This window comes from Marmota marmota, unplaced genomic scaffold, assembly GCF_001458135.2.
Source record: "Marmota marmota marmota unplaced genomic scaffold, marMar, whole genome shotgun sequence".
Lineage (NCBI taxonomy): Eukaryota > Metazoa > Chordata > Mammalia > Rodentia > Sciuridae > Marmota > Marmota marmota.
The window spans coordinates 2667624-2724940 of record NW_026000080.1 but is presented as its reverse complement, the minus strand read 5'-3'; the positions used below and the strand labels follow the sequence as shown (position 1 = coordinate 2724940).

At 36.4% G+C, this 57317-nt stretch overlaps 1 protein-coding gene across 1 annotated transcript; it reads left to right on the top strand.

The window, feature by feature from the left end:
• Nucleotides 1-11789: 11789 nt before the first annotated feature.
• Clca2 (chloride channel accessory 2) lies at nt 11790-47462 on the top strand. Its single transcript, XM_015504735.2, has 14 exons — nt 11790-12391; nt 13384-13521; nt 17800-17950; nt 21028-21136; nt 22244-22403; nt 24024-24251; nt 27382-27612; nt 28666-28843; nt 29652-29758; nt 34783-35007; nt 36351-36621; nt 39508-39678; nt 43112-43345; nt 44456-47462. Exons 1-14 carry the CDS (start codon nt 12206-12208, stop codon nt 44890-44892), a joined length of 2826 nt encoding a protein of 941 aa, XP_015360221.1. The 5' UTR covers nt 11790-12205; the 3' UTR covers nt 44893-47462.
• The last annotated feature ends 9855 nt before the right edge of the window (nt 47463-57317 follow it).

Sequence of the window (57317 nt, the reverse complement as noted above, 5' to 3'; positions counted from 1 at the left end):
TTAAACAAATATATTTAACTTTATAAGAAAATACAATATCTATCTTCAAAGTTCTTGTACTGGTATTGTACACAAAATATTTTTACACCATGTGTGTCTTCATACATGTACTTAGGGTAATGATGTCTATCTCATTCCACCATCATTCCTACCCCCTTACTCCCTCATTCCCCCTCCCTCCCCTTTGCCCTATCAAAAGTTCCTCCATTCCTCCCATGCTCCCCCCATCATCATCATGAGTCCGCATCCTCATCTCAAAGGAATCATTTGGCCTTTCGTTTTAGGGGATTGGCCAACTTCACTTAGCATTATATTCTCCAATTCCATCCATTTACTTGCAAATGCCATGATTTTATTCTCTTTTAATGCTGAGTAATGTTCCGTTGTGTGTATATACCAAAGATTCCCTATCCATTCATCTACTGAAGGGCATTATCAGTTTTTAAGAGTCTCTGCTGAAAATAACCAGTAACCAACTAGAGATGCCCTAAGGAATACATGCTTTCATTGCCACACAGGAAGAAGTTTGGAGTTAGGCATGCCTGAGGTGGCTCAGCAGTCACCTGGGACATAGGCTCTTCCTACCTTTGAGTTCTCCCATCCTTCACTGTTTGCTTACTCTGTTATGAGAGTCTGCAAGGCCCCACGCAAAAGCTCATGTGTTGAAAGCATGGTTTCCAGGGCAGCAAAGGCAGGGCTTATAGGAAATGATTGGATCATGAGGGCTATAACCTCATCAATTATTAATCCATTAATAATTTGAATGGACAACTGGGAGCTAAGTGTAGGCAGGGTAGAGTGTGGCTGAAGGAGGTAGATCACTGGAGGGGTGGACTTGGGGATTATATCTATCCCTGGCCTCTTCCTCCTTTTCTGTCTGCTTCCCAGCTGTTTTGAACTGAGCAACTTTTCTCCTTCTTCCGCCATGATGTTTCTGCAATGGACTTGTCCAACCAAAAACTGATACTTTTTGAACTGTGACTCAAAATAAATCTTTCCTCATCTAAGTTGTTCTTGTCAGGTATTTTTTATCACAGTGACAAACAGGTGACTAATACCCTCCTTACCTTTTCCCTGACAGCCACAAAACCTCTTGGCTTCTTGCACCATTATAGGAAAGAAGGGTGGGAGTTTTCTGGACTTTTCTTTTCAGGTACAAAATACTTTTCTATAAAGGATCCCAACACCACCACCTCCTCATACCCAATGCTAGTGTACTACTTCTTAGGTCCTGTTGTCTGAAGTCAGGTCATACATGCATGGCCCAACATCAGATATTTTCACCTTTGTTGTGGAAGACAGGTTCTTCCAGCAAATAAGAAAGAAGGGAATGTCTGCTGGGTAGGCAACACCCAGTGCCTATTTAGGTGTCATACACACTGAAGAAAGGCCATAAATTAAAATGGATCAGTATTTATTAAACTCTTCATCTGACCTAAATATAGTTTAGGTCACTATGTGTACTGCTTAATTAGTATACCAAATTTACAAGTATAGACACTGAGGCACAGAGATTTTGATCACTTATCTAAGGCCATTCATCAGGTAAGAGGCAGAGTTGGGATTTCAAACCAGGTAATCCATTTTCAAATCCGATCACTTAACCATTGAACCATTGCTTCTATACAGTTACTGCAATACAGGATTAGTAGGTGAATGCCAATAGAAGCTTGTGTAATTGGAAACAGACATAGTAAAAATTTTAATATATTCTTAGGCTCTGGAATTTTAATACTTTGACTTCAATCCCCTCTCTGGTAAAAACAATGTGTGACTCATTGCTATAATCTGTAATACTAACTCATCCAAGAGGAGCTAAGGCATGAATGTTATAGAATGACATTTAGGATAAATTATGACACTAAAATTTTTATTTTATTCTTAGCTGAAAAAGACAAAATGGTCCTTGTAATTTTACTTAAAAATGTGTTAGTTGCCCATGACTGTTGCTTTTGAAACACTCAATATTTTTATAATATGAATTTTGGATTTTGGCTAAAATGTTTCACCTACTATGCCTTTTTTGGTTTTTAAATATTGTAATTTTAATAACCACCAATAGCATTAAAGAATTCATTTATTTTGATTTTTTCCTAGTTATATAACTTAAGAATCCCTACTCAAAAAACATCCTGTTATTTTCTAATAGGGAAAAAATTAAAACAGCTATGTCATAAAAGAAATGTGGTAATAGTTTTCTTTCTTTTTTTTCATAAGTTGTTCTCTGTCCCTTTTGGGAAATAGAAAAAGAGAAGAAAGTATTCATATGGTATACACAAAAAGAATTCCTGAATAATAAGAGAAAGAAGATCAGAAACATTCTCTCTAAGCAGGACCTTAACTGGAATTCGCAAGCAACCTGAAGCCCAAATTCCTGAAATAATCACAGTGGAAGGTTACTCAAGAAAACTAGGACCAAAGTGGGGTGTTTGAACTCTGTAGGATATGGGAAGAACTCTGGGACCTTGCCTATGCCCAGCTAACTAAAGGGAAAACAGCAAATTTAGAGACTCAAACTTACATATCACAAAACGAATAGTAGAGGAATGATTCAATTGTGAATTCAGAGGAAGAGAGAGGATCTGGAGGGCTTTGAAGAACCCAGAGGGACTAAGCCAGTTTTAGAAGACTGGCTTCTAAAACTCTTGTTCAAGAGTTCTTCTTGGAGAGAATACTTAACAAATGTCTGTGGTAGGGTAGCCCCTCTACTCCCCCTCCTGTCTGGTTTTTGATTAGTGTCCAGGATTCAGATGATAGTAGCACTGACCCTCTCTGGGACCAGGTAGAGATTTTGTGTTGTTTAGTTATTTGGTTTTGCTCTTCAAAGTAAGGAAAAGGGAGAAAGGGCAATAAATAGAGATCCCTCAAGACAGAGGCCAAGGCAAATTGGAGTCCAAAGGAGTTCATATTGATAGAGAATTATTTTTTAAATATTGATCTTTTCAGTAACTGTTAAATGTTATTTTTTCTGTGACATAGATACCTCTTTAGTCTCTACTATGAACTCCTCAATAAAGTCTGAATTGCTCATGAAAACATGCATATGTTTCTTTGGAAAACACAAAACACTACACTTCTGGCAATGTAATGAAGCAGAGAAGCAACAGGTATGGATGTAGGAAGCAACAGTTTTGAGAAGTCAAATTTCCAGGTAGTTGCAGAAATCTAGGAGGTGGCTTGGTCTTGCAAAAAGCCATAGAATCAACATCTATAACAGCTAATTATAACTGTGTCTCTGAGAAGCAGGAAGCCCCAGCTGACAATATTAATAGATAAATTAATAATAATAACCATAGCTACCATTTATGGAGCCTTTGTGAGTGAAGCATGGAGAAGCACATCCTTATTTTGTGAGTTTAAATGTGGACTGCATTTTATGTCATTTGCCTATAAGTGACTATAGATCTCCAATTATTTTCATGTTATCATGTCTCATTGTATCTCTTCTGTTGTCAGCACTACATTAGGCACTTCGGGGCAAGCAAGGAAAATGACTTCATTCCTTCCCCATAATCTGCCTAAAAGCCGAAGGGGTTTTTATTTCACCCATGTAACAAAAATATTCCACGGAGAGGGGAAAGAAATTCCTAGAAAGCTGGAAAAAGACAAGGAGACCAGGATCAAAACTGTGATCTGAACTCTATCCATCTCCACCATGTCACTCACATTCCAGCAGTAACCCCCTACCCTTGGCTTCCTCCTACCCATTTCATCCCAGCATCCAGAGTGGTCCTTACAAAGTAACATCTGAAAGTCAGATTGTCTCACTCCTCAAAACCACCATTGTTTCCCCATGAGCTGCAAGTCCCATGTGATATCTGTGTTAGAGTCACCTGCAGGCCACAGCATCCTCCAGGACCAGGGACCTTCCCACCTCCTCCCTCACTTTGCTCTTCCAGTGCTCACTGCACTCCAGCACCAGCCAGCCTCAGGATTCCCTGCCAACCCTCTCTCTGCCTGCCTAGTTTTCTCTCAAAGTTGCAAGATTCCTTTCCTCACTCCTTATTGTATCTATGAGGCCTTCCTGGACCACCTGCTACAAAATAGCAAAGCCCAGGCTCCACCCGTTCATTGATCCCTCAACTTGATTTATTCTCCACAACACTTTCCATAGATATTATATTTGTTGGTTGTCTCCCTTCTCTAGAATGTAATTTCCATCAGGACAGGGCCATAGCACTAGTTGGTTTTGCTCACTCATACAGTGCTTAGAACAGTATCTGGCATCTGAGAGGAGCACAGTTTTGTTTTTAACAGCTTTCTTGTGATATTATTGACAACTTACTATTTTTAAGTAAGTGAATAAATGAATGAATGAATGAATGAAAAGAGAGAGAAGTAAAAGTAAAGGGAGTCCCCTGACTAAGGCACATCACTACATCACTGAGAATTACTTAAGTGAGGCTACATGTTGGAGATTGTGGAGGAAGTATAAGAGGTAAATAAAAGACAAATGTGCCCATTACAACAATCTTATCTTGGCTCACATTGAGGGAATGAGGCAAGAAGATAGACCTCCCATAAGCAAACAAGATAAGGTCCTTGGAGAAGAGAAAGAGGGAATGAGACCATGCCATCCTAGAAGGAGACATGGGGCCTGGCAAATACACTGTCACTGCCCCTGACAGCTTCAACCACAACAGCTCTTCCTTAGCTACCCTAATCCTATCCCTACGATGGCCAACCACCAGATATACCCTTACCTGAAGCACTTCCTCTCCCAAACAGACATGACAAACCACAAGTTTGGACCTGTCCTCTTAATTATGCAAGTAAGGGGGTTAAATTTATGTACTTCCAATTGGCTTATTAAGCTGGGAGCTTGAAGAGCTTGATTGGTCCATGCTGGCATCCTACACCTCATCAATCACCTATGCTGGGACATCAGATATGCCTTTAAAAGCCCCTAGACAAATGCAGAACCTACTAGAAGAAAATGTAGGCCCAACACTCCAACATGTTACCTTAGGAGCTGACTTCCTCAATGAGACTCCTAAAGCGCAAGAAGTAAAATAAAAATCCAATAAATGGGATGACATCAAACTAAAAAATTTCTTCACAGTGAAGAAAACAATCAAGAGCATAAAGAGAGAGCCTACAGAATGGGAGAAAATCTTTGCCACCCTCAGATAAGGTGTTAATTTCCAGGGTATACAAAGAACTCAAAAAGCTTAACACCAAAAACAAAACAAAAATAAAATCCAAACAAATAACCCAATCAATAAATGGGCAAAGGAACTAAACAGATACTTCTCAAAAGAATAAATACAAATGGTCAACAAGTATATGAAAAAATGTTCAACATCTCTAGCAATCAGAGAAATGGAAATTAAAATTGCACTGAGATTTTACCTCACTCCAACCAGAATGGCAGTTATCAAGAATAAATGTTATCAACAATAAATGTTGGTGAGGATGTGGGGAAAACTGTATACTTATACATTGTTGGTGGGACTGCAAATTAGTGCAAACACTCTGGAAAGCAGTATGAGAGTCCTCAAAAAACCAGGAATGGAATCACCATTTGACCCAGTTATCCCACTCCTCAGTATATATCCAAAGGATTTAAAAAATCAGCATACTACAATGACACAGCCACATCAATATTTTTGGCAGCTCAATTCACATTAGCTAAGCTATAGAATCAACCTAGATGCCCATCAACAGATGAATGGATAAAGAATTGTGGTATATAAACACAATGGAATATACTCAGCCATAAAGAAGAATGACTTTATGGCATTCACTGGCAAATGGAGGAATGTGGAGACTACCATGCTAAATGAAATAAGCCAATCCCCCAAAAATCAAAGATAAAATGTTCTCTCTGATATGTGGATACTAACCAGAACAAGGGGTGAGGAGGGGAAATGTAGATGTTTACTGGATTAAACAAAGAGAAATGAAGGGAAAAGAGTAGGAATAGGAATAGGAAAGCCAATGGAATGAATCTGATGTCATTTTCCTGTGTACATATATGAATACACCACAGTAAATCTCAACATTGTGTACATCCATAAGACTTGGATCCTAGGGGCTGAGATTGTGGCTCAGTGGTGGAGCGCTGTCCCGGGTTCGATCCTCAGCACCACATAAAAATAAAGGCATTGTGTTGTGTCCATCTACACCTAAAAAATAAATATTTTTAAAAACAGACTAGGATCCTAATTAGAATAAGATACATCCAATGCTTGTATAAATATATCAAAATACATTCTACTGCATGTATAACTAAAAAGAACAAATAAAAATGAAAACAACAACAACAACAAGACAACAGCTACCCATTGGCACACCTCTCTTGGGACCCATCCCTCTTTGGGAGCTCTGTTTTCTTTCTATTACTCTAATAAATTCTGTTACTTTGCTCTCACTCTTATGTGTATGGATTTCATTCTTCAAATTTTCGAGACAAAGAACCCACCCATCTATGTTCAGTATTACAACATTATGTTTAATTAGAAAGTAAGTGGATTCAAGATGAGGCAGGACTTTAGTGATAGAGGACTGTTTTAATATTAAAGAATTTTAAGAATCTAAAAACCGACATATCTGTGTTTAGTTTTTTTTTTAACATGGTACTTTGTATTTCTTTACAAAGAATAAATAATAGTGTCACCATAAATATGGATAATTAATGCAATGTTTTTATCTTGAGAAAACATTTTCTTCAGAAGTACTTTCCCATAGAAGATAAAAATCTGTTTAAAGACTGCATAAACTTCCTTCTTTGAGTGTAGGGTTGTAATTAGGACAATTGGCTCTGCAGATTCCCTGGAGACTCTTCTGATACAAAGACTACTCCAAGTGTTGCCCAAGGACCTTAGCCACATGTGCGTTTCCAATATATAGTGTATTGGCTGCACAAGTTGAGTGTATGTTATTGATGTTTATCATAATAAGTCATTGATTCTTATGGGTGATCCTCTTCTGATTAAAGATATTATTGATTGAACTGAAATTAACAATTCCTCTTAATTCATCTTTAGGCTATAGTCATAAAATAAAATGAGGTTTCATCAACCATAAATTAACATACATTTATATTGGAAATTTATGGAAACAGTAAATATGCAGAGTATTGATCTTGCCTTGATCGACAGAGTCAGAATCTGCATTTGAACTGGTGATGATTCTTAAATATAATAACATTTGAAAATCATCACTCCAAATTGTGTTTGCTGTACTTTATAAGGGAGTTTCATGTGCATGGGTTCCATTTGCTGAGGATTTTGTCTGGAGATTCATAGCCTCAGATTCCTGCACCCCAAGAACAGAAGAGGGAGCCCTAATCTCCCAGCTGCCAGATCTTTCAACTGGTTGATTTCCTGTTCATGGGATTGGCTGGGTGAAATGAAGTATTAAGAACAGTAGAGGACAGAAAACAAAAAGTACCTGCTACTCCCTCTTGGTGGGGTTGGGGGCAGCAGAAGAGGTAGTAAAGCCCTGGGGTCTTGGAGAGGTACAGAGACCAGAGTCAGAGCAGAAAGAAAACAGAAATGAGACTGGGAAATACAGTCAAGATCTGGTGCTGTTTCTGTGTACTTGCTCTTGGAGTCTCCTTATTTTTCATCTTTTTAAAATTTCCCCTACATTTATGTTTTCTCTTTTTATCTTCTCTGAAAAATAATGATGGTTGTAGTGATAATATTCTACATTCATATGATGTTCTATTCTATGGATGTAAGTATTTATAGGAGGCAAGTTAATTTTCTGCCTGCTTTGCAAATGAGGAATATTTCATGCACTTTCTCCCCCTTTTTTATTGGGTTGACATATAATATCAGTTCTCATGTGCCATTCATTTTGGCAGATTTAGGTGTGTGGGTGCACAAATTAATCTACCAAGTTTCTGCAATAATAAATTAGGTGAGGAATGCAGGGGAAAATAATACCATTAAGTACATTAAGCTCCTTATTTTAGAGATGACGAAACCAAGCCTCAAGAGTTTAAGTGATGGGATCAGGGTCCTGCAGAAAATGAGTACAAGAAATATGTTCTGCTCTGAACACTACACGGTATTCTCTAGTGCTATGCACAGAATGAATTTTAAAGAATCCATGAGTTAGACCTTAGCCTCATATCCAAGATGGACCTCATTTAAATGGTCCTCAAAAAAGATAACTACCTTTGCTTTTCTTTAAAATAATTTCCTGTGACTTCTGAGATAAAATACACAGATGTGCTTTGAAAACTGAAAAGCACAATCATTATTTCTAATAATGTTTGGAGCTTCCAAGATTCTATCCCTGGGAAGGTTTTCACAGGGTCCAAGTTCAGTGTTTTGTTCAGTTTGGGAATCCTTTCTCCTCAGGCCTCCAAGCAGTTATCTCTGGGAGCCATTAGGTTTACTGGCTCAATTCTGCATTTATGTGTCATTGCATCTCACTTTTGTTCTCAATCTCCATGCATTGACACAGCGGTGACTCAAGAGACCAAATGGTCCCAAGCCTTCTGTGGTTATCTATTTCACTCCTTTGCTTTAAAATTGAGTATTAATTTGAAGAAAATGGGATATGAGACGGATGAAATCTGGGCAGACCCATCTGGGTCCTCAGCAGACTCTTATAAAATTCTGTTTAGATTTTAAGATTCTTACAACATGTCTCACTTCTATTTTGATTTATTTCATAAACATTGCATAAACTAAGGTGGACCATACAGATATTCTCTTCTTCTAAATGAGATTGTTGAACCAAAATCCTAAGAGGAAGCAAAACTTTCTTTGACTCCTTAAGATGCCAAATTTCCTTATGTCTCTGACACCCATCTGATGCTTTATTCATTTTGCCTGTGGCTCTGTATCAGCAGACTCTATGAGGCCTTCCAAGACCAGGCTGAACTGTGTGTTCACACAATGCACAAAGATGTGCTTTCAATTCTTCAGTTACTGAAATTGAATAACTGTTTTTTTCTTGAAAGTAGATTAAAGCAGAACAGATTCCTAGAGTTTATATAACATTGAAATAAATCCTTGAAAATTGTATTCACATTTTTTTTCACTTAGGTATATTTTATTTCTCTTTTATCATAAAATCTATAAACATAGACTAGCAAATATATTATGCATGAAAGAATAAATTGTATGAGAAGAGAACACATGCTCAGGAATGACTTTTAATCATTTAGTCAAGTCAGTTTTCTCCAGCTTTTTAGTTTTGTCTCCTATAGGGTCAGCCTAGCAACAGGAGAAAGCAATAAGAAGAGATCTTTGACTGTCTTGGTTTTTGACCTGGTTGCTGACAGCAGAGTAGATTCCAAAGGGTGGGTCAGAACTGAGGTGATGGGAAAGACTTTCAGAAGTGAATGTAATTGTCAAGACGTGATCAGAAAATGAACAGTGACGGGGAATTTTGCAAGGAACAGATGGCAAAAGTGGAGTTCAGTAAAGTGGCCAGACTAGATGGAGACTGGGTCCAGAACCAAGGAGTCAAAATGCAGGTAGACATGAGTGGAGGCCATGCCTACACTCACAGCCCAGGTTAAGAAAAGTCCAGGTTTGCCTGTTCAGGCTTTAACCCAGGCAAATTCAGACAAGATGCTCACTTTTGGTGGTCTTTATAAAGCCATATGCATTTTCCAGCCAATATCCCCCACACCCACACTCTGAAGGAACCATTTTAACTGTTGACAAAAAACAAGTTAAACAAGAGAAAGTGCTGAATGACTGTCTTCAATTGTCCCCTCCTCCAGTGAAATATTTAGGTAAGTGTGCATGGTGACAAGAAGCTCTTCTCTGATGGTGAGTGAAAAACTATTATTAACAGTGTGTTTATGCATATAAGTTTTGAACATACTGCTTTGCAACCGGAATACTTTTGTGTTAAAAGACAAGAGATTGGCATAAGAACATAATCTGCCAAGGAAAGTTGAAATGAAGTGCTTGCTCTGCTCTGCATGAGTCACAGTTACAGGCAGACATTTAGAGTTTCCACACCATCCAGTGGGGAAAAAAAAACCCTTGCTGGGAATCAGCTTTGGAAGACAAGGCAGCTGAGCTGATCTTTGAGCTGCTGGGTGAGCAAGTTTGACAGCCACATGGTGACCAGAGACATTCCATTCTCAACACACCCAGAGGGAACAGCAAGACCCAAGACAGTCAGAACAGCTTGAGCATTTTCACACTAATCCAGAAATCCTTTGTAATCTGGCTTTTATTTATTTCTGCTGACTCCATTCATTCATTCAAGAAATATTGAGAGTTGACCCAAGTAGATGCTGGGGAAGGAGTGCACAAAACAGACACGTCCCTTCTTTCATACTGCCTACAGCAGGGAGCTGACAACTGATTACACAATATAAATGTGACATGGCCACCATGATGTACTTCAAAGGAGAGATGCCAGATGCTCTGAAAATATGATATTAGGGAGATTTGACCTAATTAGGGGGCTCAAATTATCGTTATTAATTTGATATATTATTATTTTGTTATTGATTTGACCTTATTATTATTAAAATAAGAATGACAGCTAATATTCACATGTCACTTACTATATGCTAGACACCATTATAAGCACTTGAATATATTAACTAATACTGATCTCAATAAACCTATGAAGGAGATATTTTTATTTCTCCATTTTTACAGAAACTGTTAAATCCCATCCTCATCTATAAAATGGAGATTGTATCTTCATAAAATGAGGATTAGAGACAACAAGCAAAGTGCCTGCACTATAAATTATGGTCAAATTCTGTCTGTATTATGCTTACCAGGTCAAAAGACAGGAGACTAAACCTGTCATTCAGAAGACTCCAGTTTTTAGAAAAAGAAGAATGGCATTTATCTGAAGATGGGCAGGAGAGCAGGAAAGTGGCAGTGTGAAATCCACATTGACAACAGGGACAGATCCTCCCCATCAGCTACAGTTCCCTCGCCATCAACCTTCAGAGTGGGGATCACAGGAGGGAAGAGTGTGTAGGGACCAAAGGTCTCAAGATTTGCTCACTGTGGACCCCTCGCCTTAGTTTTAGATAGTTTTTCTATAGTTGCTGTTGTGTATAGTGTTTTCATACACAAAGAGAATAGAGAAAGAGAGTTTAAAGGATAACTGGGTAACTGCAAGAGAACATGATATCGTGAAAATAAGGGGATTGGGAGTCAGTTTTAGCACTTGGATAAAAGTCCCAACCTTGAACATGTTTTTAGATTTTCTGAACCTTAGTTTTGTCACCTATAAACTAGATGTAATAAAAACTTATCACTCAGGAAGCGTTAGTAACTTCCCCCATTGGCTCATTGTTAAATCTTTCTGAGACTCAGTGTCTTTATTTGAAAAATGGGAATAAAAATTGAACCTACATCAGGGAATTGACATTTAAATGGATTAACGTGTAAACTCCAAAGCATTATATAATTATCAGGTATTATTAATCAGTCATAAAATATTTGTGAAACCTGTATACTAACTCCTATAATGGATGTTAGAGAAATAGTTTGAGGCAGGAGAGAGTCTCTGGGAGAGAAATCCATTCTTCTCCTTGGTCCAGAGAGAAAAGGCAGCAAAGCCAGGGGAAAGGCCTTGTGGCACTCACAGCATCCAAGTTCCTGCCACTTGGCTCTCCTGGATGATATCTGACACCCTAACCCAGCCATCAGCTAAGAGCTTGCCCAGACTGCCTGACCCAGGGCTCTAAGGACAGGACTGCAGGGTGGATTTCTAAATCCTCAATAAGTAGGCAAGGAAATCGTCACAAGAAACAAACAAACTAAAAATGACCTGAATGCACTGTGGAAATATTGTGCTGATTAATAGTGGAGTCTGTCAAGGACAAGGGAAAGAAAATCACTAGAGGTTTCTGTTTCTGCTTTGAGTTGATCGATCAATCTGAATACACTGATTTCTAGCCCATCAGTGCAGGCCACCTGCTTTAAAGCTTCTTTTATCTTATTCCCTCTTCCTTCTGAGAAGATATAAAACGATTAAGGGTTGGAAAGTTTCTTGCCCAACTTCAATTCAGGAGGAAGCTCAGCCACAGAACAGGCAAGCGTGGCATTGCCTCAGAGAAAAAGAGCTTGTAGAGACAGGTCCCTGAGAGATCCAGCCCAAATTTTTCAAACAAGGAACCTCCTTCATGATACATCATACATCCTAAGACTTTCAAGTACAGGAAGAAAGGATCTGCTTCACCATTGACCACCTGATACAATGCACCCAGCAGGGCCCTTGTGAGTAAAGCAGTGAGATCTTTCTCTACGATATGACCCACAGGGACAATGCAGGTTTTGTCGGCAGCCTGAAGTTTGTGACTTTTCTGGTTGCCCTAAGTCCAGTACTTCTACTCCTGGGAGCCAGAGTGCAGCTTCAAGACAACGGGTATGATGGAATACTTATTGCAATTAATCCTCAGGTACCTGAGAATCAGAACCTCATCACAAACATTAAGGTGAGTGGCAATTATCAAATTGATATCATGACCACAATAGATCAGAACTGTAGCCTTCTTTAAAGAACTAACAACCCTACCAGGTTTGTATTTGAGCCATAGAGAGGGCAAGATTATTTCTTCTCCTTCTCCTCCTCCTCCCCTTCCCCCTCCCCGCCTCCTCCTTCTTCTTCTTCACAGACAGAATGCCTTTATTTTATTTTTATGTGGTACTGAGGATCCCACCTAGTGCCTCACACATGCTAGGCAAGTGCTCTGCCACTGAGCTACAGCCCCAATCTGAGAGGGCAACATTTCTTAAAGATAGCACACACACACACACACACACACACACACAAATAATGATTAGGGCCAAGGCAGTATGTTCACCTACTTCTGTATAGTCTCAGCTCACAGTGGGTTTTTTGGTTACTGCAAAGTTTGTTTGCTTTTTCTACTTGACTGGTTTTGGGATAGCAACTTTAAAAACTAACAACCCATTATGGCAAAAGAGACAGGATACTTGACTGATGAATCAGCATGATCGTTCTTATTAAAATCATCTTGTTGGATACTATCCTGATGATGAGAATTCTCAAATAGAAAGGGTGAGAGTGCGTACGGTGGTACGGTGCAAGAGCAAAAAAAAATCTCTCTTTTCACCTGAGTGGTGTAAAGCAATTGCCTATTTTCACTTGAATATGGCAAGGGAGGATCATTACTTAAAAGCCCCTTTTGGAATTGCTCGAGTGAAAATAGTTATCATCATAGGTGTGGTCTCAAACATGCCCACAGGTGTGGCATGAGAAGTTTTGTTCAGTAAAAGCTTAAAACCCTTTCAAAAAATTAGTAGAATCACGAGGGCAAGTCCAGACCTGCACTCTGATCTCTTCCAGATAACCATTGAAATTTTAATTTTTTTTTCTTTTGCTCCTGTGCTTTCATGAACTCCTTCAGAAAGCCAAAATATGTTATGAGTGATAAAAATAAGTTTGTCTTTTGTTTTATTATAGGAAATGATAACTGAAGCTTCTTTTTACCTATTCAATGCCACAAAGAGAAGAGTATTTTTCAGAAATATACAGATTTTAATACCTGCCACATGGAATGCTAATAATTATAGCAAAGTAAAACAAGAATCATATGAAAAGGTAAGCATTCAGGATTTCACTAAATGAGCTTAAATAAACTTGAGTGAAACAAAAAGCAACAAAATAAACTGTGTTATTGATGTTAATGTACTGGGCAGAGTTTTATTGACAAAATATATGAACTGTACCCCATAAATATTATGATTATTTTGTGTCGATTAAAAATAAAAAATCCTTGTTAAAAATATGAAAATAAAATAAATGAGTATAAATCATGGAGTGGAAAAATAAGTAAAATGCCATTGCCCAAGTACGTTTTTAGATCTTACTAAATAACTTATAGGATCCTTGCTGAAAAAAAAAAAAAAAAAAAAAAAAACTCACTGTGTAAATTATCCTCCTTATAACCTTAATGGAAACAAAATAGATAGACAGTAACTACTTGTTAATTGAACATTAATTAGCATCAATGTCACAAGCCTGATTACAGAAATGATAAATGAAGCCAAAACTGTTAATAACAGATGCATGCAAATTAGAGTATAGCATGGTAAAAAGCACAGCACATAAGCATTTGAGCATAATCATATGAATTCATAGCATTGTTATTTCATGCCTAAATTAATGTCTGATAAACTTTAAAGTCACAAACAAGTTCGATAGCAACTAAAAATTGTACAGATAATGGTGACATAATTATGTACAGGTAACCAGTCTATAAAATATTCAGAAATCAGTGATGGTACAAATATAAGAATTTATTTTTTTTAATTATTCCTTTAACTTTGTTTTGTTCAACCTTTCTTTTCCATTTTTTAGTGATTTTTTTTCATGTTGAATCAATTGTTCTCCAATCACTAATTAAAAAAAAAAATTAGTTATAGATGGACACAATGTCTTTATTTATTTATTTTTATGTGGTGCTGAGGAACAAACCCAGTGCCTCACACGTGCAAGGCAGGCACTCTACCACTGAGCTACACCACCAACCACTGTCCAATCACTTTTAACCAGAAGTTATACAAAGTGTGACCCCTTACAGTTGATTCAATGTCCACTCATAGCAATTTTCTAAAGTCTAATAGTCTCCAACATTAATGTTCAGGGTTACTTTGGTGACTTGAGAAGAAAAGGTGAGTTTAGCATGCTTTTTTTCATATTCCTTCACCTCCATTATCCTTGGAGTGGAAGGATGATTATAAGCTCTTACACATTTAATGTTTTGAAAACAGGAGGTGGCTGGAGTTATCTTGCATAGTCAATTANTATATATATATATTTAATTGTAGATGGACACAATAGCTTTATTTTATTTATTTATTTTTATGTGGGGCTGAGGGTCAAACCAGTGCCTTACATGTGAGGGGCAAGTGCTCTACCACTGAGCCACAACCTCAGCCCTTGCTGAAATTTTTGGTTGAGGACCAACAGTCAGTTTTATCCTGAGGATGAGCAGTAAAGGGAGAAATTCCAAGGATGACTATCTTTATTCACCATCTTGTCAGAGGCAGTAACACACAGGTACAGACAAGAACACAAGCCACCCACGCATATAAAAATATGACTGCCTTCTCATGCCATGGTGTAAATTAGCAGAATTTCACTTTAGCCCAAGGCCAAGATGCTGGTTTAGGGAAGTGAGGAAATATGAAGGCAGGACAGAAGGTTATAAGGCAAAGAATGGCTACTGTTTTGGTTTTGATGTGAGGTGTCATCCAAAAGCTCATGTATGAGACAAAATGCAAGAAGGTTCAGAGGAGAATGACTGGGTTGTAAGAGTCTTAACCCAATCAGTGAATTTGTATTTGCCAAGTGGAGACTGCTCTTCATGTGAGCCACTTCCCTCTGCCACACTCTTCTCCCATGATGTTCTGCCTCACCTAGAGCCCCAAGGAATAGAGCGGGCCTTCTGTGGACTAAGGCCTCTGAAACCGTGAGCCCTCAGATAAACTTGTCCTCCTCTACGGTTGTTCTGATTAGGTCTTTGAGTCACAGAAGTGAAAAAGCTTACTAAAACAGCTATCTTTTCTTTTCCAACTAAAAATGAATTACCCTTGAAGATCTCTCATGAACTAGAGATCAGGGTGCTTTCCCACAGGGATGCCCAGCTCATACTGGTATGTACAGTATAAATAAATGTTAAATCAGTTTGGTGAGTGACTATGAACAAGAGCCCATCACAGCTGCCAGGAGGGCCCAGAGTAGAGACACTGAGAAGAGCTTAACTCAGGGCATCAGTAATGGAGTAGGCTCGAGATTTGTTATAGTCCAATCAGAATGGCAGAGACATGTGGCACAGCTTGCCCCTTTCCTTATTTTTGTTATTTGGTATGAAATTTCTTAAAGTAATTTTAATTCTTAGCTCACATTTGAAGTTACTCTCAGAAACTGAATGGCATAGCAATGTAAATAGGTACCCTAGTGTCCTGAAGAAGTTAAAGAGGTTCTTAAAAGCATTTGATTTCTGACCAGATGAAAGCATTTGATAATATTTCGTGTAGGGACAGGGTAAGTAAGGGAACTGGGACAGACTGGGGAGAAAGTACCAAGAATTTACATGTAGTATTTAATTATCATGCAGCCTGAAATTGGTTGCTGTTATTACAGATTAGGAAACTGAGGCTCATGGAAGGTCAACAGTCTGTCTCAAATCAAACACCTAATAAATTAGAGCCACAATTTAAATGGGTGTTTGACTTCAAAACCTATGCTGTTTGCACTAAGCTATGTAGTCTCTATGTGATTGATGGAGATTGCATTAAGCAATTTGGTCTTCAGTAGGACTGAGAAGTACTGGAGACACCCAGCATCAAAACCAGGTTGCCAAAGGTAGAACCCCTGATCGCCATCATGGGGAGAGAAACAAATAAGTAAAGCATATGTAACAATATTACTAAACAGAAAGACCAGCAGACAGATTAGAAATTGAATGCTATTCATGTATCTTTTGGGTGCCATTTCCTTTAACTTCATCATGTCAATTAAGCAAGCACACAGTGAATGATAATATGAACAGGACCTTGCTAGGCACTGCAAAGGACACAAAGACAAGCAAGGTAGCTCTTGTCCTTGTGAATCTACAGTATGATGTAGGTAGGAATCAGGGGACAAGGGAAAAGGTTAGGAAAAGTAGATAAGATCTGAATTACAATAGTCTATAAGGCCTAATGTAACCCAAAACAGCCTCTGAGTATCACCCATTCCATGCAAAGGAGTCTTTCTTTTTTGCTTTTGGTCAAAATTCCAAGCCTAGGAGTGATGTGTTGTCCAAATGAGGACTATGTAATGGCACAACCTCTTTAGCAATTTTGGTAGGTGTTGTTTTTCAAAGCCGTTGGCTTTTTAAAATATAAATGTTAATTATTGTAAAATTAATTCATTACATCAGAAAAAAATGAACAAGGTGGAAAAATGGAAAATATCTTCTTCCTCTCCTCGGTGGCAAGTGCATACATACATGCACATAAACACACACCCACGCATAGCATATGTAGTGATAATTATATATTTAAGGTCATATTAGAAGTATTGTTGCAAAATAAACTTCTTTCTTCCCCTTTTTAAACTTGACAACATACTTAATTTCTAAGGGCAAATTTGGGACAATATATTATCTTTGTTTCTAAAACAAGAGAAACAATGTGATATATAAATTGATGCTGTCTTGATGGTTATATGAATAGGTATTTACTTTCAGACTTTGAATGTTGTGTTTTAGCAATCATAATTGAAATGGTCAGGACTTAAGAAGAAATGTAATTTCACTAGAATGACTGATTTCTTAATCAAATTGGTTATGGGAATGAAAGGACAAGGTGAAAAAGATCTTACTGCCTTCCCTAATGAAATAATCCACAAAAAGTTGTTTGTAAAAAGCTGTATCTCTTTACAGCACAGTTCTGAATGATATGTAAATGCTCTTAAAATCTCCTTAAATATTTTATTACATTTTATAGTGCTATAACATCAGACTTTTAACAGTGTTGACTTTCAAGTATATTTTAATCCTCTAGATTAAATATCCCTACCATTCTCTAAATGAGAAGATCAAAAGGAGGTAATGAAGCTCCACGGAAATTTGCTAAGCTTTAAAAGTAGATGTTTTTGAAAGTGCCAAATGATTTAGTTGATATTTAATTGTGAATGCATTCTAAGTTCCATCTATAAAGCATTTATTTTCTTCCTTTTTTATTTAATCTGCTCTTAAATAAGGGTATAATTATATACAGAAAAATGCACAAATATAAGGTGCACAGTGAAGATTGCTTTAACATACATTTATGCCAACAATATCACAGTCAAAATCTAGAGTACCGCAACATATTTCTTTTACTTTAGGCAGATGTCATAGTGACTGATTGGAATGGGGTACAAGGAGATGACCCATACACTCTGCAATACAGAGGATGTGGAAAAGAAGGAAGATACATTCATTTCACACCGAACTTCCTACTGAATGATGACTTAATAGCTGGCTATGGATCACGAGGTAGGTGTGGCTAATCAGAAAATAACTACTGTACATTAGTATTCCCAAGATCTTATGTCGGGTGCTCAAAAGGACTCAGAAAACCTGAAACTTATCAAGGACTTAGAGTTTGGGTGGGGCGAAAAGTCACATGCACATGCAAAGATGAAGAACTAAGAAAGTCAGGAAGAGTTAAGCACTAGGTTAATGAAGTGCTCTCAGAATTTAGTAAAGTTTTGAGACAAAGGTGGTCCAAACAGGTCTCACAAAAGAAAAAGGCTTTAAAGTGTCATCTTTTGATTAATGAAAGAGAAGGAGAGAATAGCAGGAAGAGTGTGAATAAAGCTGTAGTTGTGAGGAACCTAGGCATGTTTGAGAGATGTATAGAAGGAGACCCCACGGATGGCACAGAGATTGGTATGGGAGAAAATACCGAAATGTACATGGAGCCAGGTGATGTGACAGCCCCAAATATTCACATGAGCAACTCACCACTGAAGGTTCATAAGCACAGGAGCGACACAGTGTTTTCAGAAGATTAGTTGGGTTGTGTGGATAACCTGACAAACTCAAATCAATGGGGGAGGACCTGGTTATCAAGAAAATAACTAGCAGATGTCCAGGTAAAAGGCCATAAGGCTTGAGGAAGAGTGAATGTGGTGAGAGGGGAAGGACAGGAGAGACAGTAACTAGAACACGAGGACTTCCTATGTGCCAGGTGCCCTGCTGTTTGCTTTTTAAATATTTTCTTATTTAATTCTAACAACTCCAAGTGATAAAAAATATTCCAGAATTTCAAAAGAGAAATAGAGGTCGGAACTGATACAGAGTGAAAAGCAAAAGGTATGTCCAGGAGGCAGTAAGGAACAAGGACAGCGCCAATTTCTTAGAAATAGAGGGACCGGTTGAAAGGAGAAACCCTTAAGTGTGGATTTAGGCAAGATGATGGTGAGGAGTCCCAGCCAGTCCTGCTGGGAAGTTCGGCCTGTGGTCAAATGTGGACTGGAACTTGGGAGAGAAGTCAAGGTTGCAGGCCACAGACTGGAGGACAGTGGGTGAGATCTGAGAAATTAGTGAGAACAGGTCAGTCAGTCAAGGGCTAAACTTCCAACCTTAACTTTTTGTTTGTAACTTACAATAGTGCCTTTTAATGTTTTTTGTTTTTACCCTATTCAAATTTAAATAGATTTTGTTATTCTCTGTATAGTTAGCAGGGAGTTAAATGACATATTCTAAAAAATATACTTTGTAAAACTTTATCAAAACTGTAACGGGTTTTACCCAGACCAGCCATGAGCAAACAGAACCAGGTGTCTTAAGTGTGGCCTGCCAAGCTTGGATCCTGTCCCGCCTTACGGAGCAAGTCAGGTAGAGGGAAGGGCCCACCATAGAGACCAAGGCTCTGCACATCTAGATACAGAGATGCAACATAGTACCTCTCAGAGGAGCTTGCCTTCTAGAGACAGACAGACAAAGCACTGAAAACACAGTGTGTCACTGGCTTTCTATGAGTTATGCACAGTGTACAAAAGAAGAGATGAGATTAGAGAATCCAGCTTCAGCTCCCAGATAAAGATACTAACCACAGTGACAAAGAAATGAACAGTCCTACATAGGTTTTTCTTAAAAAGGGAGACCTGACAGCTGAAGAAATCGTGAAAAGCAGAAATAAAGGCTGTAAAAACAGATGAAGAATCAGCTCCAGCTGATGGAAGAATCAGATATTGAAAACCAGTCAAGCATCCCTCAGATGAAAAAATATTCATGTTTAATAAAAATAAGTAAAAAGAAGACAAATGAAGACAGAGTAGATAAGCAGGACTCAATTAAAAAACAACTCACAAAAGCAAATCAAAAACAACAAACTCCTTTTTTTTGACAATGAAGAGGAAAATGAGTTAAGTGTAAGCTTGTTTGAAAGCATATGCAGTATTTTTAAAAGAATATTTTCCTGTGTCTTTCAAAATGATATTTTTCCTGTTATACTACAAATTCATTATAGAAAATTTAGAAAATAGAGAAAAAAATAATAAAATAAAATCTATGACTATCCATCAATACTCCTCTGCCTGGAAATGCCAACTTTGTAGATATTAACATTTGACTACTTGCCATATGTGTGCATATAAATTATATTTTTAAACAAGTAAAAAAATTTATAAAGATTCTTTTCTTCCTCGGGCAACCACAAGATGCAGATTACCTCTGCACTGCTATGTATCTTTAGCACTCCCAAATTCCATGAGTAGGAACATTCCTTCCCTAATTCTCAGCTGGGGCCATTCTCCTCCTTCCCTCTGTCTCCAGATCCAAAATTGTGCAACATGCCACAACCTAAGCCAACTCAGCAAGTACTTTCTGAGTTCCCAGAACTTACAGTGATTCCAAAAATAGAAATGTGTGTTTTGGGAGTGGAGTTCACCTGGACAATTTCTGGGGGAAAGAAGTAAGTTCTGATCTGAAGGAAATGTGAGTCAGAAAGGTAAAGTTATAAAGGATTTGATGCTGAGGATGGAGCTGCCATGAACTGAGTTGGAAATAAACACAAAAATGGAAAAATATGAATAAAATAAAAGAGAAAGGGACATTAAAGCTGCAAAGAAGATTGTGTGCTCTTGTTTTTTGTTCCCTACTTCCTCCCTGACCCTTAGGTTTCAGTCATTGCTGTAGATAAGAGAATTACCTGCAAGGAAAAAAGCAGGCACACTTGAATAGCACAGACTAGAGATAGGAAGTTCATTTGCTCGCCAGAATATACTTCTCCCCTTTCTCCAAACCCCAGATTTATAGGTCTCCATAAAGCTAAATAGAAACCTGTTAGATAGCTTCATCGAGAAAATGAGAGGATGTGGGATTCCTCATTAGCTTCTTGAAGATCTACAATAAGAAAATCACTGGTTTGCATTTACAGGACAAATATATTTCCATACTGCCTTTTTTTATGATGGTTGGAGGTGGGGTAGGAAGAGATGGGAAGGGAGGGTGGGAGAGGACTTAGACAGAGGTGTAGAATTGAGGGATATAACATATTCACTCATTAGTACGGCCCATGGCTCAGATTTTTGGGAGCTCAAAGGTAAAAGTTTTGTCTCCCACAGGCAGAGTGTTTGTCCATGAATGGGCCCATCTCCGTTGGGGTGTGTTTGATGAATATAATAATGATAAACCTTTCTATATAAATGGACAAAATCAAATTAAAGTTACAAGGTTAGTACTTTTTCTCATGTTTAAAATTTATTGACTCTAAAATTAATGAAATTTTCACTATGAAGAAATAATAAATGTTATTATTTTATTTTTATTTTATTCTGATTTTAACATTATGTGATATAAAAATAAAAAAATAAGAATAAAATTAAGTTTGTTCTGGCAATTAAAAATTAACAAGGAAGAGATCCTTCCATTTTTTTGTTTTCAAGTCTTGTTGCACTTTAATAAAAACAGGTAAATGTTTATGTGGTTCATATGTCAAAACAACATAAAAAGTTAAACTTTTAGCAGTCTCATTCCCAACACTATCTTCATTATGTTTCCTCACATCCACTCTAAGTAACCATGTTGATTAGTCTCTTATTTCTTTTCAGTATTTCTTCAGGAAAATTCAAATAAATATGAGTATATATTTTTTCCTCACCCCATTTTAAATAATTTCATTGTGTGGATATACCATAATTTATTCAACCAGTTCCCTCCTATTGGACACATAAATTATCTCTATTTTTGGTTATTCCCAATAACAATGCAGGTATTATCCATATGCCATTTCTCATGCATGCAGGCTAATCTATATGTCTGTTGAATTCCTCTCAGAAATACTGGGTCTGAGGGTACTCTCAACTGTGATGCTCACTAAATTGTCTCCTCAAAGTGGCAATGTTTTTCACTCCCATCAACAAGACTTGAGGTTGTTTATTGAGGAAGAAATCCTTTTAAGTATCATCATTACATCCTCATTCTCTTCTTTCTCTGATGTCCAGTGGACCCAAACCAAAAGTAGCACTGCCACAGCTATTGCTATTCATGCCCTTCTTTGGGTCTCCTAAAATTCCTCTAGATTTCCTAGTAACTTTTGCTTTGACTCTAATTGGTTAAAACCTTTGATAATACAGAACACTTTCATCAAGACTCATGCTTTAAAATAAAGTGAAGTGCATTTCTAAATTGATGAGCTTTCTTAGTAGAGCAGTTTTAAAATGTTTATGTGTATCTAGCAAGCTCTAATCCTTGAAACAAATTATTATATAAGCTAGTCAAGAAGTAACATAAGTACCTCTACAAAAGAACCAATTCCCCGTTTTTTTTTTTCATTTTCAGATGTTCATCTGACATCACAGGCATTTTTGTGTGTGAAAAAGGCCCTTGCCCCCAAGAAAACTGCATTATTAGTAAGCTTTTCAAAGAAGGATGTGTGTTTATCTACAACAGCACCCAAAATGCAACTGCATCAATAATGTTCATGCAAAGTTTATCTTCTGTAAGTATGTCCTTGAAATGACAAACTCCTGTAAGGTTCCATCTCTTCCCAAGATAGTTGTATATATTTTAAGTACTTAAAAACTGAGGCCTTCCAAGATGATCACCAAATAAAGATTTCTTTATAAATGTGATAATTTGCTTCCCAGGAAAGTAAGTTAACAAGGGGACCCTGGAGACCACAAAATAAATGCTTATATGGTGGTGTTCCTGTATGCTTTGTTTGTTTGTTTCTTTTTTTGGTCCTAAGGATATTGAACCCAGGAGTGCTTTACCACTAAGCCACATCCATAGTCTTTTATTTTATGCCTTGAGATAAGGTCTTGCTAAGTTGCTTAGCAGTGGAATCAACCTTCGTGACCTGATGTACTATCCAACTTCACAAAGACCTGAAAGTCAGTCTGGGGGTCATCTCTCCATGGGGTTGGGAACACTGTGGACACATAGCTTTGTGGAATTTTCTCTATATTTCTGTGGCGGACCAATGCCTCTTGTATTGAAACATTTCTTGCTTTCCTTTCAGTTAACTTTTTTCCCTCAGCTTGGTTCTAGTCAAGGTAAGGAGTCATTTGTAACTAAGATGATTTTTCATATTTCTTGTCCTATCCATTATGTTTTAAATTTATAACTTTAGTGTTGAAGCCAACGTAATTTTAGGTATTTGCTCCCTATTCTTTGTGACTTTGTATCCTCTTTGTAATCCTTTGAAGGGCTTACTCAAAAATATCCGGTGAAAAATGTTCCACAATCTCCTAACCATAGTCATGAAATATAGGGAAAAGACCTAAATGAACAAAACAGATTCTGCTCCTGTCACCCATCCTACTCAGCTTTCTCTTGTATAAATTAGAGATAGAACTACTAGGGTCTATAAAGTTCCTTATAGCTCTAAGCTCCCATGGCTCTGTTAGCAGGAAGTATTTGTCTACTCATAGTAATATAACCACTGGGAATAGATGGTAAAATATTACTTTGCAATGCAAACCATACATTTAAGTGGGATTTTGACATTGGTTTATTACTAATAAATGAATTAAAACTATATTTCTTGGTAGAGTCCTTGACTAGCATGCACAAGGCCCAATCTCTAGCACCACCAAAAAAAAAATTTTTTTCTAAAAGGGAGGTGTGTGTCAGGAAGTAGATTTAAGGTTTTCCCCTTATCCTATTTTTACAGGATCAATATTTGCACAAGATCAATAAATGCTGATTCACAAATAAAGGTGCAGTTGTCATTTAATATGATTCCAATGGATAGGCTGGGCAAGATAATATCTCCTAGGGTGTTTCCTTAACATAATATCATGCTAAAATAGGGAGGGATATTGTTTTATTTTTCTAAGATTGAGCTATACATACTGTCTGCTCTCTGTTATCTAAGTGCAAATAAGCTTTAAGATATTGCTGTCAGTACCACAAGGGTGCTAGTGTATCAAACAAAGGGTACCACAGTTGATTTGTAAGCTTGATGTCATTTTTTAAAGGAAGAAGTCTCTGACTGAGGTACTTCAGATTCCCTCTCCTTCAGCTTACCCTTTCTTTCATCTGGAGTTGCTGGAAAATGAGAAGTGTGTTGGGTCTGGGAGGAGGTTTACTCTCTGATGGACTCTTCTTTTTCCAGGTAGTTGAATTCTGTAATGCAAGTACTCACAACCAAGAAGCTCCAAACCTACAGAACCAAATTTGCAGCCTCAGAAGTGCGTGGGATGTGATGGCAGACTCTGCTGACTTCAAAGGCAGCCTTCCCTGGAAGGGTTCTGAGCTTCCACCTCCTCCCACTTTCACTGTTACACAGGCCGGTGACAAGGTGGTCTGTTTAGTGCTGGATGTGTCCAGCAAGATGGCAGAGGTAACATTTTGAACTAAAATGGGGTAAAGCATCATTTTTTTTTCTATTAGTCTTTAATCCTTTATATTTTCAGGAGTAAGGATCAGCATGAGGGAGTCTTAAGATTTGGAACAGTCAAAGGCATTTTCTTGGGGATGAGAGGAATGAATTCAGAATGTGGGCCCCAAAAAGGAAGGATAAGACAAATAAGATGCACAGATAATTCCTAATCTGCATTTTTGCTACTAATTGTGACTTTTCCCACCAAGACCCTTTTCTAAAACTCTGACATGCAACAAATAGCATCTGTCTGGTCACATTCTACTCACTGGTGAACATCCCTGGTGGAAGCAGTTGACCAAACTTGCAGCAGGCACAAATACCTACTGTGTGTGTGTGTGTGTGTGTGTGTGTTTTCCATGCCAGTGTGTACAGAACTTCTAGTTCAGTCATCTGACAATCTAGTAGCTCCTTGAAACCCACTCTGGAAAACTCTATCTCTCAGAGTGGTTCAAGGCATAGTTTCTGGAATTAGGCAGGTGTGTTTTAAGTCTTGGCTCTTTCACTTACTGTTTGTGTAATGAAGAATAAGATGACCTCTCTGAAGCAAAATTTTCTCATCTGTAAAACAGATAATAACACCTGCTTTCAAGAGAGTCAACTATTAAGTTTTTAGGAAACTTAAAATTCAGTTGTTACAAACAGCTATTATTAAAAATTGAACTATGGGGATAGGGGTTTAGCTCAGTGGTAGAGCACATGCTTAGCATGTGCTAACCTGAGTTCAATCCCCAGCACCACACACACACACACACACACACACACACAGAGAGAGAGAGAGAGAGAGAGAGAGAGAGATTTAAACTATGTAAACTTATGATTAAATAAAATACATCAAAATAACTAAATGCTCAAAACTCATAATTTTCTAATTTTCTTCTACTACTTGTTATTTTTATTAATGGTCAGGATTGGCAAACTATTTCATGGGCCAAGTCTGACCCACCATGTACATAGCTCACAAGTGAAGAGTAATTTTAGACTTAAATAGTTAAGAAAAAAATCAAGAGAATAATGTTTTCTGGCACCTAAAAGTTACATGAAATTCAAATTTCAGTGTCCATAAGTTGAGTTTGGAACATAGCAATTCATTTGTTATATATTTCCTATGCCTCTTTATTGCTGCAATAGCAGATTGAAGTACTTGTAACAGAGAATTAATGGCCCACAAAGCCTAAATTATTTACTATCTGGCCCTTTACCAAAAAAAAAAAAAAAAGAGTCTCTTGATCCCTTATCTTCCCATATGGGTTTGCTGCTTTGCTCCTAAACATCTTTTCTTCCCTCTGCATTCAGTGATATCGCTTTGATAACCTGATATCAGCCAGGGTAGGAATATGTATTCCATAGAAATTGGTAACTGCTACAAGTCAGAGCTCATTTTTTTTAAAGCCAGAAAGCCAGTTACTAAATATTTACCAGCATGTCACTATCCATTTTAATAAGTTTTTGAGGGGGAACAAGTGAGACAATAAATATAAAATTTTTGGCTCATAATCAATAACTGTTAGTGTCATTTTTATTATAGTACTTGTCAAGGAGAGAATTTCTCCTGTCTTTATTCCTAGGATCAACAGTCAGAGAATGTTTGCCTCTGAAGTATTAGGAAATCCACTTCAGCAATCAGCATCTGGATAATGTGGACATGCTGTCTGCCTGCAGTTGAACAGGGCATGATTTCCCTAAATATGGTCTCTGTGTAATTTATATTGGCTCCCTGACCCTGTTGAGCAAGAATGAATGAAGAGGAAGGGAAAGATAATTGTATTTGAGAGAAGACCTAAAATAAGTAGAAGAGAAATGAGCCCAAAATAACAAGCTCATTGAACATTCATTCATCAAGTACTCACACAGTGCTGGCCTGGGCAGTGGGCACAGAGATGTCAAGAACAGGGTATCTGCTTTAAAACATAATACAAAGAGATACATGACACACACATGTGAATAAACATGTGTGATAGGTCTCCACTGAGGTGTGAGTCACTGTGGAGTGGCGACCAGGCCTCATCTGGTGCTGTGGAAGGGGGTGCTAGAGAAGGGCTTCACTGACAAGGTGCACCTGGAGTTGAATCTTGCATGATGAGGGGGAGCTGGCTAGGCTGGATGAGATGAAGGAAGAAAAGGGAGGGCATTCCTGGAAAGGAAAGTGTGTGTGCAGGGGCCAAGAGGTAACTTTAGAAGGAAGGGCATTGATGGGTCTGGTTATAACTAACATTGAACTGACATGACCTGTTCAAAGACATGGGGGTTGGTAAGAAGAATGGTAAGAGACAGTTCCAGGTTTCTGGCTTATTAGTTGAGAACAGAGGTCAAGATTAAGAATGAATTAAAAGTATGTAGAGTTAGAGACATATATTGGGGCATTAAGATATGTGTGGGACTAAAATATGTGAAATGGGGTCTGGGTATTAGAGGAACTGTTTGGATTGAAGGAAAAGATCACCATCATCCCTGATGAGGTCGTCAATGAAGTTCAGCTTGCTGCTCCTTTCTCTTTCCTCATAGCCTTCAAAACAAGTGACTGCTGTGAATTAATCAGTAGCATCACCTGTACAAACCTGGCCACTGATATCACTTTATACTGTCATAAGTATCTCAGTTGTCTAATGTACTAATCAGGAAAGATACTATTAACCTCACAATATGGATGAAGTGTCCAGCCTAAGAGGGCCACCATAAAAGGGGGTAGCAACATAGAGGTAGACATTGGGTCCCTTGATTGTTACTCCTCTCCACCACAGGGTCTCTTTGCAATGTTGCCTCTTACCTGCACTGAATTTTAAAAGAAGTGGTTACAAATCTAGACTCAATTTGTTCTGAGATGTAGAGAAATAGTGAAGATATGCGTTCTTATTATAAAGAGCTAGCTTGTTCCAAACCATCCCTCCTTCCCCGAAAACATGCATTTTGAACCTGCAATTAATAGAACAATATTCTAGTAGTATGTCACTCTTTAAAACTCAAAAAACTATAATGCAACATCTCTAAAGAATTAGTCGAGACATTTGCTAATTGAATTACTTAGTTCATACTTTTGTCTACAAATCAGACATTGTCATCTGTTTTTTTTTTTTTCCTTTTTGGGATGTAGGCTGACAGACTCCTCCGACTGCAACAAGCAGCTGAATTTTACTTGATGCAGATTGTTGAAATTCACTCTTTTGTGGGCATTGTCAATTTCGATGGTAAAGGAGAGATTCGAGCCCAGCTACATCAAATTAACAGTGATGATGACCGAAAGCTGCTGGTTTCGTATCTGCCTACCACTGTGTCAGCTGAAGCAGAAACCAGTATCTGCTCAGGGCTTAAAAAAGGATTTGAGGTACAGTAGAGTATCCTAAGCTCCATCACCATTATTATTATTTCCTTCATTTTGTTTCTGAGGTTCTTTCTAATTAGGGGTAATCTATTACCATGTGGTTATTACAGCCTCAGCTATTGGAGAGCAATGATGAATTATCCTTAAAATCCCAGGACAATGTCTTGTTCATCTTGAAAAGTACTCAGCATGTAATGGTTGCTTGGTAAATGCTTATTGAAGGAATGAACAAATAAATGAATACCATGGCCAAGAATGAGAGACAATATCTGAGCACTTTTAAAACTGTTCCTATTTATTCTGAGTCTGTCCCAGCTGTAGCCAGAGTTACCCTTGGTTTTTCTAGTCAAAATGAGTATGTTTCTGACATTCAGGAATGTCAGAGTCTTTCTAAAAGAGCATCTGAGCTGCAGCCAAGTGTCAAGCCTCTAGTAGCAAGCAAAACCTCAGGCTGCCTATAGCCAAGTTATGTCTCCACTTAGACTGTACACTGATGTCTCATGATTAAAAAATACTTAGAGGCTGAGGGTTGAGCACATGCTTTGAATGCAGGAAGCTCTGGATTTAATCCCCAGTGCCCAAACCACCACCACCAATTGATGCCTTGGTTTCATCTCCAAGAGACTGATTTCATTGTTCTGGGGGTGATCTGATCATTCAAAGTTTTTAAAACTCTTTATGTAATTCTCATACGTAGCCATGGTTGAGAAACACTGCTCTAAGCACTTGCTGGGTCTCAGAGGCAAGGTTCTCATTCAGTGACAAAGCCCATATCCTCTATGGTGGACACTGTTCTTAGCTATGGACACATCATGGTGCTGGAACAGGAAAAGTGCCTGCCCACAAGCAACTTGGCAGTGGCACATGGGGTGACGAGTGCTGTGACTGGGTGAGGTGAGGACTCAGTGGGGATGGCACAGAGTGTGAAGATTCATGGAAGACCTCCAAAAGGCATGTGTCCCACTGTTAAGGAATTTAGACTGAGAGTGAATTCTCCTGCTAAATAAGACAGTTTGAACTATATTTCCTTTGAAATGACTGATATTCTATGTTCAGGTGGTTGAAAAGCTGAATGGCAAAACCTATGGCTCTGTGATGATATTAGTGACCAGTGGAGGTGACGAGCACATTGGCAACTGCTTGCTCACAGTGCTCAGCAGTGGGTCAACCGTCCACTCCATTGTCCTGGGCTCCTCTGCGGTGGGAAACCTGGAGGAATTATCCCATGTTACTGGTAATAAATTTCTAAAAACTTATCTGTTATAGTGTGTCTTTTAAACTCGAATTTTCAAAACACAATCATGAAACTCACATTATTTGGCTTAATTGAAAAAAACAGAAAATGTTTTCTTAAAAGTACACTACAAACCATTGATAAAATTTTGTTGATTTTGTTTTTATATTTTCTTTAGAATGTCCAAATTAAATGTGTCCAATAAAAATATATTTGCATAATTTCTTTGTTAAACCAGCCTAAGGATGTATAATCATGGAGCTAAAAAACATGTTTAAGACTAACTACACTAATATCCATAATAGGGATGGGTACAGTATTGTGAGTTACATATCCTTTTAATTCTGATGAAGCACTGATAAACTTATCTCATATTCCTTATATTTGATAAAAAATGAGTATGCTGATTTTACTATTGAAAATTAGGACTTACTGAATTATTTCTGAAAGTGATGTTTTCAGAACATAAATATAAATATATAGCAATATAGATAGCAATTAACCTAAGTTATCTAGTAGTTGCCATGATCCCAAACTATTCAATAAGCACTTATTTAGTTCTGACATAATGGGAAGAATCCTAGGCCTGGACAATACAGATATGAACAGAGCAGATAAAACTAACCCCTACGGCTACTTACTGTGCAGCTAGCTATACAAGATATCACACAGTATATCAAGCTCAGATCCAACCCCCCTGAAACTAATACTCCAATACAAAGAAAGTTTGTTGGGAAAGGTCTATCTTTTTGTTTGTTTGTTTGTTTTATTTTATCCTATATAGTTAATTTCCCAATTTCTATTTCAGGAGGTTTAAAGTTTTACGTTCCAGATAAATCAAACTCTAATAGCATGATTGATGCTTTCAGTAGAATTTCCTCTGGAACTGGAGACCTTTTTCAACAGAGCATTCAGGTCAGCATTTCTTCAATGTTGTGTTCATTGATGCGCGGAGGAGGGAAAGCTAGGGAAACAGATGAATTGTACCAACTGTTCCATTTACTTCATTGGAGTATGTAATCATCTGTGTGTAGAAGGCTTTTACTGAGCTTCTTGGTGTTGCAAGAGCCAGGTGATGCCTGTACTTCTCTAGGAGCCATTTTCTATAATTACTACTTCTGTTTTTCAAGGTCTGTGAGAAAGCTTACTTCTTTGTGACTCAAAATGCAAGTGGGGGTGGGAGAGTGGGTTGGTGCAAGGCCCAAAAGAAATATAGGAAACTGTATTTAGTTTCAGTTCCATGATAACTTTCCACCGACCAGATGGTATTTTACTTTTGCTTCTTTACTAATTAAGCCGTTTTTAAAAGGATCGATATTTTCTAATTATTTTAAATATCCTGGACATAACTGAATAATGTTTTGAACAGAATTTCATCTTCAGTTTCCTTACAGATGGTGAGTGAATCTGCCAAGTTAATAACTTGATGTAAACAATGAACTGAGTACATTGTTAGGAAATATTTAACATGAAGGTGATATGTACACAGAAAAGGCAATAACCACCTTATTAGAAGTAAAAAAAAAATGCCCAAGACATATTGTAATCAAATTCTCTAAGGTTAAAGATAAAGAGATGATTCATAAAGTAGCAAGTGAAGAGAAACAAATAACACATAAGTGTCCCAATTTGTCTGACAATAGACTTAGCAGAAACCTTATAGGCCAAAGAGTGGCATGAGATGTCACAATATTGAAGATAAAAACTTTAAACCCAAAGTCCTCTACCCAGCTTTAGAAATGAAGTTACAAAATAAAGACATTCCCAAGCAATAGCTGAAAGAGTATGTGTCCACCAGACCTGTGATAGGAAATGCTAAATAGAGTTCTTCAAACTGGAAGATAGAGATGTTCATGAGTAAGAGGAAAACATCAGAAGGTTGACTATACAGATGTATTTAGAATCCTCTAATATTGTAAACATGGAACACAAACCATTCCTATCTGTAGTATGAGGACTAAAATATAAAATAACTTATAATAGGCATATTAATAAAATAAGAGATAGGCAATAGAGAAATATGTAAAATTGAATATCAAAAATCCAAATTGTGGGAAGGAATGGAGTGAAAGTGCAGAGTTTCATTAGTCTGATTTTTTCTCTCTTTTTTGTTTATTTTCTTATCTTTATAACTGTGTTATTTTGCTCTCATTTCAAAATAGCTTATTATTAAAAAATGTATTTCGTAAGCTTCATGGTAATTATAAAGCAAAAATCTATAACAGACAAACCAAAAGTAATAAGCAAGGAATCAGAACACACTAGTAAACCACTTAACCTCAAAGGAAGACTATAAGGGAGGAAAAAAAAAGAAAAATATTAAAACTAGAAAACAAGTTACAAAATGTGGTAACTTTTATTAATTTATTAATTATTAATTATTTAATCCTTTTAATGTAATTATTAATAGGTAAATAATGTAATTTACCTATTAATAATTACATTAAAAGGATTAAATTCTCCAATTAAAAGGCATAGAGTGATTAAATAGATTTTTAAAAAAAGACCCAGGTATATGTTGCTCACAGAAAACTTATTTCACCTCTAAGGAAACACATAGACAGAATGAACAGACAGAATAAGATATCCCATGCAAACTGAATCCAAAAGAAAGCGAGAGTATCTATACTCATATCACATCAAAGAGATCTTTAAATCAAAAGCAGTAAAAAATAGATAAGGAATATCATTATATAATGATAAAAGGGTCAACTCAGCAAGAGTAAGTAACAATCCTTACTGTGTTCACACCTAATATCAGAGCACCCAAATAAAAGCAAATATTAAAAGACCCAAAATGAGAGACAGATCCCAATACAAGACTAGTAGCAAATTTAATACCATATGATCAATCCAGACAGAAGATCAACAAGGAAATAGCAGAGTTAAACTTCACCCTAGATCAAACAGGCCTAATAGACATCCGAAGGGCTTTCCACAGAACAACTGCAGAAGGCACATTCTTCGCAACAGCACATGCCACATTCAGGATATGATGGGTCACAGAACAAGTCTCAACAAATTTTTAAAAATTTTAATCACATTGAGTATATTTTCTAATTATAGTGCAATAAAATAGAAGTCAATATAAAGAAAAGCTTTGGAAATTATTCATATACAAGGAAATTAAACAACTTACTCTGGGACAACCAACGGATCAAGTAAAAAAAAAATCAAGAAATTTAAAAATTTCTTGAAACAAATGAAAATGGAAATATAACATACCAAAACCTATGTGATACAGCAAAAGCAATGCTAAGAAGGAAGCTTAAAGCAATAAATTTATATCAAGAAGCAGAAAGTTCTCAAATCAACAACCAATTAATGCATCTCAAGAAACTAGGAAAACAAGAACAAATCAAACCTCAAATTAGTAGAAGGAAAGAAATAATGTAATAAAGACCAGGGACAGGAAGGAGAGAAGGCCAGAAAGAGAAAAGAAATAAATAATAAAGATCAGAGCAGAAATAAATGCAATGGAGACTAAAAAAATACAAAAGATTAATGAAATAAAGAGCTGTTCTTCAAAAAGGAAAGCAAAAGAGATATACCCTTAGCTAGACAAATAAAAATTGAGGGAGGACTTAAATAAATACAATCAGAAATGAAAAGGGATACATGGCAGCTGACACCAAACAAATACACAGATTCATCAGAGATTATTATGAACAACTGTCAACAAATCCGATAAACTAAGAGAAATGGACACTTTTCTAGACACATACCAAGATTAAATCACGATAGTAAATGACATAAACCAGGCACAGAAAGATAAGTAGCACATAATCTCACTCATAGGTGGAATATAAAAAAGCTGATCTCATAGAAGATGAGGGTGGAATGGTGGTTATCAGAGGCCATAGGGAGTAGGGGAGAGGGAGAAATGGGAAGAGGTTGATTGTTGGGTAGTAAATTTTAGTTAGGAGTAAGAGATTCTGGTGTGCTAGTGCATAGCAGGGTAACTATAGATAGACATTGACAGTGTACGGTATATTTCAAAGGGCTAGAAGAAAGGATTTTGAGTGTTTTCACCCTAAAGAAATGATTATTTCAGAGATAAAATGTTTTACCTGAGTTAAAAATTACAGTGTATACTTATATCAACATATCATATGGTGCTCCATAAGTAAGTGCAATTTTTATGTTTTTATCAGTTAAAATAAACTTAAATTAAAAAAGATAAAGTAAAAATGTGAATTATAAATGACATATATGTTATAGATAGATTAGACCATAATCAATTCTCTTGCCAATTCCCCATAATCTTTATACCCTGTTATTTCCTCTTTAACATGGTATAAAACCAACTGTCAAAAAAACCCATGAAAACCAAATTTAATATAAAATAGTCTTCATATGGTCTCAAATTAGTCTTAGCATTCCCAACATTGGCTGCTGCTCCCTATTGTTTGCATATCATTAGTTCTCCTAGGGCAGAAGCCACCTCTAAAGTCCCTTCAGCAGCCCAGGGCCCAGTGGAGAGTACAGCATAGCCATTGGCAGCCCACAAACACTTGTTAAATTGATCCACGATACCTTTGCTGCCATTCACTAATATTATTTTTCCAGGTTTGAGCAATTTTACAGTATTCTAATGTTTTTAATAAATGTAATTTAAAAATTATTTACAGACTTGTATCTATTGCGAATACCCAGTAATTAGATGCAGAGGCTCTGGTGGTGCCAACCCACATGAGTTTTATCCTATTCCACGTTTTTGCTGTTATGACATTGGGCAAATTACTTCTAATCTGTAAAATGTGAACAGCATTGTCTCAGAAGGTTTCCATAAAGAACAGATGATACAATATACATGAAGTATTTAGCACAGTGCCAGGCACATATATGTACTGTGCATGTTATACACATGTGAACATGCACAGAAGCACACACTCATGTGCAGACAGTTTATTATGAGTGACAACATTTATAACAACATTTAGCCAATTGATTTTCAATTGAATCACATTATTAAATGCAGCCTGTAAACCCAAATTTATTTCTTATTAAAATCTATAAAAGTATATGGATATGTTATCTAAAAATTAAAACAATTTAAGTACATTCACAAACATAAATTTTTAAAAGTTTGTTATTATAATTGCTGATTTGAGGCCAATGTTCATTCTGATGAGAGATGATATGAGAACAGCTAAATCATTCTTGATAAAGAATAATGATGGTTGGTTCCATGGTTTGGCTATTGTGAATTGTGCTGCTATAAACATTGATATGGCTGTGTCCCTGTAGTATGCTGTTTTTAAGTCCTTTGGATATAGAACAAGGAGAGGGATAGCTAGATGCCCTTCAATAGATGAATGGATAAAAAATGTAGCATATATATAATGGAATATTATTCAGCAATAAAAGAGAATAAAATCATGGCATTTGCAGGTAAATGGATGGGGTTAGAGAAGATAATACTAAGTGAAGTTAGCAATCCCAAAAATCCAAATTCCAAATGTTTTCCTTGATAAAAGGAGGCTGATTCATAGTGGGATAGGGAGTGAGAGCATGGGAGGAATAGACGAACTCTAGATAGGGCAGAGGGGTTGGAGGGGAAGGAAGGGGGCATGGGGTTATTAAAGTGATGATCATTATTATCCAAAGTACATGTATGAAGACACAAACTGGTGTGAATATACTTTGTATACAACCAGAGATATGAAAAATTGTGCTCTATATGTGTAATAAGAATTGTAATGCATTCTGCTGTCATATATATATAAAAGAATAATGAAAGGATACTTGCATTAACGACAACAAAATATTTTAGCACCACTTATATAATATTTTGCTTTGGAAAAGCATTTTTATATGAAAATTTTATATGTCAAAATTAAATGTTTTTATTCTTGCAAATTTGTTTTTGTTTGTCGAAAAAGGAGAAATGATCATTTATACACTAGAAACTTTCACATATATATTCTTTTTAACAGCTTGAAAGCATGGGTGAAAATGTTAGCCCTTACCATCAATTGAAAAACACTGTGACTGTGGATAACAGTGTGGGCAATAACACTATCTTCCTAGTCATGTGGCAGACCAGTGGTCCCCCTGAGATTGTATTACTTGATCCTACTGGAAGAAAATACTACATGAATAATTTTATCATCAATGTAGCTTTTCGGACAGCTAGCCTTTTGATCCCAGGAACTGCCAAGGTAGGTGTTAAGGAATTATTTATAACAACACACATTTATAACAACATTTAGCCAATTGACTTTCAATTGAATCACATTATTAAATTTAGTGTGTAAATTAGATTTTATTTTGATATATCAAAACTTTAAATTTTATGAAAAATTTTTGTAGATGTTAAAAACTTAAGAGGAGCAACTAAAATATATTTCGAACTTCACATAAAAACTTATAACTCAAACAGTGGAAATTAGTATTTCTACTAGTAGTACAAATAATTTTTTTCTAGTTTACATCCTTCTCTATGTAATCCATATGGACATACTTTTCTATATGCTTAGGAAAAATTCTCTGCTTAAAACTTATAACATGAACAGTGCAATACACATGCTTTTGAGTACCTGCTTGGTCTTGTAGGTGATTTACAATAAGAGGCCATGAAAGGAGTAAGTACCAAGGCACTATCAGAGCATACAGAAGGGTGGGAAGGAGAAATGCTTTCTGGAAGTGAGGACTTTAAAATGGAAATATGGGGAATAAAGGGGCCAGAAGGTAGATACAGCACATAGAAAGGCTCAGAGAAAAAGAACATTGCTGTTCGTAGTACTGCAAGTAGTTCAATATAGATGAACTCCAATAGAACATTGCCTGGGAATGCAGGTAAAGGAGGAAGTAGGGAATGAAGAGCCATGTCAGCAAGAGCTTTGCAGAATAAAGGTAGGAGGGGCTTAAATCCTGGTGGTAAATGGGAACCACTGAAAGTTTCAAGCAGGGCAGTGGTTTGATTAGATCGGCTCTTGTACTGCCTGAACTCAGTGCCTTATCACACACTATCCCTGCCTCCATCGCTGTTGGCAATCTCTTAACTGGCCTTGACTCTAACTGGCATCCCTCCAATTCTTCACCTCCTTCAGAATGATCCTTCTGAAACGCAAATCTGATCAACCTTTCTTGACCTTCCTCTCAATTACTTTATGCTCTGATCCTATTGAACTTTTCTGCAGCTCATTGAATCCTTTTCACATCTGTGCACAAGGGCAAACACTATTCCTTTTCCTTGCTCCTTTTGCCCAACCCCTTTGTCTGGATTAGGTTCCCTGTATCAAAACACCATAGAAATATTTTTGATGTGGAGATTCCTGACATTCATCTGTTACTAATGTTATGATTCCAAAACAAGAATAGATAGGTGATCTTAATGCTCAAATGAGACTTCACTAGAAAATGGCAAAGCACATGAGTTCCAACAAAGAAGACTGTGCAGGTGATGGCATCTAAACTCCCCACCCTTAAGATCTTAGATTATGCTTTAAAATTGTTAATTTTCCCCCTCACATTTTATAAAACAAAAACCCTTTGTTTGCAGCCTGGGCACTGGATATACACCCTGAACAATACACACCATTCTCCTCAGGCCCTGAAAGTGACAGTGGCCTCCCATGCCTCCAGCTCCACTGTGCCCCCAGCCACTGTGGAAGCCTTTGTGGAAAGAGATAGCACCTATTTTCCTCATCCCGTGATAATTTATGCAAATGTAAAAAGAGGGTTTTACCCCATTCTTAATGCCACAGTTACAGCGATGGTTGAGCCAGAGATTGGAGATCCTGTCATGCTGAAACTTTCTGACGACGGAGCAGGTAATGAGGAATGTCATGGTGCTCTACATGTTCACGAGAGTTGCCACGTATGGTGAAGTTGCATTGATATAAGCCTACTTAAATTTTTTTAATTCAATTATTTTTATTTTCCATCTCAAATTCTCATAGAATCACTGATACACTAAATAGCTGCAGGCTAATTTGAGAAAATAGTCTCTATGAGGCTCTTCAGAGTGACTGTATCTTGATTGTAAAAAGATGGGAGGAAGCCACTGAACTCCTTGGTCTTGGCTTCCACATGGCCAGTGACGTCGAACACTCTTGCTTCATAAGGTCACTCATGAACAAAATTGTGTATCCTTATGATGTGCCCGTATTTCTCTCAGAGTAAACAGTTTTACCGGTTCACTGAAATAATTAGACGGGACAGGTAAAACATAGCAAATGAAAACTCAAGAAGGGATATGCAGTGACAGTTAAGCCATATTTTCCCTTTGGACCCAGTTGTGAAAAAAAATCGGAAATTGAACTGTGACTTATGAGATGGCCCTAGACTATTCTTTGGCCAGGTAGCTGAGTTGACAAGAGGACACAGCACATCTTTGGCAATGCCTTTGATGTGTGTGACTTGGTCCCAAAGAAGACCAGGCCAGCAGGTTAGTGGAATCAAAATAGAGATTTCCCCACCACTGGGAATACCAAGTAAAATAAGAAATGCTAATTCAAAGCTCTTGTTCTGCATAAATGGAATTCAGAGCCCCATGTTATACAGTATGGATAGCAGAGCATCTGACCAGGCAGACAGCAGCACTTGGACTCTTTCTGACTAAAATTTTTAAAACTCTTTTGTTGTTCCTCATTTCTTGTTTCCCATTCTGTTCTTTTCCTAAACTAAATTCTCAGAATGATAATAGACCCTGAAGTCTATATTGGTAGTCCCAAATATTTAATGTGCTAATAAAACCACATACCTCTGCTCTGTTATTTTAAGTTGATATTTTTCAAGATTCTTGGTTTTGGCAGCCCTTTTGTAGTGCAGCTAGCTTACCACAGCAATCATGTATAATATTTATGAACAAAGTTCATTCAGAGGACTGTACTTCAATTTCATCTCAGGGGGATACCAAGAAGTTTTCTTGTTTGCCTGTTGGAATGGAGACAAATGAACGTCTCATGTTCTGATTGCTTATGCGGGGCCCAAGCTTTCATTTTGTAGTGTACAGTCCAAATATGCACTGTACAGAATGTTTCTCCCTTGCTCCAGCCTGTGAACTGGCCTGGAGAATAGATCCTGTTCTCTTAGGGAAAGTCACCTGATTCAATTCAATAGGCTTTTATATTTATTCCCTGAATCATTTCATTTGTTTGAAAAATGCTACTTAGACATTAAGTGTAAATTTAGTCTGTATCCCCCCGACACTCAACACACATGTGCATAGTTGTCTAATACTTTCTGTAATGGAAGCAGTATTTATCTGCAAAGTAAAATTAACGAATAACAATAAATTGTATTTACAAAATGCTTTATAATTTAACAGTGTACTTTCTCATGCATACTCTCAGGTAACTATCACAGCAACCCTGTATGATAAGTTATCCCATTTTACAGAAATAAAAGTGAGATATTAAGCTTCAAAGCTACTAAGTGGCAGATCCACGTCTTAAAGCCAACTTTCTTAACTCTCAAGCCAATGGTCTTTCCCCATTTCTTTCTGCCTCAGCGATTAACAGAGCTGGCAGTGCTGACTGTGTGATGGAGAGATTTTTCTTTGAATTTCTCAACAATGTTAAACCATCTTATTAGTCATTAAATCACTAAATACTATACTCTTATTTATTTCTAATAGAAAAAAATTGCTAATAAATACTATACTCTTATTTATTTCCAATAGAAAAAAAATTTGCTAAGTCTACCTTGATAATAAGATGTTTAGCACTCATTTTATTTAAATATACTCTGCTTTTCTCATGTTAAGGAGCCTGCTTCTGCAGTAGGGAAGAGGAAGATTCTACTTTATCAATGGTATAGTGCTGGGACTCAGGGCTGGGAGTGTGGTGTGAGAACTGAATTGACAACTGGGATAGGAGAAGCTGCTTGTCCAAAGAGGCCACCTGCACTTGAATGGTGAATGTGACTTGTACTTGGCCTAAGCTGGTGGTCTACCTGCTATTCTGGGGTCTAGGTCTTCCTGCCATTCATAGACTTGGCTCTGAATTGAACTGCTCTCTAAGGATCAGTGCAAAAGGAAGGGAGTCTAGCACTGGCAAAGCTATCAGCACGTCCCCTGAATCATGGCACTATGGACAGAACCAAAGCTGCCAAACTCCAGGTTATCAGTACTCTTAGAATCTAGAACAATTCCATGTACTCTCTAATGAGGAAATTAAGCAATTCCATACAATTTTATCAACGACCAAAGTTCTTCTGTTTTTGTTTTTGTTTTCTTCCCCCCCAACAGAGATTCTTAATCAAACAGCTTCAGGTCATTCACAAACTCTTGAAAATTGTATGAAAATGTGTATATGTGAATACATATTTATTTCTTAGAGGAAGAATATATATTATTTCAAAAGAGTTTATGACCATAAATAAGCTTAAAAATACACTTGGTTTCTAGGGAAAACTAGTATCATTTTCAATGATAGGAACGAAAGCTTTAAAGATGATTTTTAAGTGTTTTATTAAAACTGCAGTAGGTACAACTCACTCACCTTTAGAAAATAATTTTTCAGAGGCTAAAGAATAACAGGAAGAAATTATTGGACCCTTAGTCTTTAGTTACCTCATAAAATAAAAAATAGCAATAATCATGATAACAGATACTAAAATGAAAAGAATAAGAGGAGAAATGTTATTTTAGTAGCATTAAATATTAGCAATCAACTATGATGACAAGTATTGACATTGAATCTTTGTCTATACAGGTGCTGATGTTATAAAAAATGATGGAATATACTCGAGGTATTTTTTCTCCTTTGCTGTAAATGGTAGATATAGCTTGAAAGTGCATGTCAATCATTCTCCCAGCGTAAGTGCTGTAGCCCACTCTGTCCCAGGAAGTCATGCTATGTACGTACCAGGTTACATAGCAAATGGTAAGAATGATTAGTACTGTTAATTTGAATAATTTCATTTCATGTACATATCTTTGATGAGTGGGTGTGTACTGGGTGGAGCAAAGAGGAAGGATGAGAAAGGAGAGAGTTGTGAAAGAGATGGAATTTCAAAATTCTTTATACTTATATCAATATAGTGTGTTGACTGTCTCCTCAATACTCAGTGAGTCATGGTAGCGGATATTCTGATAATAGGTCATTCCCATAGACCACTCCTACCTTTATTTTAGTAATCACTGACCTCTTTCTTGTAACAATTTCACCAGAATTACTAAGAGATAAAGAGACTTGGGAGTTCTAAGTTCTGGCTCCTATATTTCCCCTGGAGAGGATTAGAAAAGAGAAATAAGAAAAGTTTCTAGCAGCTAAAAGAAGGAAGCAAACAGACCAAATAATCTACACAGGAAATGAGTTTCTGAATAAGTACAAGCTCAGATGTTACAGACAACAGAGTGATTCCTAAAGGGGTTCTGATTTTCTGCTGGATAAAAGTGTCAAATAAATAGAAGATGCATATTAAAAAAAATAAACACCATTATTTTTAGTCCCTGATGGGTAGCAATAGTTAAAATATAACAAATACAAATATATGATGCTGTAGTCTCTCTAAAAACAATTTCAAAATCAATTTTATAAGTATTACTTATGTACTTCAACAGTTATAATTAATCACCTGGACCATTCCACTATACGATTCTATAACTTTTTTTTTTTTAAGAGACAGAGAGAGAAAGAGAATTTTTTAATATTTATTTTTAGTTTTCGGTGGACACAACATCTTTATTTTATTTTTATGTGGTGCTGAGGATCGAACCCAGCTCCCCACACATGCCAGGCGAGTGCGCTACCACTTGAGCCACATCCCCAGCCCAATTCTATAACTTTTTTGCTCTGTATGTGCTTCTCATTAGAAACTAATCAAGATGCTACAATGGATTTGCATCTCTCTTTTTTTTTTTTTTTTGGTGTATTCCCTCCTACATAATTCATTCTCACCTATACTTCAAATATTTTGGGTTATTTCAAAACCATTGTAAGTGTATTTGCAAGGTAACACGGTTTTATTGCATAGGTATGATAACATATCTAGATATAATAGTTTGTTTCTAAATAGATATTCCCTTTGTTAATTTATACATAATAGTTTTGAAGGCCTACTAGGTGATTGATTGGCTTAGAAACTTGGGATACCAAATAGAAGAGATGATTCTTATCAAGGAGTTTTTAGGCAACTGACTGGTCTGTGTATCTCTTTAAAACCCAGGAGTTTAAAGGATACAAATATCAGTATCTAGTGTACAGCAAGATTAGAAGTGCTCAACTATGGCTTTCTGTGTACTTCATATATTCCTTAAGAATGCAAAAAAAGAAAACGGGTTCCCTTGCCATGCCTATTTATGAATAGCATTCACTTTCTCAACTCTTCTTGGGTGATGACCTTGAACACACACTTCTCTGGCAAATGGGAGCTGCTCTATTTTCACACCATCAAAAGTCCAGACAGAGCAGCACCTGCCCCCTTCCTTTTCTCTCCCAAGGCCACTGTCTCTGCTGGATCCACTCTGGATTCCAGCCAAGGGCCTTGAGAACCTCTCTCTCACACATGATCACTTGCTGCTATCCTCTCTGAGCAGTATTTGAGTATGTTTTATTACCTCCCATAAAAAAATTAAGTTATACATCACCTCCCAGCTATTGTCCACTTCTCTACTCCCTGTCTTTCCATCCCTTGAAATTAATCAAAACCTGCTGACTGAACTTTCTTACCTCCTGTTTACTACTCTGCCTGCCACAATGTGGCTTCCACTCAAATCACTCCACTGGAATTGCTCTGACCCTATTTGCCAATGGCCACCCTGCTGCCAAGTCCAAAGGTCACATCTCAGTCTTCATCTTCCCTGATTATCAGCAGTGTCTGGTAGCAGACTGAGCTCTTCCTTGCTATTTCCTGGTTTCCATGATGCCATAGTCTCCTGGTTACCTCTTATCCTCTGGAATTTTTTGTCAGCCTCTTTTCCAGCTCCTCCTTTTCTAAAGGTGCTTAGTCTTGATTTTTTTTGAATCTACTGTCTGGAGCCATAGTGCTAAACTGTGACTTTGAGTAAGTTGCCTGCTTCTGAGAGTCTCAGTTTCATATATATATANTATATTTATATATATATATATATATATATATATATATATATAAATGGGGGTGATAACTGTACTCTCCTCATAGTTTTGCTAAGAAAATTAAACATTTGAAATGCATAAGGTACTTAGAAAAGTCCATAGCACATAGTAGGTACTAAATATATACTACTTATATTATACTTAAAATTATTATTAGGTTATCTCTTTAATCCATATGGCTTTAATAATATCTACATGTCATATCCTCCAAATTTATAACTTCAAAATTACTAAATCTAACCAAACCCCTTTTTGAGTTTGAAATTCATAGATGACAGGCTCTTTCATATTTTTGCAAAAATTGTAAACCTTGTTACTTAATTTTTGGTCTCTTTTTTCCTGGGAGTTATTTTTTTAAACCATCATTGTCTCCTTCACTATTCCATATACAAATCTATTATCAACTTTTGTTGACTTTGTCTCCAAAATACATCTTGAACTGCCCTTTCTTGCCTCCTTTCACTGTTCTCACCCTTCCCAAGCTGCCATCTCCTCTTATCTGAACTATAGATGGCTCTCTGAGTGGCCCCCTTGCTAGCTATACTTTACTTCAGTCTCTACAAAGCAGCCAGAGGCTAAAAGGTCCTGCGTGAACTTCTCTCCTGTCTCACCTCAGACTATTCTTTCCCCTCTTTTTATTTTGTTTTCTTTTACTGACTGATTGATTCGAGTGCTGAGGATGGAATCCAGGGCTTCACATAATACTAAACAAGAACTCTACCACTGAACTCTACCCTAGCCCTTTTCCTTTCTTTAATTTAATTTTTCTACCTTGTAGAGCTCTTGCACATCTCAGAATTTTCACCCAAGCTCTTCCCTTTACCTAGAATTGATTTTTTTTTTTTAAACCTCTGCTCTTTCCAGGTCTGATTGCTCAACCTTTAGGAAAACTTTAAATGTCACTTCCTTGATACCATTCTAAATTGTGGACTCAGCACTCTGCCTTTTTGCCTTCTTCACTCATCACAATTTGTAAATGAATGTGTGCTAATATGATTAACAAAACTGAAAATTCCACACAGTATTCTTTTTTGTCACTGATTACTGGCACAGCATATGCCCTCAATAAATACTTAAGGAGTGAATAAATGAATGCATTAATGAATTATTGGATGCATAAACTCAGTTATTCTAAAGAAGTGGTTAAAAGGGTTTTAAAAAGCCTCTTAATAATCTGTTAAGAACAAGCTGTTCAGGAGATTTTTAATTTGTCTTTTTTGGTGATTATTTTGTATCTTAGGTAATATTCAGATGAATGCTCCAAGAAAATCAGTGCGCAGAAGTGAGGAGGAGCAAAAGTGGGGCTTTAGCCGAGTTAGCTCAGGGGGCTCCTTTTCAGTGGTGGGAGTTCCAACTGGCCCCCATCCTGATGTGTTTCCACCATGCAAAATTGTTGACTTGAAAGCTGTAAAAATGGAAGAGGAAGTGACCCTGTCTTGGACAGCACCTGGAGAAGACTTCGATCAGGGGCAGGGTACGTTTCCTGGTTTCATTATCTATTTTTCTACAAAATGGTATTTCTAATTACTATGTCAAAGATTAGTTGGGTGAAAATAGCTTCAGGATTTAGAGCTTAAAAAGCTACAGAAAGTTGCCTTAAAAAGTCTGCTGCCCCAGAAGTGAAGAAGCCCTGGTAGACTCACTGGCATTAGTCACACAGAAATCTCCATTGGGGACATAAACACCACACACTAAGGTGGCCAATTCAGCAAAACTGTGTTCTGCATTACAGAGCACATGCTTCCAAAAACTGGAAGTAACTAGTTTTCTGAAAATTCTCCAATGAATATTTATTCATGTGTTTATAAGTCAGATTTAGGGGACCATTTCCTATGACTCATGCAAACCTTGATGCATTTTCCTCTCCCACTTCTGGCCATCATTTTTGTTACACAAGTTGAAAGCAGTTCCTAGGTTGGGGTCTTTCTTGCCCTTGCTTGGATGTACCTTGATGGAGTCCCTTCCACTTTCCATTTCTAAGGCCAGTGCTAACTTCCAGGCCTCCACCCACTATATCTTTTTCCTATTTTTTTTTTAAACCTGACAGTCATAGTACCATTTATTGAGAAATATTTGCCACCCCATAATTAATTTGAATTTCACCTTTATCATATGCTAAATTCCTAAATATATTTGACCTACTTTATAATATAAGTTTATTCACATATTAGTGTCAGGGTTTGAGTTCTTGAAGCATTGGTTTAGTTCTTCTGCACCACTATCTTTCAAACTTTGTATGACCATTTTTATCATTTATTTTCCATATAAACTTTACAATAAGCTTCAGTATTGTGAAGAATCAGAGACACTGTTAATAAAATCACATAAAATTTCCATAACAGCTTAGGGAAAAATAACATCTTTATTATGTTACATCTTGCTTTCAAAAAACACAAGTCCTCATGCCCAGGTTTTAGTGTGGGTTTTTATGTAATGTTTTAAAATTTTGCTCTTATTCTTATTTCTTTTTATGTTGATTCCTAGACATTTTGACTTTTTCATTGCTGTTCTCATTAGTCATTTTTAATAAACTAGAAAACTTCTCAAAGTGACTTAACACCTCCATTTATTCTTTTAATTTCAGCTACAAGCTATGAAATAAGAATGAGTAACAACCTACAGAGTATTCAAGATGACTTTAACAATGCCATTTTAGTAAATATGTCAAAGCTAAAACCTCAGCAAGCTGGCACCAGGGAGATGTTTACATTCTTGCCCAAACTTTTCTTAAATGGACTTGAACCTGATGGAGAAACACAAGAAAGCCACAGAATTTATGTGGCCATGAGAGCAGTGGATAAGAACTCCTTAAAGTCTGCTGTATCTAATGTTGCCCAGGTATCTCTGTTTATTTCTCCAAACTCTGCTCCTGTACTAGGAAGAGATTCTCTTATAATGAAAGGAGTTTTAATAGCAATAAGTTTAATAGGAATCATTTGCCTCATTATAGTTACAGCACATTATACTTTGAATAGGAAAAAGAGAGCAGACAAGGAAGAGAATGGAACAAAATTACTATGAACAAATACACAGAGTACCTTCCTTTTTTGATAAAAAGGCCCATGGCACTTGCATTTTGCAAATATATAACCTCAAAATAAAGTTAACATAAAACTGTATTAAAATGCATTGAGTTTTTGTATAATAGAGATATTGTTTTTACATAGTTATTACACATATTTTTGTAATAGTCATTTTGAGGGGTGAATTAGAAAACCCTTAGGCTTTAGTTATGGGAAAATAATATTAGTTATTTTTCAAGGTAGTGTCTTTAAAAGCAAAGGCAAGGGCAAAGTTGAATGAGAGTTAAGAAAAGATGGTTTTATTGAAGTGAAAAAAAAATTTCAAGTAGAGAAACAGGAGTTAGGCCTGGATTATGCAGTGTAACTCTCTATATAAGGCACTTGTTTAGTTACTTTGATTAATCTTTCATTTTTTCTTATCTGTGCAGAGCAGGTTGCTTGTTCATGACTGACAATCAATCTACATTTTATATATATGAAGCCACTATTGTCAAGTTCTGTATCTCTTGCCATATGGTTAAAAACAATACAGATCAAATCCTACCACTAATGCTCAAAGAAATCTTTTTTTCACTGTAACTTTAAAAGGTGGTTTTTATCCTTATCTCTTCCTACTGGTTTTCTAACAAAGGTCTATTGAATTTATTGTTTATAAGTTTCTATTCCCATCAAAGCAGATTTCCAAGTTATTGCTTTGGGAACAATTGAATAAAAATGGTTATCTCTCTCATAGGATTTAAGTAAGGAATGAAAGACATTATTTTGTGCTTATTTTAATACATATATAGACCATATACTTTTATTCTATTTCAGCCTAAGAAGAGGTCAGGGGGAAAAGATTGACCTTTGGAAATGACTATCATATTCTGTCCTGTGGCTAAATAAGAGTCTAGAATCCTTTCTCTATCTAGGGCAGGGAAAAACTGCAGCACAGACCACAATGAAATAAAAATTACTTTTCATCTGACTTTACTTTCCTCTAGTTTTTAAAACAGTATTGACCAAAGAGCTTAAAATTTTATTGAATAAATATGAGTAATAATGTAGAAGAGGTCTTGGTTTTATAACTAGGACCAATTAAGAATGAAAATTAGATCAGTTTGGGGTGGTAAGGAAGGAAATGTGGTGAGTTGTGACAGGAAGAGAACACCTGAGGAGAGACTCAGCAGGGATGGCGAAAAAGCAACCATCAAATCTCTCTGCCCAGGCAGCCTCCAAGTAATTTATACTGCAGCCCACATCTGGCCTATTACCTTCTGAGTCTCATAGTGCCTAAGTCTTCAAGGAAGGAGCCTCAAGACTCTTGCAGTTCCTAGCTTTGGCAGTAAGTCCCTCCTCCCTCTATTGCTACTATACCAACTAGTATGGAATTTGATTTTCTATGATTTTAAACAGGGCTAGTAAAATACACATCCAGGTCTGTGGTGGGTTTCAAGTCCTCAGACATTTTTTTTCTTTTACAGACAGAAAGGTAAAGAGTTAAATGAGTAATCAAAGTTTTGTGCTGGTGAATGGCAGAGCTATACAAGGTAGAGCCAGTTTCCTGGACTTTTCCCTTGCTGTGCTTATTTAAGAAGGTATAGAAAGATGCCAGGATTAGGCCTTAAAATTCTTAACTATTTTAAGATCAATTAACAGGGAAGAGAATATAGCTTTAAAGTAACTTGGTTTATCTGCTTTTCTTTTTTTTCTTCCACTGTGCCAGTGGAGGAATGGAACAAATAGACTTCAGTCTAGAACTTATTGAAGTGTAAGAGACAAAAGTAAGGGATAACAAAGATGTAAATGAAATGAACAAACATAACAGGATAGAAAGTGTGATTTCATGAAGTGGGTCAATGTAGAAAAATGCTGATTTAGAGACCCTAGCAATCAATAGGACAGAGTCATTGTAAAGGCCCTGCTGATCTTGAATAAATAATAATAATAATAATAATAATAATAATAATAATAATAATAATAAATAGAGACAGAGAAGAATTGAGCCAAAGAGAATGAAGAACTGTGAACTGAAAGGGGAGACTGTAACAATACCAGTAGGGAACTTTAACATCATGCTTTCAGCAATGGACAAATCATCCAGGGAGAAAATCAGCAAAGAAACAACAAATTTAAACTTCTCCACAGCACATGGAACATCCTCAAGAACAAATCATATGTTAGTCCAAAAAGCAAGTCTTAACTAATTTGATAAGATTGAAAACATCAAGGATCTTTTTTGACCAAAATGGCAGAAAGCTAGAAATCAATAATAAAAGAAACTTCAGGAACCTTACAAATAGATGAAAATTAAACAAAATTCTCTTAAATAGCCAACAAATAGATGAAAAAAATTAAAAGGAAAATTTAAAAGTTCTTGAGACAAACGCAAATGTAAACATAACCTACTGAAACCCATGTAACATAGTAATATCAGCTCTAAGAGAGAAATGAACTGCACTAAATGCATATCTAAAATGAAGAAAGATCACAAATAAACCTCTGAATGTTGCACCTCAAGGAATTAGAAAAAACAAAAGCAACTCAACTCAAAAGGAAGGAAATTATAAAGTTCAGAGTAGAAATAAATGAAATAAAGCCTACAAAAACAAAAGATCAACAAAATGTAAGAGTTTTTGAAAAAAAATCAGCAAATCTTTAGCTGCACTAAGAAAAAAAATCAAAGATGTAAAAGAATACATGACAATAGTATATTAGTCCATTTTGTGCTACTAAGATGAAAGAGAATTCCTGATGCTCGGTAACTTTATTTTAAAAAATGAGGTTTATTTTGGCTGACAGTTCTGATCTAAGATTAAAGACTCACATCTTGTGACAGCCTTATTGCTGGCAGAGTCCCAAAGGAACACGGGGCATAATGTGGAAAGAAATAAGGATCAGGTGTATTTGTGTATGTATTTCTGCTGGTCTCTCTTCCTCTTCTTATAAAACCATCAGTATTCAATCATGAGGGATCCATCCTGATGATCTTATCTAATTCTGATTAATCATTTCTGAAAGGCATCACCTTTGAATACCATAATCAGATTAAGTGTCCACTTTCTTAACTCCTCACAATGGAGATAAATTTCAACACATGATCTCTTGTGAGACACAAACCACATCCAAACCACTTAAAATACACAGAATTTTTCTGATGCCACAGAAATACAAAGGATCATAGGAGAGTATTATGAACAAGTTGGATAATCCAGAAAAAAAGGCCCTGGACATATACAACCTACCAAGATTGACTGCTGCAGTCTGGCTGGGCACAATTCAGGAGCCACTTGTCAAAAGAAACGAACTTTATTTTTACACACGCCAAACAAAACAGCTCCTCAGGAAAACCCCTCAGAGCCGAACTGCCACCACCAGCTTCCCACAAGCCTCTCAACCTCCCCCACTCCTCCTGCTCTTGAGGCCGATTGGCTGGGTCTCATGGGCGGAGCCAAAAAAAGTCCCCCAATGAGCAGCTCTGTAGTCTGAAAAGGCGGGGAAACAGCCCAATGAGCATCACCGCAGAGGAGCCAATCAGCTAGAAGTTGCTGGGGCCACTGTGAGCCAATCATCAGCTGGCAGTCTGAAAGTTTGCTGGGGCCCCTTCGGCTGTGGCTCTCAACAATTGACCTATGAAGAAACAGGAAATCTGAACAGAATATAATGAATAAGGAAAATGAATAAGTAATTGAAACTCTCTTATCAAAGTTCAAAACCTGATGACTTCACTGCTGAATTTTACCCAAATACATCAAGAACTATTGACAATTCTTCTCAAACCATTCCAAAAATTAAAGAGAAAGGAATACCTCCAAACTCATTCTATGAGGTCAACATTTTCCTGATCTATAAACTAGACAAGGACACAAGAAAAAAAGAAAACTACAGAGCAACATCTTTGATAAACATAGGTAGAAAATTCCTCAATAAAATATTAATAAACTGGCCAGTAGCACAGTAGCACATGCCTGTAAGCCCAGCAGCTTAGGAGGCTGAGACAGAAGGCTCACGAGTTCAGAGCCAGCCTCAGCAATAGTGGGGTGCTAAGCAACTCAGTGAAACCCTGTTCTAAATAAAATACAAAATAGGGCTGGGGATGTGACTCAGTAATTGAGTGCCCCTGAGTTCAATCCCTGGTACCAAAAAAAAAAAAAAAATTAATAAGCTGAATTCAACAGCACATAGAAAAAGATAATTCACCATGATCAATTAATATTCATCATAGGAATGCAAGTATGGCTCAACATACACAAATCAATAAATGTGATACATTACATTAACAGAATGAAGGACAAAAACATGATAATTCTGATAGATGCAGAAAAAGCATTTGACAAAATTTAACATCACTTCATGATTAAAATATCTCTCAACAAATTAGACCTAGAAGGAATGTACTTTAACACAATAAAGGCCATATGTGATGATTCCACAGCTAATATCATGCTGAACAAATAAAAAGTAAAATCTTTTACTCTAATCTCTGGAAGACAAGTTTGCTCACTTCCACAAGTTCTATTCAACATAATATTTCAACTCCTAGTCAGAGCAATTAGGCAAAAGAAGAAAAGAGAGGGAAATACAAATTGAAAAGAAGCTAAATTGTCCTATTTTCAGTCAACATGAGCTTATATAGAGAGAACCCTAAAGATTCCACCAAAAATCTGCTAAATCTATGAACAAATTTAGTAAAGTTGCAGATAGAAAATCAACATATAAAAAGTCAGTAGCATTTCTATATACTAGTAGCAACTGAAAAAACTAAAATATCTGAAAAAAAATCAAGAAAATAATTTACCACAGCTACCAAAAAAATTGGAATAAATTTATCCAGGGAAGTGAAAATTATAAAGTACCGATGAAAGAAATTGAAGAGGTTGTGGATAAATAGACAGAATCCCTGTGTTCATGGGTTGGAAAAAAAATAATTATCAAAATATCCATCCTACCCAAAGTGATTTACTGCAATTCCTGTCAAATTACCAATGACACTCTTCACAGAAATAGTTAAAGCAATCCCAAAATTTATATGGAAGCACAAAAGACTCTAAATAGCCAAAGCAATCTTGAGCAAAAGAACAAAGCTGGACCATACTTCAAAATATACTACAAAACCAAAACAGCATGGCACTGGCATCAAAAATTCTGCAATCTCTATTTGGGGTAAAAATGGGAGTTCATAACCCACTTGAATCTAATGTATGAAATATGATATGTCAAGAGTTTTGTAATGTTTTGAACAACCAATATATATATATATATATATATATATAAATAAATTTAAAAAAGACACTCATAGATCAATAGAGATACCAGAAATAAACCCATATACATATAGCCAACTTATTTACAACAAAGGTACCAAGAGTCTACAATGAAAAAAGGATTATTTCTTCAATAAACTGTGTTGGTAAAACTGGATAATCCATATGCAAAGGATAAAATTAGAAACTTATCTTTCATCATATACAAAAATAAATTTAAAATGGATTAAAGACTTATATGTACGACTGAAAATTATGAAAGTAATAGGAGAAATTATAGAAGAAAAGCTTCATGACATGGGTTTGAGCCATATATTTTTGGATATGACATCAAAATTGAAGGCAACAAAGACAAATTTGACAAATGGAATTAGCTCAAACTCTAAAGCATCTGCACAGCACAACAAACAATCAATAGACTGAAGAGACAACCTACAGAATAGGAGAAAATATTTACAAATGACAGTTGGTCCTTAATATTCAAGGGTTCTGCATCTGTGTAGTCAATCAACTGTGGATTAAGAATATTCAGGAAAAAATTGTATCTGTACCAAACATGTATGATTTAAAGCACACAAGAGTATATGCAAAGACTATATGCAAATAGTACACCAGTTTATATAAAGGACTTGAGCATCTTTGGATTTTAATATCTTAGGGGAGTCCTAGAACGAATTCCCCACAAATTCTAAGGAGTGACTGTATACATCTGGCAAGAGATGCTCTGGTTTGAATGTTCCCACCAAAATTTATATTGAAATTAAACTCTTATGATGAAGTACTAAGGGGTGGGGTTAGTGGAACTCTCAAGAGGTGATAAGGTCATAAGAGCTCAGGGTTCATTAATGAGTTGCTGGATTATCTTGAAAGAGCATATGCTATAAAAGCCACTTTGGCTCTATGTCACTACATGATAAAACTGCAAGAAGGCCCTTACCAGATGCCAAGCAAGTGATGGTGCCATGCCTTGGATTTCAGTCTCCAGAATTTTTGAATAGATATTTCTCAAAAGTGGACGTGCAAATAGCCAACAGGTATATGAAACAATATTCAACATTACTAATCATCAGGGAATGCAAATCAAAAACATATTAAGATTACATTTCACACATGTTAGAATAGCTAATAAAACTAGTCCTGGTGAAGATACAAAGTAAAGTGAATGTTTACAAACTGTGAGAAAGACAATTAATATAACTACATAGAAAACAGTATGGCAATCCCACTTCTGGATATATATATATATATATATATATATATATATATATATATATATATATCTCCAAAGGAAATTCATTCAGTATGTTAAAGAGATAGCTGCACTCCTAGGTTTATAGCATCATACCCAATAACCAAGCTGTGGATTCAATTTAAGTATGTCAATGAATGGATAGATAAAGAAAATGTGGTATATGAACACAATGGAATTTTATTCATCTATAAAAAGGAAATCCCTTCATATGTTACCACATGGATAAGTCTGGAAAACATGTTAAGTGAAATAAGGCAGGTACAGAAAGACAAATATTTCATGATCTCACTTATAAGTGGAATCCAAAAATGTCAATCTCTCATGGAAGTAGAGAATAGAATGGTGGTTACCAGGACTTTGGGTGGCAGGGGGTAGGGAGAAGACAATGGTCAAAAGATATATAATTATAGTCAGATAGCAAGAATACTAAAAAGTGTCTATAATAGGCAGATAGAGACAGAAAGTAGATAAGTGATCACGGTCTTGGAGCAGAGAATGGGGAGTGGAGCAGATACAAATGGGGAATGACTACTAATGGTTATGGAGTTTCTTTTTTGGATAATGAAAATGCTGTAAAATTGATGGCTACACAACTTTATGAGCAAGGCAAAAACCACTGTATTATATGTGTTAAATGGTTAAATTGTATGTTATGTAAATTATCTCTCAACAAAGCTATTTAAAAAATAAAGAAAATTCACCTGAAGAAAAACCAAAAGAGGATATATATGAAGTTGGGTGGATGCCGCATTATGTGTTAAGATCTAAATACAGGAAATAGAGGCATAGGGAAGTCAGATGGGTAGTGGCTCTGTAAGGAAGGAGAATGTAACTTCTGTATATCACAGGAAGTTGAAAAAGCATGGATCAGGCAAAAGTATAGAAAATAAAACATGAAAGTTAGGGCCACAGATCAGAGTACATGATGATAGAGAAGCACTCAAGGACACAGACACATATGCATGGAGGTAAAGAGATCTCATCCTCATGGATCAAATGAAATGGCTCTTCCATAAATCCCGTCTTCCCTTAGATTGGATAGCTCTTATCAGCAAGATGGTTCTTGGGATGGGTGGAGAGGCCCAGATGGCAACCAATTTTATTTCCCTCTCCCTCCCATCTACAAGCTGCTGAATCTTATCAAAAAGCTGGGAACTGGGAACAATTGACTCAAGGGCACAGGAAAGAGGAAGCTATCCAGTATCCTGGGCAATTGCTTTCTGTCTCTGTGAAGCAGAAGCAATATAAATGAACAAACCTCCCAAAGGAATAATTTTTAAGTTGGCAGAACCGTACTTCACACCAGTATAGGAAAGAAGAAGCAAGAGCATTAAGAAAATAAAAGGTGAAGAAAATGAAAAGGAAGGGTAAAGAAAAAGAAAGAATGGACTAAGAGTAGATATGACTTCCATTTTTATATTAACATGTTAAGATTTCAAAATTATGGTCTTCAGTCAAGTATTATTATTTTTAGACATAAATTTATTTCAATTATAAAAATGGCTATAGAATTATAGATATTTAAGTAAGATGCAATAAATAAAATCAATGTTAAATAAAAAAAGCTTACTTATTTTTCTTTACTAATAGACATTTGGGCAATTCAATTTCTTGCTAATATAAAGTAAGATTTATGGGATACCTTGTATTATAATCTTATAAACTTGTGTAAATTTGTCCCTTGTACAGTAATCTTATGCACCTCGTAGTCTGTAGGGTAAATTTCTAGGAATGTTAAAGCTACACTCTCTTAATGTTTTGTTTTGTTTTTTTCCTTTTCATATCAGCAATTGAAGCCGGGGGAATTAACCACTGAGCCACATCCCCAGTCCCCCCCCCCTTTTTTTAAAGAGAGAGAGAGAGAGAGAGAGAGAGAGAGAGAATTTTTTAATATTTATTTTTTAGTTTTTGATGGACACAACATCTTTATGTGGTGCTGAGCATCGAACCCAGCGCCTGGTGCATGCCAGGCGAGCGCATTACTGCTTGAGCCACATCCCCAACCCCTTTTTGTTTTTTATTTGGAGAGAAGGTCTCAGTAAGTTGCTTAGGGCCTCCCTAAAATGCTGAGGCTGGCTTTGAACTTGCAATTCTCCTGAGCTGCTGGGATTATAGTCATGTGCCACTGCACCTGGTTCACACACTTAAATTTTGACAATATTGCCTTCCAAAGCATTTTTACCATTTTTTTCTTCCCATCAATAATGTATGAATGCTTTTTGCCTCACGACCTTATTAGTATTACTAAAAGGAGTAATGAAATGGGGGAAGATATTGAATCATATTGAGGCTCTGGATGGCAAAGAGCTTTGCATGGACTGTTAAACATTCATGTCCTTAAATTATACTTTGGATTCTTATTTGATGGCATCTGATGTAAAGTCCTAGCTTGCTCATCATGTAAACTTCTTGCTACCTCTCCCAAGCTAGGTACTGGGTAAGGGGGAGCAAGGAGTAGTGCTAACGTTACTTTGTTTATTGAATTAATTCTATGTGCCAGACTTTGTACTAGATGTGTTATATATATTTTGTTTCATATTTTTCAATATTCAAAAACTTTCAGTTTACCACAGTATCACAAAAATACATAGTGGAAGAGTATTTTTAGACATAGAAAGGACATAAGAATCATTATATAATAATCCTACATTTGTATGCACCAAATAATGTAGCATTAAATATACAAAGCAAAAGTTGACAGGAAGGAAAGAAAACTAGACAAATCCATAATCATAATTTGGTATTTTAACATACCTCTCTCAGAAACTGAAAGGATGAGCAGACAAAAATTTGATGAAAACAGAATATTTTAATAATATGATTATCTACCTTGGCTAAATTGGCATATATCAAACACTATATACAATTGCAGAACATATTTCTCAAATGTGATGGAACATTTTAACAAAATAGCTGAGGTAAAATAAAAGTCTCAACAAATTTTAAAGGATTTAAATCTTCAAGTATGTTTTCTATTACAGTAGAAATCAATTAGAAATCAATAATATATCAAGTAGAGAAATCCCAAGTGACTGAAAGTTAATCAGTATACTTCTGTATAACTCATATGTTAAAGAGAAACTTAAAATGAATATTAGAAAATATTTAGATTAAAATATGACATATCATTATGCATACCCATGTTTACAGCAGCACAATCCACAATAGGCAAACTATGGAACCAGCCTATGTGTCCATCATTGGAGGAATGGATAAAGAAAATGAGTACATAGAATATATATATATATATACATATATATATATAATGGAGTTTTATTCAGTCATAAATAAAAATAAAACTATATCATTTGCAAGAAGATGAATGAAACTTGAGAACATTATGTTAAGCGAAATAAGCCGAATTCATATGTTCAAGGATCATGTGTTTTCTCTCATATGTAGAAACCATAGAGGAAAAAGGAAAAAAGTGGTGGGAGGGATTTCATAAAAATTGCAAGTAGCTCAGTAGAGAAGAGGAAAGGGACCAGGGAGAGAAAGGAAGGGAGAAAAAGAGGAAATACTGGGGAAAGACATTGACCAAATTGTATAGTTATATTGTGTACATGCATGAATATGCAATGAACAATCTCACAATTATGTACAACTATAATGTACGAAGAAAAATGGCATATCGAAACTTATGTGATGAAGGTAAAGCAATAGTCATAAGTAAATTTAGGAAGCTAAAAATAGTCTTATACAAACTGTTTCAATAAATAGATAAAGAAGAAATGCTTCTCAACTCATTATATGAGGGCAGAATATCCTTGATATTAGTACTTGGCAATGACCTTATGCAAAAGGAAAAGTACATGACAATCTCTCTCATGACATAAAAGCAAAAATCCTAAATAAAATACTAGCAAATCAAAATCAAGTAGAATTTATTCTAGGAATATAAGAATGGTTTAATATTGAAAAGTCAATCAGTACAACTCTCCAAATTTCTAGAATAAAGAAAAATTAAATGATCATCTCAACAGATATGGAAGAAGTATTTGCTAAAATTCAATACCTATTTTATGATTTTTAAAAAATACTCTTAGCAAAGTAATAATGGAAGGATACTTTCTTAATCTGAAATAGACATCTATGAAATATCTCTAGACACAAACATTCTTAGTGGTGAAATACACAATACTTTGAAATGCTCTTCTCCCTGAAATTGGAAACAAGAAAAAAGATATTCTCTCTATCTGTATTCAACATTGTACTGGAGGCCCTTGCTAGTGCAAGAAGAGAAGGAAATAAATAAAAGACATAAGATTAGAGCCGGGCATGGTGGTGCACACCTGTAATCCTAGCAGTTGAGGATGGCTGAGGCAGGAAGATGTCGAGTTCAAAGCCAGCCTCAGCAATGATGAGGCACTAAGCAACTCAGTAAGACCCTGTCTCTAAATAAAATACAAAATAGGTCTGGGCATGTTGCTCAGTGGTTGAGTAACCCTGAGTTCAATCCCTGGTACCAAAAAAAAAAAAGACATAAGATTGGAAAGGAGAAGTAAGCATGTTTTATATGTTTTATGACTTTAGATGACATGACTTTATGTGGATTATACAAAATCCACAAAAAAATACAAACTGCTAAAAATAAGTGAACTTAGCAAGATCTCTGAATTTAATGTCAATGCATAAAAATGTATTGTTTCCATATACCGTCAATAAACAATTAGGAAATTAAATTTCATAAAAATACCATTTACAACAGCTGTTCCCCTGCAAAAAAAATTCTAGAAATATATGTGATGAAACTGTATAATGCCTCTACCCTGAAAGGTATAAAACACAATTGAGGAAAAATAAAATAAAATTTAAAATGAAGAGAGATGCTATGGATTGAAAGACTCAACATTATAAAGATGTTGATTCTCCCAAAACTGATCTATAAATTTTGTGCAATCCTATCAAACCCACCAGATTTTTTTTCTTGGTAGAATCAATAAGGTGGTTCTCAATTTTGTAGCAAAATGTACCTAAAATAGCCAAATAATCTTGAAAAGTATGCTACTGAGGTAAGCATAGTCACATGGACCAATGGAACGAGAAATAGAACAGGGACTTTAGAAGCCGACTTGCGCACATATCAAAAGATGCTTAACATTAGTCAAAAGGGAAAATCCAAGCAAAATCATAGAGCAATATGACTATACTACCAAGAGAATGGATAAAGACTGAAGTAGCACCCCCTTTCTCCACAGAAAAGTCTTAACTGGGCTTCTCCAGAAATCTTCACCATGGTGGATTTTAGGACTATCAGCAAAAGAATCTCTGCAAAAGAGTTCAATGCAGATAAACTTCCTGTTTTCATGTTGCCCTATCTTACTTGGCCACTGGCCAGGAAGATACCAGCACTCCAGGTGCTGGACACCCCCTTACAAGTTTTTCACAAACATATCCAGTATAGTAGTTTGTAGAAATGTGCAAACAAGGCCTCTGGCCTTGAGCTGGGCTTCACAGAGATGTCTACATTTTTAAGATAAGTTACCAATTGGGTTCCATGGTAACAGCTGGCAGGGATAGGAAAGAAAGAAGAGAAGAAGCTCTCCTCTTCTCAGGTGTTGTCCTTGAAGGGTTAACTTGCACAAAATAGTGAGAGAAAAAGCTGCTTTTATGTGAACTTCTACAGACTGTGAACTACTGAGCTCCTCCCCATACACGCTGAGTATAAAACTCTGAAACTACCTGAACTGGAGTTTCAGGGGATTAATTGATTAAGCAAAAGCTGTGCCCTCTGAACCTGGCTGCAGCCAAACAAAACTGTTTCCTGCTATCTTCGGTGCCTTGCCTCATTTGTCCCTACAACAAGACTAACAATACTATGCGCTGGTAAAACTTTGGAACAGCAGAACAACTTTGAAAAGTGTTTGAGGGATCCAAACATTTGTTAAAGAATGTAGGAGGGGTCCATGGTGATGGATACAGGGACTA

Bases quoted from the DNA above. Each gene is read 5' to 3' on its own strand.
- Clca2 (XM_015504735.2), top strand. From the start codon at position 12,206: ATGACCCACAGGGACAATGCAGGTTTTGTCGGCAGCCTGAAGTTTGTG. The intron at 22,404-24,023 runs GTAAGTATGTCC...TTCTTTTTCCAG, and splicing joins TCATGCAAAGTTTATCTTCT to GTAGTTGAATTCTGTAATGC. The intron at 35,008-36,350 runs GTAGGTGTTAAG...CTTTGTTTGCAG, and splicing joins TGATCCCAGGAACTGCCAAG to CCTGGGCACTGGATATACAC.